Raw genomic sequence first — 72,089 nt, forward strand, 5'->3', positions numbered from 1 at the left:
TCCGTCAAAATCAAATTTTGACGCTACAAACTCCAAAATAAGGATTTGCATCTTGAAACCTTGTTGTGCCTCCAAACATCGATTTTGATGCTCCAAAACTGTGGCTTTTGAGGCACAATTTCTATAACAGGTTTCTAAGAGCACAATGTGCACTAAAATTGAATTTTGGTGCTATTGGCTCTGTATCTTGAAACCTTGTTGTGCCTCAAAACACTGATTTTTATGCTCCGAAATTGGGGCTTTTGAGGCACAAGCTCCGAAATGAGCTTCTAAGAGATTTTTATGCTTTGGAGGCATAACAAGGTTTCAAGATTCAAGTCCCAATTCTATAGTCAATAGCGTAAAAATCTGATTTTGGCGTACATCGTGCTCTTAGAACCTCATTTCAAAGTTTGTGCCTCGAAAGCCCCGGTTTCAGAGCATCAAAATCAATGTTTTGAGGCACAACAAGGTTTTAAGATGAAAGCCTCGATTCTAGAGCCGGAACCATCAAAATTCAATTTTGATGCATATTGTGCTCTTAGAACCCTATTTCAGAATTTGTTCCTCAAAAGCCCCTGTTTTGGAGCATCAAAATTGGTGTTTGGAGGCACAACAAGCTTTCAGGATGCAAGTCCCTAGTACGGAGCCTATAGTGTCAAAACGTGATTTTGATGCACATCATGCTCTTAGAACCTCTCTTTAGAGCATGTGGCTCGAAAGCTCCAATTTCGAAACATCAAAATCAATGTTTAAAGGCACAACAAGGTTTCAAGACACAAGTTCCGATTCTCAAGCTGATAGCGTCAAAACACAATTTTGACAAACATGGTGTTCTTAGAACCTTATTTTGGAGATTGTGTCTCAAAAGCCTCATTTTTGGAGCATAAAAATTAGTGTTTGGACACACAACAAGGTTTAAAGAGACATGTCCCAATTCCAGAGTCGATAGCATCAAAACGCAAATTTGATAAACATCGTGCTCTTAGAACCTCATTTCGGAGCTTGTGCCTTGAAACCCCTGATTTGGGAACATCAAAATTAATGTTTTGAGGCACAACAAGGTTTCAAGAAGCAAGTCTCTATTCTGGAGCCTGTAGACGCACATCATTCTCTTAGAAGCTCTTTTCAGAGCTTGTGCCTCAAAAGACCTAGTTTTGGAGTATCAAAATTAATGTTTGGAGGCACAACATGGTTTCAAGATGCGTGTCCCGATTCTAGAGTGAATAGTGTAAAAATCTGATTTTGGGGTACATCGTGCTCTTAGACCCTCATTTCGAAGGTTGTGCCTCAAAAGCTGGTTTCGGAACATCAAAATCAATGTTTTAAGGCATAACAAGGTTTTGAGGCACAACAAGCTTTCAAGATGCAAGTCCCTATTCCAGAACCTGTAGTGTCAAAACATGATTTTGATGCATAGCGTGCTCTTAGAACCTCATTTCGGAGCGTGTGGCTCGAAAGCTCCAGTTTCGAAACATCAAGATCATTGTTTAAAGGCACAACAAGGTTTCAAGACACAAGTCCTGATTCTTAAACACAAAAATTAGTGTTTGGAGGCACAACAAGGTTTGTAGACACAAGTCCCAATTTCAGAGTCGGTAGCGTCAAAACAAAATTTTGATGTACATCGTGCTCTTAGAACCTCATTTCGAAGCTTGTGCCTTGAAAGCCCTTATTTTGGAACATCAAAATCAATGTTTTAAGGCACAACAAGGTTTCAAGAAGCAAGTCCCTATTCCGAAGCCTGTAGTGTCAAAATTCCATTTTGACGCATATCATTCTCTTAGAAGCTCATTTCGGAGATTGTGCCTCAAAAGAACCAGTTTTGGAGCATCAAAATCAATGTTTGGAGGAACAACAAGGTTTCAAGATGCAACTCTTGATTCTAGAGTCAATATCATCAAAATTTTATTTTGGCACACATCGTGCCCTTTGAACCTCATTTCGAAGCTTGTGCCTCGAAAGCCCCGGGTTTCAGAGCATCAAAATCAATGTTTGAGGCACAACAAGGTTTCAAAATGCAAGCCTGGATTATAGAGCCAGTAGCATCAAAATTCAATTTTGATGCACATTGTGCTCTTAGAACCCTGTTTTAGAAATTGTGCCTCAAAAGCCCCAGTTTTGAAGCATCAAAATTGATGTTTGGAGACACAATAAGGTTTCAAGATGCAAATCTTGATTCTAGAGCTGGTAACATTGAAATTTGATTTTGATGCACATCGTGCTCTCAGAACCTTGTTTTGGAGCTTATCTCTCAAAATCTTCGGTTTCGAATCATCAAAACTGGTGTTTGAAGGCACAACAAGCTTTCAAGATGCAAGTCCCTATTCTGCTCTCAGAACTTGATTTCGGAGCGTGTGGCTCGAAAGCTCCAATTTCCAAACATCGAAAACAATGTTTAAAGGCACAAGAAGGCTTCAAGACACAAGTCTGGATTCTCAAGCTGATAGCATCAAAACATGATTTTTACAAACATCGTGTTCTTAGAACCTCATTTCGGAGGTTGTGGCTCAAAAGCCTCATTTTTGGACCATAAAAATTAGTGTTTGGAGGCACAACAACGTTTTCAAGACACAAGTCCTAATTCCAAAAGTCGGCAGTGTCAAAACGCAATTTTGATGTACACCGTGCTCTTAGAACCTCATTTCAAAGCTTGTGCTTTGAAATCCTTGATTTTGGAACATCAAAATCAATGTTTTGAGGCACAAGAAGGTTTCAAGATGGAAGCCTCGATTCTAGAGCCACTAGCATCGAAATTCAATTTTGATGCACATTGTGCTCTTAGAACCCTATTTTAGAAATTGTGCCTCAAAAGCCCCTGTTTTGGAGCATCAAAATCGATGTTTGGAGGCACAACAAAGTTTCAAAATGAAAGTCCTGATGCTGGAGCTAGTAGCATCAGAATTTGATTCTGACGCACATCGTCCTCTTAGAATTGTGTTTTGGAGCTTCTCTCATAAAATCTTTGGTTTCAGAGCATCAAAATTGGTGTTAGGAAGAACAACAAGCTTTCAAGATGCAAGTTAGCTATTCTGGAGCTTGTAGTGTCAAAACGTGACTTTGATACACATCGTGCTCTTAGAACCTCCTTTCAGAGCATGTGGCTCAAAAGCCCCAGTTTTGGAGCATCAAAATCAAAGTTTGGAGGCACAACAAGGTTTCAAGATGCAAGTCCTGATTCTAGAGCTGGTGGCGTCAGAATTTGATTCTGACGCACATCGTGCTCTTAGAACCTTGTTTTGGAGCACATGCCTCAAAATCTTTGGTTTCGAATCATCAAAATTGGTGTTTGGAGGCACAACAAGCTTTCAAGACGCAAGTCCCTATTCTGGAGCCTGTAGTGTCAAAACGTGATTTTGATGCACGTCGTGCTCTTAGAACCTCATTTCAGAGCGTGATTTTGATGCACAAGTCCCAATTCTCAAGCTGATAGTGTCAAAACACGATTTTTACAAACATGGTGTTCTTAGAACCTCATTTCGGAGGTTGTGGCTCAAAAGCCTTGATTTTGGAGCATAAAAACTAGTGTTTGGAGGCACAACAACGTTTGAAGACACAAGTCCCAATTCCAGAGTCTGTATTGTCAAAACGCAATTTTGATATACATCGTGCTCTTAGAACGTCATTTCGGAGCTTGTGCCTTGAAAGCCCTGATTTTGGAACATGAAAATCAATGTTTTGAGGCACAACAAAGTTTCAAGAAGCAAGTCCCTATTCCGAAGCTTGTAGCATCAAAATGGAAGTTTCAAGAAGCAAGTCCCTATTCCGAAGCTTGTAGCATCAAAATTCCATTTTGACGCACATCATTCTCTTAGAAGCTCATTTCGGAGCTTGTGCCTCGAAAGACCCAATTTTGGAGCATCAAAATCAATGTTTGGAAGCACAACAAGGTTTCAAGATGCAAATCCCGATTCTAAAGTCAATAGCATCAAAATCTAATTTTGGCGCACATCGTGCTCTTAGAACCTCATTTCGAAGCTTGTGCCTGGAAAACCATGGTTTTAGAGCATCAAAATTAGTGTTTTGAGGCACAACAAGGTTTCAAGATGCAAGCCCCGATTCTATTGCTAGTAGCATCAAAATTCAATTTTGATGCACATTGTGCTCTTAGAACACTTTTTCAGAAATTGTACCTCAAAAGCCCTAGTTTTAGAGCATCAAAATCGATGTTTGGAGGAACAACAAGGTTTCAAGAAGCAAGTCCCTATTCCGGAGATTGTAGCATCAAAATTCCATTTTGACGCACATCATGCTCATTTCGGAGCTTGTGCCTCGAAAGACCCAGTTTTGGAGCATCAAAATCAATATTTGGAAGCACAACAAAGTTTCAAGATGCAAATCCCGATTCTAGAGTCAATAGCATCAAAATCTAATTTTGGCACACATCGTGCTCTTAGAAGCTCATTTGGAAGCTTGTGCGTCGAGAACCAAGGTTTCAGAGCATCAAAATTAGTGTTTTGAGGCACAACAAGGTTCCAAGATGCAAGCCCCGATTCTAGAGCCAGTAGCATCCAAATTCAATTTTGATGCACATTGTACTCTTAGAACACTTTTTAAGAAATTGTGCCTCAAAAGCCCCAGTTTTGGAGCATCAAAATCGATGTTTGGAGGAACAACAAGGTTTCAAGATGCAAGTCCTGATTCTAGAGCCGGTAGATTCTGACGCACATCGTGCTCTTAGAACCTTGTTTTGGAGCTTATGCCTCAAAATATTCGGTTTCAAATCATCAAAATTGGTGTTTGCAGGGACAACAAGCTTTCAAGATGCAAGTCCCTATTCTGGAGCCTGTAGTGTCAAAACGTGATTTTGTTGCACATCGTGCTATTAGAACCTCGTTTCGGAGCGTGTGGCTCGAATGCTGGAGTTTCCAAACATCAAAAGCAATGTTTAAAGGCACAACAAGGTTTCAAGACACAAGTCTCGATTCTCAAGCTGATAGCGTCAAAACATTATTTTTACAAACATCGTGCTCTTAGAACCTCATTTCGAAGCTTGTGCCTCGAAAGCCCCAGTTTCGGAGCATCAAAATCAGTTTTTTGAGGCACAACAAGGTTTCAAGATGCAAGCCCCGATTCTAGAGCCAGTAGCATCAGAATTCAATTTTGATGTACATTGTACTCTTAGAGCCCTATTTTAGAAATTGTGCCTAAAAAACCCCAATTTTGGAGCATCAAAATCAATGTTTGGAGGCACAACAAGGTTTCAAGATGCAAGTCTTGATTCTAGAGTCAATAGCGTCAAAATTTTAATACCTAATTTCGAAGCTTAAGCCTTGAAAGCCCCGATTTCAGAGCATGAAAATTAGTGTGCCTCAAAAGCCCCAATTTTGGAGCATCAAAATTGATGTTTGGAGGCACAACAAGGTTTCAAGATGCAAGTCCTGATTCTGGAGTCGGTATTGTCAAAGTTTGATTTTGACGAACATTGTGCTCTTAGAACCTTTTTTTGGAGCTTATGCCTCAAAATCTTCGGTTTTGAAGCATCGAAATTGGTGTTTGGAGGCACAATAAGCTTTCAAGATGCAAGTCCCTATTCCAGAGTTTGTAACTTCAAAACACAATTTTGATGTACATCATGCTCTTAGAACCTCATTTCAGAGATTGTGCCTTGAAAAGACCTAGTTTTGGAGCATCAAAATTAATGTTTGGAGGCACAACAAAATTTCAAGATGCAAGTCCTGATTCTGGAGTTGATAGCGTCAGAATTTCATTTTGAAGCATCCAAATTGGTGTTTGGAGGCACAACAAGCTTCCAGGACGCAAGTCTCTATTCCGGAGCCTGTAGTGTCAAAACATGATTTTGATGCACTTCGTGCTCTTAGAACCTCGCTACGGAGCGTGTGCCTCGAAAGCTCCAATTTCGAACAATCAAATTCAATTTTTAAAGGCACAACAAGGTTTCAAGACACACGTCCTGATTCTCAAGCTGATAGAGTCAAAACACGATTTTGACAAACATGGTGTTCTTGGAACCTCATTCCGGAGGTTGTGCCTCAAAAGCCTCGTTTTTGGAGCATAACAATTAGTGTTTGAAGGCACAACAATGTTTCAAGACACAAATCCCAATTCCAGAGTTGGTAGCATCAAAACGCAATTTTTATGTACATCGTGCTCTTAGAACCTCATTTCGGAGCTTGTGCCTTGAAAGACTTGATTTTGCAACATCAAAATCAATGTTTTGAGGCACAAGAATGTTTCAAGAAGCAAGTCCCTATTCCAGAGCATGTAGCATGAAAATTCCATTTTGATGCACATCATTCTCTTACAAGTTTATTTCGGAGCTTGTGCCTCCAAAGGCCCAATTTTGGAGCATCAAAATCAATCTTTGGAGGCACAATAAGGTTTGAAGATGCAAAGCCCGATTCTAGAGTCAATAGCGCCAAAATATGATATTGGCGCACATAGTGCTCTTAGAACCTCATTTTGAAGCTTGAGACTCAAAAGCCCCAGTTTCGGAGCATCAAAATCAATGTTTTGAGGCACAAAAATGTTTCAAGATGCATCATTGATTCTAGAGCCAGTATCATCAAAATTCAATTTTGATGCACATTGTGCTCTTAGAACCCTGTTTTAGAATTTGTCCCTCAAAAGCCCTAGTTTTGGAGCATCAAAATCGAAGTTTGAAAGCACAACAAGTCCCTAGTCCGGAGCCTCTAGTGTCAAAACGTCATTTTGATGCACATCGTGCTCTTAGAATCTTGTTTTGGAGCGTGTTGCTCAAAAGCTCCAGTTTCAAAACATCAAAATCAATGTTTAAAGGCACAATAAGGTTTCAAGACACAAGTCCAGATTCTCAAGCTGATAGGATCAAAATTAGTGTTTGGAGGCATAACAAGGTTTCAAAAAGCAAGTCCCTATTTTGACGCACATCATTCTCTTAGAAGCTCATTTTGGAGCTTGCACCTTGAAAGACCCAGTTTTGGATTATCAAAATCAATGTTTGGAGGCACAACAAGGTTTCAATATGCAAGTATCGATTCTAGAGTGAATAGCGTCAAAATTTGATTTTGGTGCACATCATGCTCTTATAAACCTATTATAGAAATTGTGCCTCAAAAGCCCCAGTTTTGGAGCATCAAAATTGATGTTTGGAGGCACAACAAGGTTTCAAGATGCAAGTCCTGATTCTGGAGTTGGTAGCATCAAAATTTGATTTTGACAGACATCGTGCTCTTAGAACATTGTTTTGGAGCTTATGACTCAAAATCTTCAGTTTCGAAGCATCAAAATTGGTGTTTGGAGGCACAACAAGCTTTCAAGACACAATAGGACCCAATTTCAGAGGTTGTGCCTCAAAAGCCTCTTTTTTGGAGCATAAAATTTAGTGTTTGGAGGCACAACAAGGTTTCAAGACACAAATCCCAATTCCAGAGTTGCTAGCATCAAAATGCAATTTTGATGTACATCGTGCTTTTAGAACCTCATTTCGGAGCTTGTGCCTTGAAAACCCTTATTTTGGAACATCAAAATAAATGTTTTGAGGCACAACAAGGTTTCAAGAAGCAAGTCCGTATTCCGGAGCCTGTAGCATTAATATTCCATTTTAGTGCACATCATTCTCTTAGAAGCTCATTTATTAGCTTGTGCCTCGAAAGACCCAATTTTGGAGCATCAAAATCAATGTTTGGAGGCACAACAAGGTTTCAAAAAGCAAGTCCCGATTCTAGATTCAATAGCGTCAAAATCTGCTTTTGGTGCACATCGTGCTCTTAGAACCTCATTTCAAAGCTTGTGCCTCGAAAGCCCCGGTTTTCGAGCATCAAAATCAATGTTTTGAGGTACAACAAGGTTTCAAGATGCAAGCCCCGATCCTAGAGCGAGTAGCATCAAAATTGCACAATGTTTTCTTAGAACCCTGTTTTAGAAATTGTGCCTCAACAACCCCAGTCTTGGAGCATCAAAAATGATGTTTGGAGGCACAACAAAGTTTGAAGATGCAAGTCCTGATTTTTAAGCATATCGTGCTCTTAGAACCTCATTTTGAAGCCTATGGCTCGAAAGCTCTAGTTTCAAAACATCAAAATCAATGTTTAAAAGCACAACAAGGTTTGAAGAGATAAGTCCCAATTCTCAAGCTGATTGTGTCAAAACACAATTTTGAGAAACATGGTGTTCTTAGAACCTCATTTGGGACGTTGTGCCCCAAAAGCCTCATTTTTGGAGCATAAAAATTAGTGTTTGGAGACACAACAAGGTTTCAAGAAGCAAGTCCCTATTCCGGAGGCTGTAGCGTCAAAATTACATTTTCATGCACATCTTTCTCTTAGAAGCTCATTTCAGAGCTTGTGCCTCGAATGACCCAATTTTGGAGCATTAAAATCAATGTTTTGAGGCACAACAAGGTTTCAAGATGCAAGTCCCGATTCTAGAGTCAATAGCATCAAAATTTGATTTTGGTGCACATCATGCTCTTAGAACCTCATTTCAAAGCTTAAGCCTTGAAAGCCCCTATTTTGGAGCATCAAAATCAGTGTTTTGAGGCACAACAAGGTTTCAAGATACAGGCCTCGATTCTAGAGCCAATAGCATCAAAATTCAATTTTCTTTCACATTGTGCTCTTAGAACCCTGTTATAGAAATTGGGCCTCAAAAGTCCTAGTTTTGGAGCATCAAAATCAATATTTGGAGGCAAAACAAGGTTTGAAGATGCAAGTCCCTATTTCGGACCCTCTAGTGTCAAAACGTGATTTTGATGCACATCGTGCTCTTACAACCTTGTTTTGGAGCATGTGGCTCGAAAGCTCTAGTTTCCAAACATCAAAATCAATGTTTAAAGGCACAACAAGGTTTCAAGAGACAAGTCCCGATTCTCAAGCTGATATCGTCAAAACACGATTTTGACAAACATGGTATTTTTAGAACCTCATTTCGGAGGTCGTGCTTGAAAAGCCTCATTTTTGGAGCATAAAAATTAGTGTTTGGAGGTACAACAAGGTTTCAAGACACAAGTCCCACTTCCAGAGTCAGTAGCGTCAAAACGCAATTTTGATGTACATCGTGCTCTTAGAACCTCACTTCGGAGCTTGTGCCTTGAAAGTCCTGATTTTGGAACATCAAATTCAATGTTTTGAGGCACAACAAAGTTTCAAGAAGCAAGTCCCTATTCCGAAGCCTGTAGCATAAAAATTCCATTTTGACGCACATCATTCTCTTAGGAGCTTCATTTCAGATCTTGTGGCTCGAAAGACATAGTTTTGGAGCATCAAAATCAATGTTTGGAGGCACAACAAGGTTTCAAGATACAAGTGCCAATTCTAGAGTCAATAGTGTCAAAATCTGATTTTGGCGCACATCGTGCTCTAAGAACCTCATTTCGAAGCTTGTGCCTCGAAAGCCCCGGTTTTGGATCATCAAAAACAATGTTTTGTGGGACAACAATGTTTCAAGATGCAAGCCCCGATTCTAGAGCCAGTAGCATCAAAATTCAATTTTGATGCACATTGTTCTCTTAGAGCCCTGTTTTAGAAATTGTGCCTCAAAAGCCCCAATTTTGGAACATCGAAATTGATGTTTGGAGTCCCAACAAGTTTTCAGGATCCAAGTCCTGATTCGGAGGCACAACAAGCTTTCAAGATGCAAGTCCCTATTTCGGAGGCTGTAGTGTCAAAACGTGATTTTGATGCACATCATGCTCTTAGAACCTTGTTTTTGAAATTGTGCCTCAAGTCGGTAGTATCAAAACACAATTTTGACGTACATCATGCTCTTAGAACCTCGTTTTGGACCGTGTGGCTTGAAAGCTCCAGTATCAAAACATCAAAATCAATGTTTAAAGGTAGAACAAGGTTTCAAGATGGGAGCCTCGATTCTAGAGCCAGTAGCATCAAAATTCATTTTTGATGCACATTCTGCTCTTAGAACCCTGTTTTCGAAATTGTGCCTCAAGTCGGTAGTGTCAAAACACAATTTTGATGTACATCGTGCTCTTAGAACCTCGTTTTGAAGCTTGTGCCTTTAAACCCCTGTTTTTGGAACATCAAAATCAATGTTTTCAGGCACAACAAGGTTTCAAGAAGCAGGTCCCTATTCTAGAGCTTGTAGCATCAAAATTCTATTTTGACGCACATCATTTTCTTAGAAGCTCATTTCAGAGCTTGTGCCTTGAAAGACCCAGTTTTGAAGTGTCAAAATCTGATTTTGGCGTACATCGTGCTCTTAGAACCTAATTTCAAATCTTGTGCCTTGAAAGTCCCAGTTTCGGAGTATCAAAATCAGTGTTTTGAGGCACAACAAGATTTCAAGATGCAAGCCCTGATTTTAGAGCCAGTAGCATGAAAATTCAATTTTGATGCACATTGTGCTCTTAGAACCCTGTTTTAGAAATTGTGCCTCAAAAGCCCCAGGTTTGGAGCATCAAAATCAATGTTTGGAGGCACAAGAAGGTATCAAGATGCCAGTCTTGATTTTGTAGCCGATAGCATCAAAATTTGATTTGGATGGACATCGTGCTCTTAAAACCTTGTTTTGGAGCTTATGCCTCAAAATCTTCAATTTCGATGCATTGAAATTGGTGTTTGGAGGCACAACAAGCTTTCAAGATGCAAGTCCCTATTTTGGAGCTTGTAGTGTCAAAATATTATTTTTATGCATATGTTATTCTTAGAACCTCGTTTTGGAGCGTGTGGCTCGAAAGCTCCAGTGTCAAAACATCAAAATCAATGTTTAAAGGCACAACAAGGTTTCAAGAATCAAGTCCCGATTCTCAAGCTGATAGTGTCAACACATGATTTTGACAAACATGGTGTTCTTAGAGCTTTATTTTAGAGGTTGTGCCTCAAAAGCCTCATTTTTGGAACATAAAAGTTAGTGTTTGGAGGTACAACAATCTTTTAAGACACAAGTCCCAATTCCAGAGTCAGTAGCGTCAAAATGCAATTTTGATGTACATCGTGCTCTTAGAACCTCATTTTGGAGCTTGTGCCTTGAAAGCCCTGATTTTGGAACATAAAAATCAATGTTTTGAGGCACAACAAGGTTTGAAGAATCAAGTCCCTATTCCGGAGCCTATAGCGTCAAAAATTCCATTTTGACGCACATCATTCTCTTAGAACCTTATTTCGGAGCTTGTGCCTCGAAAGACCCAGTTTTGGAGAATCAAAATCAATGGTTGGAGGGACAACAAGGTTTCAAGATGCAATTCCCACATCTAGAGTCAATAGCGTCAAAATTCAATTTTGATGCACATTGTGCACTTCAAACCCTGTTTTGGAAATTGTGCCTCAAAAGCCCAAGTTTTGGAGGATCAAAATCGATGTTTGGAAGCACAACAAATTTTCAAAATCGGTGTTTGGAGGCACAACAAGCTTTGAAGACGCAAGTCCCTATTCCGGAGCCTGTATTGTAAAAACATGATTTTGATGCACATCATGCTCTTAGAACCTTGTTTCGGAGCATGTGGCTCGAAAGCTCCAGTTTCAAAACATCAAAATCAATGTTTAAAGGCTCAACAAGGTTTCAAGACACAAGTCCTGATTTTGGAACATCAAAATCAATTTTTTGAGGCACAACAAGGTTTCAGGAAGCAAGTTCCTATTCCGGAGCCTGTAGTGTGAAAATTCTATTTTGACGCACATCATTCTCAAGGAAGCTCATTTCGGAACTTGTGCCTCGGAAGACCCAGTTTTGGAGCATCAAAGTCACTGTTTGGAGGCACAACAAGGTTCAAGACGCAAGTCCCGATTCTAGAGTCAATAGCGTAAACATCTGATTTTGGCACACATCGTGCTCTTAGAACCTCATTTCGAAGCTTGTGCCTTGAAAGCCTCGGTTTTGGAGCATCAAAATCAGCGTTTTTAGGCACAGCAAGGTTTGAAGAAGCAAGCCCCGATTCTAGAGCAAGTAGCATCAAAATTTAATTTTGATGCACATTGTGCTCTTAGAACTCTTTTTTAGAAATTATGCCTCAAAAGCCCTAGTTTTGGAGCATTCCCGATTCAAGAGCCGCTCACGTGAAAATTTGATTTTGATGCACATCGTCCTCTTAGAACCTTGTTTAGGAGCTTATGCCTCAAAATCTTCGGTTTCAAATCATCAAAATTGGTGTTTGGAGGCACAACAAGCTTTCAAGACGCAAGTCCCTATTCCGGACCCTGTAGTGTCAAAACATGATTTTGATGCACATCGTGCTCTTAGAACCTCGTTTTGGAGCGTGTGGCTCGAAAGCTCCAGTTTGAAAACATCAAAATCAATGTTTCAAGACACAAGTCCCGATTCTCAAGCTGATAGCTTCAAAACATGATTTTGACAAACATGGTATTCTTAGAACCTCATTTCGGAGGTCGTGCTTGAAAAGCCTCATTTTTGGAGCATAAAAATTAGTGTTCGGAGGTACAACAAGGTTTCAAGACACAAGTCCCAACTCCAGAGTTGATAGTGTCAAAACGCAATTTTGATGTACTTCGTGCTCTTAGAACCTCATTTCGGAGCTTGTGCCTAAAAAGCCCTTATTTTGGAACATCAAAATCATTGTTTTGAAGGACAACAAGGTTTCAAGAAGCAAGTCCCTATTTCGGAGGCTGTAGGTCAAAATTATATTTTGACGCACATCATTCTCTTAGAATCATTTCGGAGCTTGTGCCTCTCGAAAGACCCAGTTTTGGAGCATCAAAATCAATGTTTGGAGGCACAACAAGGTTTGATGCAAGTACAAATTCTATAGTCAATAGCGTTAAAATCTGATTTTGGTGCACATCATGCTCCTAGAACCTCATTTCGAAGCTTGATCTTTTGAAAGCCTCAGTTTCGAAGCATCATAATCAGTGTTTTGAGGCACAACATGGTTTCATGTTGCAAGCCTCTATTCTAGAGCCAATAGCATCAAAATTTATTTTGGATGTACACTGTGCTCTTAGAACCCTTTTTTAGAAATTGTGCCTCAAAAGCCCCAGTTTTGGAGCATCAAAATCGTTGTTGGGAGGCACAAAAAGGTTTCAACATGCAAATCCTAATTCGGGAGCTGGTAGCGTCAAATTTGATTTTGACGAACTTCGTGCTCTTAGAACCTTGTTTTGGAACTTATGCCTCAAAATCTTCGATTTAGAATCATCAAAATTGGTGTTTGGAGGCACAACAAGCTTTCAACACGCAAGTCCCTATTTCGGAGCCTGTAGTGTCAAAACGTGATTTTGATGCACATCGTGCTCTTAGAACCTCGTTTAAGAGCGTGTGTCTTGAAAGCTCCAGTTTCAAAACATCAAAATCGATGTTTTGAGGCACAACAAGGTTTCAGGAAGCAAGTCCCTATTCTAGAGCCTGTAGCATCAAAATTTCATTTTGGCGCACATCATTGTCTTAGAAGCTCATTTCGGAGCTTGTCCATCGAAAGACCTATCTTTGGAGTATCAAAATCAATTTTTGGAGGCACAACAAAGTTTCAAGATGCAAGTCTCGATTCTAGAGTCAATAGCATCAAAATCTGATTTTGGCGCATACCGTGCTCTTAGAACCTCATTTCGAAGCTTGTGCCTCGAAAGCCCCAGTTTCGGAGCATCAAAATCAATGTTTTGAGGCACAACAAGATTTCAAGATGCAAGCCCCGATTCTAGAGCCAGTAGCATCAAAATTCAATTTTGATGCACATTTCGCTCTTAGAACCTTGTTTTGGACGCTTGTGCCTTCGAAAGCCCCGGTTTCAGAGCATCAAAATTGGTGGTTGGAGGCATAACAAGGTTTCAAGATGCAAGTCCCTATTCCAGAGCCAGTAGCATCAAAATTCAATTTTGATGTACATTGTGCTCTTAGAACCCTTTTTTATAAATTGTACCTCAAAAGCACGAGTTTTGGATCATCAAAATCGATGTTTGGAGGCACAAAAAGATTTCAAGATGCAAGTCCTGATTTTGGAGCCGGTAGAGTAAAAATTTGATTTTGATGCACATCGCGCTCTTAGAACCTTGTTTTGGACGCTTGTGCCTTCGAAAGCCTCGGTTTCGGAGCATCAAAATTGGTGGTTGGAGGCATAACAAGGTTTCAAGATGCAAGTCCCTATTCCAGAGCCAGTAGCATCAAAATTCAATTTTGATGTACATTGTACTGTTAGAACCCTTTTTTATAAATTGTACCTCAAAAGCACGAGTTTTGGATCATCAAAATCAATGTTTGGAGGCACAAAAAGATTTCAAGACGCAAGCCCTTATTCTGGAGCCGGTAGCGTCAAAATTTGATTTTGACGCACACTGTGCTCTTAGAACCTTGTTTTGTAGCTAAGGCCTCAAAATCTTCAGTTTCGAAGAATCAAAATTGGTGTTTGGAGGCACAACAAGCTTTCAAGACGCGAGTTCCTATTCCGTAGCCTGTAGTGTCAAACGTGATTTTGATGCACATCGTGCTCTTAAAACCTCGTTTCGGAATGTGTGGCTCGAAAGCTCTAGTTTCAAAACATCGAAATCAATATTTAAAGGCGCAACAATGTTTCACGCACAAGTCTCGATTCTCAAGTTGATAGCGTCAAAAATGATTTTGACAAACATGGTGTTCTTAGAACCCCATTTCGGAGATTGTGCCTCAAAAGCCTCCTTTTTGGAGCATTAAATTTAGTGTTTGAAGGCACAACAAGGTTTCAAGACACAAATCCCAATTCCAGAGTTGGTAGCATCAAAACACAATTTTTATGTACATAATGCTCTTAGAACCTCATTTTGGAGCTTGTGCCTTTAAAGCCCTGATTTTGCAACATCAAAATCAATGTTTTGAGGCACAAGAATGTTTCAAGAAGCAAGTACCTATTCCAGAGCATGTAGCGTGAAAATTCCATTTTGACGCACATCATTCTCTTAGAAGTTTATTTTAGAGCTTGTGCCTCCAAAGACCCAGTTTTGGAGCATCAAAATCAATCTTTGGAGGCACAATAAGGTTTCAAGATGTAAGTCTCGATTCTAGAGTCAATAGCACCAAAATATGATTTTGGGGCACATAGTGCTCTTAGAACCTCATTTTGAAGCTTGAAACTTGAAAGCCACGGTTTCGGAGCATCAAAATCAGTGTTTTGAGGCACAACAATGTTTCAAGATGCATCATTGATTTTTAAGCCAGTACCATCAATGCACATTGTGCTCTTAGAAGTTTTAGAATTTGTGCCTCAAAAGCCCTAGTTTTTTAGCATCAAAATCGAAGTTTGAAAGCATAACAAGCTTTCAAGACGCGAGTCCCTATTCTGGAGCCTCGAGTGTCAAAACGTGATTTTGATGCACATTGTGCTCTTAGAACCTCGTTTCAGAACGTGTTCCTCAAAAGCTCCAGTTTTGAAACATCAAAATCAATGTTTAAAGGCACAACAAGGTTTCAAGACACAAGTCCGGATTCTCAAGCTAATAGCGTCAAAATTAGTGTTTGGAGTCAGAACAAGGTTTCAAGAAGCAAGTTCATATTTTGACGCACATCATTCTCTTAGAAGCTCATTTCGGAGCTTGTGCCTCGAAAGACCCAGTTTTGGAGCATCAAAATCAATGTTTGGAGGCACAACAAGGTTTCAATATGCAAGTCCCGATTCTAGAGTGAATAAGGTTTCAAGAAGCAAGTTCATATTTTGATTGATTTAGATGCTCCAAAACTGGCTCTTTTGAGGCACAAGCTTTGAAATGAGCTTCTAAGAGAGTGATGTGTGTCAAAATGGAATTTTGACGCTACAGACTCCAGAATAGGGACTTGCTTCTTGAAACCTTGTTGTGCCTCAAAACATTGATTTTGACGTTCCAAAATAAAGGCTTTAATAAGGACTTGTGTCTTTAAACCTTGTTGTGCCTCCAAACACTAATTTTTATGCTCCAAAAACAAGGCTTTTGAGGCACGACCTCTGAAATGAGCAAGTTTTCACACTACAGGGTTCGGAATAGGGACTTGCGTCTTGAAAGATTGTTGTGCCTCCAAACACCAATTTTGATGCGTCGAAACCGAAGATTTTGAGGGATAAGTTCCAAAACAAGGTCCTAACAGCGCGATGTGCGTCAAAATCAAATTTTAACACTACCGGCTCCAGAATAAGGACATGCATCTTGAAACCTTGTTGTGCCTCCAAACATCGATTTTGATGCTCCAAAACTAGGGCTTTTGAGGCACAATTTCTAAAACAGGGTTCTAAGAGCACAATGTGCATCAAAATTGAATTTTGATGCTACTGGCTCTAGAATCGGGGCTTGCATCTTGAAACCTTGTTGTGCCTCAAAACATAGATTTTGATGCTCTGAAACCGGGGCTTTCAAGGTACAAGATTCGAAATGAGGTTCTAAGGGCATGATGTGTGCCAAAATCAGATTTTGACGCTGTTGACTATAGAATCGGGGCTTGCATCTTGAAATGTTGTTGTGCCTCCAAACATTGATTTTGATGCTCCAAAATTGGGTCTTTCGAGGCACAAGCTCCGAAATGAGCTTCTAAGAGAATGATGTGCGTCAAAATAGAAACGAGGTTCTAATAGCATGGTGTACATCAAAATTGTGTTTTGACGCTACCGACTTGATGCACAATTTTAAAAACAGGGTTATAAGGACACAATATGCATCAAAATTCAAAATATGCATCAAAATTCAATTTTGATGGTACTAGCTCTAGAATCGGGGCTTGCATCTTGAAACCTTGTTGTGCCTTTAAACATTGATTTTGATGTTTTTATACTAGAGCTTTCGAGCCACACACTCCAAAATGAGGTTCTAAGAGCACAATGTGCATCAAAATCATGTTTTGACACTACAACTCCAGAATAGGGACTAAGAGCATAATGTGCGTCAAAATCAAATTTTGACACTACCGCCTCCAGAATCAGGACTTGCATCTTGAAACCTTGTTGTGCCTCCAAACATCGATTTTGATGCTCCAAAACTAGGGCTTTTGAGGCACAATTTCTAAAACAGGGTTCTAAGAGCACAATGTGCATCAAAATTGAATTTTGATGCTACTGGCTCTAGAATCGGGGCTTGCATCTTGAAACCTTGTTGTGCCTCAAAACACAGATTTTGATGCTCCGAAACCGAGGCTTTCAAGGTACAAGATTCGAAATGAGCTTCTAAGAGCATGATGTGCGCCAAAATCAGATTTTGACGCTGTTGACTATAGAATCGGGGTTTGCATCTTGAAATGTTGTTGTGCCTCCAAACATTGATTTTGATGCTCCAAAATTGGGTCTTTCGAGGCACAAGCTCCGAAATGAGCTTCTAAGAGAATGATGTGCGTCAAAATAGAAACGAGGTTCTAATAGCACGGTGTACATCAAAATTGTGTTTTGACGCTACCGACTTGAGGCACAATTTCAAAAACAGGGTTATAAGAACACAATATGCATCAAAATTCAATTTTGATGCTACTAGCTCTAGAATCGGGGCTTGCATCTTGAAACCTTGTTGTGCCTTTAAACATTGATTTTGATGTTTTTATACTGGAGCTTTCGAGCCACACACTCCAAAATGAGGTTCTAAGAGCACAATGTGCATCAAAATCACGTTTTGACACTACAACTCTAGAATAGGGACTAAGAGCATAATGTGCGTCAAAATCAAATTTTGACACTACTGCCTCCAGAATCAGGACTTGCATCTTGAAACCTTGTTGTGCCTCCAAACATCAATTTTGATGCTCCAAAACTGGGGCTTTTGAGGCACAATTTCTAAAACAAGGTTCTAAGAGCACAATGTGCATCAAAATTGAATTTTGATGCTACTGGCTGTAGAATCGGGGCTTGCATCTTGAAACCTTATTGTGCCTTTAAACATTGATTTTGATGTTTTGAAATTGGAGCTTTCAAGCCACACGCTCCAAAATGAGGTTCTAAGAGCACGATGTACATCAAAATCATGTTTTGACACTACAGGCTCCGGAATAGGGAATGGCATCTTGGAAGCTTGTTGTACCTCCACACACCAATTTTAATGCTTCTAAATCAAAGATTTTGAGGCATAAGCTCCAAAAAAAATTCCAAGAGCACAATGTGCATGAAATTTTGACGCTACCGGCTCCACAATCAAGACATGCATCTTGAAACCTTGTTGTGCCTCCAAACGTCTATTTTGATGCTCCAAAACTGGGGCTTTTGAGGCACAATTTCTAAAACAGGGTTTTAAGAGCACAATGTGCATCAAAATTGAATTTTGATGCTACTGGCTCTAGAATCGGGGCTTGCATCTTGAAACCTTGTTGTGCCTCAAAACATTGATTTTGTTGCTCCGAAAATGGGGCTTTCGAGAAACAAGCTTTGAAATGAGGTTCTAAGAGCACAATATGCGCCAAAATCAGATTTTCCACGCTATTGACTCTAGAATCGGGACTTGCATCTTGAAACCTTGTTGTGCCTCCAAACATTGATTTTGATGCACCAAAATTGGGTCTTTCGAGGCACAAGCTCCAAAATGAGCTTTTAAGAGAATGATCTGCATCAAAATCGAATTTTGATGCTATAGGCTCCAAAATAGGGGACTTGTTTCTTGAAACCTTGTTTTTCCTCAAAACATTGAATCAAGGCTTTCAAGGCACAAGCTCTGAAATGAGGCTGTCAAAATTGTGTTTTGACACTACCGACTCTGGACTTGGGACTTGTGTCTTGAAACCTTGTTGTGCCTCCAAACACTAATTTTTATGTTACAAAACTGAGGCTTCTGAGTCACAACCTATGAAATGGGGTTCTAAGAACACAATGTTTGTCAAAATTGTGTTTTGACGCTATTAGCTTGAGAATCGAGACTTGTGTCTTGAAACCTTCTTGTGCCTTTAAACATTGATTTTGATGTTTTGAAACTGGATCTTTCGAGCCACATGCTCCGAAACGAGGTTCTGAGAGCATTATGTGCATCAAAATCACGTTTTGACACTAGAGGCTCCGTAATAGGGACTGTATCTTGAAAGCTTGTTGTGCCTCCAAACACCAATTTTGATGCTTTGAAACCGATGATTTTGAGGCATAAGCTCCAAAACAAGGATCTAAGAGCACGATGTACGTCAAAATTAAATTTTGACGCTACTGGCTCCAGAATCTGGACTTGCATCTTGAAACCTTGTTGTGCCTCCAAACATTGATTTTGATGCTCCAAAACTGGAGCTTTTGAGGCACAATTTCTAAAACAGGGTTCTAAGAGCACAATGTGCATCAAAATTGAAATTTGATGCTATTGGCTCTAGAGTTGGGGCTTGCATCTTGAAACCTTGTTGTGCCTTAAAACACTGATTTTGATGCTTTTAAACCAGGGCTTTTGAGGCACAAGCTTCGAAATAAGGTTCTAATAGCACGATGTGCGCCAAAATCAGATTTTGATGCTATTGACTCTAGAATGGGGACTTGCATCTAGAATGGAATTTTGACGCTACAGGCTCCGGAAAAGGGACTTGCTGCTTGAAACCTTGTTGTGCCTCAAAACATTGATTTTGATGTTCCAAAATCAGGGTTTAAGGCACAACTCATAAATGAGGTTCTAAGAGCACGATGTACATCAAAATTGCGTTTTGACGCTACCGATTCTGGAATTGGGACTTGTATCTAGAAACCTTGTTGTGCATCCAAACACTAATCGAAATGAGGTTCTAAGAACACCATGTTTGTAAAAATCTTTTTTTGACACTATCAGCTTGAGAATCAGGACTCGTGTCTTGAAACCTTGTTGTGTCTTTAAACATTGATTTTGATGTTTTGAAACTGGAGCTTCCAAGCCACACGCTTCGAAACGAGGTTCTAAGAGCACAATGTGCATCAAAATCACGTTTTAACACTAGAGGCTCCGGAATAGGGACTTGCATCTTAAAAGCTTGTTGTGCCTCCAAGAACCAATTTTGATGCTTCAAAACCGAAGATTTTGAGGCATAAGCTCCAAAACAAGGTTCTAAGAACACGATGTGCATCAAAATCAAATTTTGATGCTACCGGCTCCCAAACCAGGACTTGCATCTTGAAACCTTGTTGTGCCTCCAAACGTCGATTTTGATGCTCCAAAACTGGGTCTTTCGAGGCACAATTTCTAAATCAGGGTTCTTAAAGCATATGCATCAAAATTAAATTTTGATGCCAACTCTAGATTCGGGGCTTGAATATTGAAACCTTGTTCTGCCTCAAAAAACTGATTTTGATGTTACGAAACTGGGGATTCCGAGGCACAAGCTTTGAAATGAGGTTCTAAGAGCACGATGTGCGCCAAAATTAGATTTTGACGCTATTGACTCTTGAATCGAGACATGCATCTTGAAACCTTGTTGTGCCTCCAAACATTGATTTTGATGCTCCGAAATAAGCTTCTAAGAGGACGATGTGCGTCAAAATAGAATTTTGATGCTACAGGCTTCGGAATAGGGACTTTCAAGGCACAAGCTTTGAAATGAGGATCTAGGAGCATGATGTACATCAAAATTTCATTTTGACACTACCCACTTTGGAATCCGGACTTGTGTCTTGAAACCTTGTTGTGCCTTTAAACATTTATTTTGATGTTTTGAAAATGGAGCTTTCAAGCAACATGCTCCGAAACGAGGTTCTAAGAGCACGATATGCATCAAAATCACATTTTGACACTACAGGCTCCGAAATAGGGACTTGCGTCTTGAAAACTTGTTGTACCTCGAAACACCAATTTTGATGCTTCTAAACCAAAGATTTTGAGGCATAAGCTCCAAAACAAGGTTCTAAGAGAAGGATGTGTGTCAAAATTTACCGTCTCTAGATCAGGACTTGCATCTTGAAACCTTGTTGTGCCTCCAAACATTGATTTTGATGCTCCAAATCTGGGCCTTTTGAGGCACAATTTCTAAAACAGGGTTCTAAGAGAACCAGGCGATCTCCCCCAATCCACAGTTCTGCACCAGAGAGGAGAGCTGTGTATATAGCCGTAAGTCACGGGAAGAACCATGGTGCCACAGCAAAAGTGGTTATTACATGATCCTCGGTAACACCAGTTCCCTATGCAGCACGTCGTTTTAGAACAACTAAGGGTGTGCATGCAGGGCGACCCCTACTATTCTAAGACCCACCTCCCCGAACTATAGAAAGTTGGGGGGGGACCCGACCGAGCATCAAAATTTAATTTTGATGGTACCGGCTCTACAATTAGGGTTTGCATCTTGAAACCTTGTTGTGCCTGAAAATACTGATTTGGATGTGCATCAAAATTGAGTTTTGAGTTTTGATGTGTCTAAGAGCATGATGTACATCAAAATTGCATTTTGACGCTACAGACAGTGGAAGAGGTACTTAAGTCTTGAAAGCTTGTTGTGTCTCCAAACATCAATTTTGATGCTTTGAAGCCGAAGATTTTGAGGCATAAGCTCCAAAACAAGGTTCTAAGAGCACGATGTGCATCAAAATCAAATTTTAATGTTACCGGCTCCAGAATCAGGACTTGCATCTTGAAACCTTTTTGTGCCTCCAAACATTGATTTCGATGTTTCAAAACTGGAGGTCTTGAGCCACATGCTTTGAAACGAGGTTCTAAGAACATGGAATGCATCAAAATCATGTTTTGACTTTATAGGCTCCGAATAGAGACTTGCGTCTTGGAAGCTTGTTGTGCCTCCAAACACCAATTTGGATACTTTGGAACCGAAAATTTTGAGGCATATGCTCCAAAACAAGGTTCTAAGAGCATGATGTGCGTCAAAATCAAATCCTGACGCTACCGGCTCCAGAATCAGGACTTGCATCTTGATACGTTGTTGTGCCTCCAAACATCGATTTTGATGCTCCAAAACTGGGTTTTTGAGGCACAATATCTAAAATAGGGTTCTAAGAGCACAATGTGCATCAAAATTGAATTTTTATGCTACTAGCTCTAGAATCAGGGCTTGCTTCTTGAAACCTTGTTTTGCCTCAAAACACTAATTTTGATGCTCTGAAATCGGGGCTTTCGAGGCACAAGTTTTGAAATAAGGTTCTAAGATTTTGACGCTATTGACTCTAGAATCGAGACTTGCATCTTGAAACCTTGTTGTGCCTCGAAACATTGATTTTGATGTTCCAAAATAAGGGCTTTCAAGCCACAAGCTCCGAAATGAGGTTCTACGAGCACAATGTAGATCAAAATTGCGTTTTGATGCTACCGACTATGGAATTAGGACTTGTGTCTGGAAACCTTGTTGTGCCTCCAAACACTAATTTTTATGCTCCAAAAATGAGGCTTTTCAGGAACGACCTCCGAAATGAGGTTCTAAGAACACTAATTTTGATGCTCCGAAATTGGGGCTTTTGAGGCACAAGCTTCGAAATGAGCTTCTAAGAGAATGATCTGCGTCAAAATCGAATTTTGACGCTACAGGTTCTGTAATAGGGACTTGCTTCTTGAAACCTTGTTGTGCCTCAAAACATTGATTTTGAGTTCCAAATAGGGGCTTTCAAGGCACAAGCTCTGAAATGAGGTTCTTAGAGCGCAATGTACATCAAATTTGCGTTTTGACGCTACTGACTATGGAATTGGGACTTGTGTCTGGAAACCTTGTTGTGCCTCCAAACACTAATTTTTATGCTCCAAAGACAATGCTTTTGAGGCACAACCTCTGAAACAAGGTTCTAAGAACACGACGTGCATCAAAATCACGTTTTGACACTACAGGCTATGGAATAAGGACTTGAGAACATTGATTTTGATGTTTTGAAACTAGAGTTTCCGAGCCACACGCTCAAAAATGAGGTTCTAAGAGCACGATGTGCATCAAAATCACATTTTGACACTACAGGCTCCGGAATAGGAATTTGCGTCTTGAAAGCTTGTTGTGCCTCCAAACACCAATTTCTATGCCTCAAAACCGAAGATTGTGAGCAATAGCTCCAAAATAAGATTCTAAGAGCACAATGTGCATCAAAATTGAATTTTCATGGTACTCGCCCTATAATTGGGGTTTGCATCTTGAAACCTTGTTGTGCCTTAAAACACTAATTTTGATGCTCCAAAACCGGGGCTTTCGAGGCACAAGCTTCGAAATGAGGTTCTAAGAGCACGATGTGCGCCAAAATCAGATTTTGACACTATTGACTCTAGAATCAGGCCTTGCATCTTGAAAACCTGTTATGCCTACAAACATTGATTTTGATGCTCCAAAATGAGCTTCTAAGAAAATGATGTGCGTGAAAATGGAATTGTGACGCTACAGGCTTCGGAATAGAGACTTACTTCTTGAAACCTTGTTGTGCGTCAAAACGTTGATTTTGATGTTTCAAAATCAGGACTTTCAAGGCACAAGCTCCGAAATGAGGTTCTAAGACCATGATGTACATCAAAATTGTGTTTTGACGCTACCGACTCTAGAATTGGGACTTGTGTCTTGAAACCTTGTTGAGCCTCGAAACACTAATTTTTATGCTCCAAAAATGAGGCTTTTAAGGCACAACCTTTTAAATGAGGTTCTAAGAACACCATGTTTGTCAAAATCGTGTTTCGTCGCATTCAGCTTGAAAATCGGGACTTGTGCCTTTAAGCATTGATTTTGATGTTTCGAAACTGGAGCTTTCGAGCCACACGCTTCGAAACAAGGTTCTAAGAGCACGATGTGCATCAAAATCACATTTTGACACTACAGGCTCCAGAATAGGGACTTGCATCTTGAAAGCTTGTTGTGCCTCCAAACACCAATTTTGATGCTTCAAAACCGAAGATATTGAGGCATAAGCTCCAAAACAAGGTTTTAGGGGCACGATGTCCGTCAAAATCAAATTTTGACGCTACTGACTGCAGAATCAGGACTTCAATCTTGAAACCTTGTTGTGCCTCCAAACATCGATTTTGATGCTCCAAAACTGGGGCTTTTGAGGGACAATTTCTAAAACAGGGTTCTAAGAGCACAATGTGCATCAAAATTGAATTTTGATGCTACTGGCTCTAGAATCGGGGCTTGCATCTTGAAACCTTGTTGTGCCTCAAAACATTGATTTTGATGCTCTGAAACCAGGGCTTTTTATGGACAAGCTTCGAAATGAGGTTCTAAGAGCATGATGTACATCAAAATTGTGTTTTGACGCTATCGACTCTGGAATTGGGACTTGATTCTTGAAACCTTGTTGTGCCTCAAAATGTTGATTTTGATGTTCCAAAATTAGGGCTTTCAAGGCACAAGCTCCGAAATGAGGTTCTAAGAGCACGATGTACATCAAAATTGCGTTTTGATGCTACTGACTTTGGAATTGGGACTTGTGTCTTGAAACCTTGTTGTGCCTCCAAACACTAATTGTTCTGCTCCAAAAATGAGGCTTTTGAGGCGCAACCTCCGAAATGAGGTTCTAAGAACACCATGTTTGTCAAAATCATGTTTTGACGCTATCAGCTTGAGAATCGGGACTAGTGTCTTGAAACCTTGTTATGCCTTTAAACATTGATTTTGATTGTTGGAAACTGGAGCTTTCGAGCCACACGCTCTGAAACGAGGTTCTAAGAGCACGAGGTGCATCAAAATCACATTTTGACACTACAAGCTCCAAAATAGGAACTTTCATCTTGAAAGCTTGTTTTGCCTCAAAACACCAATTTTGATGCTTTGAAACAAAAGATTTTGAGGCATAAGCTCCAAAACAAGGTTCTAAGAGCATGATGTGCGTCAAAATCAAATTTTGACGCAATCGCCTCTAGAATCAGGGCTTGCATTTTGAAACCTTGCTATGCGTCAAAACACTGATTTTGATGCTCTGAAACTGGGGCTTTCGAGTTTCAAGCTTCAAACTGGGCCTTTCAAGGCACAAGCTCCGAAATGAGGTTCTAAGAGCACGATGTACATCAAAATTGCGTTTTGACGCTACTGACTCTGGAATTGGGACTTGTGTCTTAAAACCTTGTTGTGCCTCCAAACACTAATTTTTATGCTCCAAAAATGACGTTTTTGAGGCACAACCTCCGTAATGAGGTTATAAGAACACCATGTTTGTCAAAATCATGTTTTGACGCTATCAAATTGAGAATCGGGACTTGTGTCTTGAAACCTTGTTGTGCCTTTAAACATTGATTTTGATGTTTTGAAACTAGAGCTTTCGAGCCACATGCTCCGAAACGAGGTTCTAAGAGCACGATGTGAATCAAAATGACGTTTTGACACTACAGGCTCCGGAATAGGGACTTGCGTCTTGAAAGCTTGTTGTGCCTCCAAACACCAATTTTGATGCTTTGAAACTAAAGATTTTGAGGCATAAGCTCCAAAACAAGGTTCTAAGAGCACAATGTGCGTCAAAATCAAATTTTGACGTAACCGCCTCCAGAATCAGGACTTGCATCTTGAAACCTTGTTTATCCTCCAAACATTGATTTTGATGCTCCAAAATTGGGGCTGTTGAGGCACAATTTCTAAAACAGGGTTCTAAGAGAACAATGTGCATCAAAATTGAATTTTGATGCTACTGGCTCTAGAATCGGGGCTTGCATCTTGAAACGTTGTTGTGCCTCAAAACACTGATTTTGATGCTCCAAAATTGGGGCTTTTGAGACACAAGCACTAATTTTTATGCTCCAAAAATGCGCGTTTTGATGCACAACCTTTGAAATGAAGTTCTAAGAACACCATGCTTATCAAAATCGTGTTTTCACGCTATCAGCTTGAGAATCGGGACTCATGTCTTGAAACCTTGTTGTGCCTTTACACATAGCTTTTGATGTTTGGAAACTGGGGCTTTCGAGCCAGACGCTCCAAAACGAGGTTCTAAGAGCATGATGTGCATCAAAATCATGTTTTGACACTACATGCTCCGGAATAGGGACTTGCGTCTTGAAAGCTTGTTGTGCCTCCAGACACCAATTTTGATGCTTCGAAACCAAATATTTTGAGGCATAAGCTACAAAACAAGGTTATAAGATCATGATGTGCGTCAAAATCAAATTTTGACTCTACCGGCTCCAGAATCAGGACTTGCATCTTGAAACCTTGTTGTGCCTCCAAACATCGATTTTGATGCTCCAAAACTGGGGCTGTTGAGACACAATTTCTAAAACAGGCTTCTAAGAGCTCTGAAATGAGGTTCTAAGAACACGATGTACATCAAAATTGCGTTTTGACACTACCGACTATGGAATTGGAACTTGTGTCTTGAAACCTTGTTGTGCCTCCAAACATTAATTTGTATGCTCCAAAAACTCGCCTTTTGAGGCACAACCTCCGAAAGAAGTTCTAGGAACACCATGTTTGTGAAAATCGTGTTTTGACGCTATTAGCTTGAGAATCGGGACTCGTGTCTTGAAACCTTATTGTGCCTTTAAACATAGCTTTTGATATTTGGAAATTGGAGCTTTCGAGCCACACACTCTGAAACGAGGTTCTAAGAGCACGATGTGCATCAAAATCATGTTTTGACACTACAGGCTCTGGAATAGGGACTTGCGTCTTGAAAGCTTGTTGTGCCTTGAGACACCAATTTTGATGCTTCAAAACCAAAAATTTTGAGGCATAAGCTCCAAAACAATGTTCTAAGAGCACGATGTGCATCAAAATCAAATTTTGACTCTACCGGCTCCAGAATCAGGACTTGCATCTTGAAACCTTGTTGTGCCTCCAAACATCAATTTTGATGCTCCAAAACTAGGGTTTCTAAGGCACAATTTATAAAACAATGTTCTAAGAGCAAAATGTGCATCAAAATTGAATTTTGGTTCTAATGGCTCTAGAATCGGGGCTTGCATCTTGAAACTGAGGTTCTAAGAGCATGATGTGCGCCAAAATCATATTTTAACGGTATTGACTCTAGAACAAGGACTTGTATCTTGAAACCTTGTTGTGCCTCATAACATTGATTTTGATGCTCCAAAATGCGCTTTTAAGAGAATGATGTGCGAATTTTGACGCTACAGGCTCCAAAATAGGGAATTGCTTCTTGAAACCTTGTTGTGCCTCAAAAAATTGATTTTGATGTTCCAAAATCAGGGCTTTCAAGGGACAAGCTCTGAAATGAGGTTCTAGGAGCACAATGTACATCAAAATTGCGTTTTGACGCTACCAACTCTGGAATTGGGACTTGTGTCTTGAAACTTTGTTGTGCGTCCAAACACTAATTTTTATGCTCTAGAAACGAGGATTTTGAGGCACGACCTCCAAAATTAGGTTTTAAGAACACCATGTTTGTCAAAATCATGTTTTGATGCCATCAGCTTGAGAATCGAGACTTGTGTCTTGAAACCTTGTTGTGCCTTTAAAAATTGATTTTGATGTTTTGAAACTGGAGCTTCCGAGCCACACACTCCGAAACGAGGTTCTAAGAGCATGATGTGCATCAAAATCACGTTTTGACAGTACAGGCTCCAGAATAGGGACCTTCGTTTTGAAAGCTTGTTGTGCCTCCAAACACCAATTTTTATGCTTCGAAACCGAAGATTTTGAGGCATAAGCTCCAGAACAAGGTTCTAAGAGCATGATGTGCGTCAAAATCAAATTTTGATGCTACCGGCTCCAGAATCAGGACTTGCATCTTGAAACATTGTTGTGCCTACAAATATTGGTTTTGATGCTCCAAAACCTAGGGTTTTGAGGCACAATTTCTAAACCAGGGTTCTAAGAGCACAATGTGCATCAAAATTGAATTTTGATGCTACTGGCTCTAGAAACGGAGCTTGCATCTATAAATCTTGTTGTGCCTCAAAACACTGATTTTGATACTTTGAAACCGGGGCTTCCAAGGCACAAGCTTCAAAATGAGGTTCTAAGAGAACTATGTGCGCCAAAATCATATTTTGATGCTATTGAATCTAGAATCATTACTTTTATCTTGAAACCTTGTTGTGCCTCCAAACATTGATTTTGATGTTGCAAAACTGGGTCTTTCCAGGCACAAGCTCCGAAATGAGGTTCTAAGAGCACGATGTATATCAAAATTGGGTTTTGACGCTACCGATTCTGGAATTGGCACTTGTGTCTTGAAACCTTTTTGTCCCTCCAAACACTAATTTTTATGCTCCAAAAACGAGGCTTTTGAGGCATGACCTCCGTAATGAGGTTCTAAGAACACCATGTTTTGATGCTATCAGCTTGAGAATCAAAACTTGTGTCTTGAAACCTTGTTGTGCCTTTAAACATTGATTTTGATGTTTTGAAACCGGAGCTTTCGAGCCACACGCTCTGAAACAAGGTTCTTAGAGCACGATGTGCATAAAAATCACGTTTTCACACGACAGGCTGCAGAATAGGGAGTTGCATCTTGAAAGCTTGTTGTGCCTCCAAACACAAATTTCGATGCTTCGAAATCGAAGATTTTGAGGCTTAAGTTCCAAAACAAGGTTCTAAGAGCACGATGTGCGTCAATATCAAATTTTGACTCTACCGGCTCATGATTCAGGACTTGCATCTTGAAACCTTGTTGTGCCTCCAAACATCAATTTTGATGCTCCAAAAGAGGGGCTTTTGAGGCACAATTTCTAACATGTGGTTCTAAGAGCACAATGAGCATCAAAATTGAATTTTGATGCTATTGGCGTCAAAATCAGATTTTGATGATATTGCCTCTAGAATCGGGACTTGCATCTTGAAACCTTGTTGTGCCTCCAGACATTGATTTTGATGCTCCAAAACTGGGTCTTTCGACTCACAAACTCCAAAATGTGCTTCTAAGAAAATGATGTGCGTCAAAATGGAATTTTGATGCTACAAGCTCTGGAATAGGCACTTGCTTCTCGAAACCTTGTTATGCCTCAAAACTTTAATTTTGATGTTCCAAAATCAGGGCTTTCAAAGCACAACCTCCAAAATGAGATTCTAAGAGCACGATGTACATGAAAATGGCGATTTGATGCTACCGACTCTGGAATTGGGACTTGTGTCGAGAAACCTTGTTGTTCCTCCAAACATCAATTTTGATGCTCCAAAACTGGGGCTCTTGATGCACAACTTCTAAAACATGGTTCTAAGATCACAATGTGCATCAAAATTGAATTTTGATACTACTGGCTCTAAAATCAGGGCTTGTATCGTGAAACCTTGTTGTGCCTCAAAACACTGATTTTGATCCTCCGAAACTGGGGCTTTCGAGGCACAAACTCTGAAATGAGCTTCTAAGAGAATGATGTGCGTCAAAATGAAATTTTGACGCTACAAGCTCCATAATAGGGACTTGCTTCTTGAAACCTTGTTGTGCCTCAAAACATTGATTTTGATGTTCCCAAATCACGGCTTTCAAGGCACAAGCTCCGAAATGAGGTTCTAAGAGCACAATGTACATCAAAGCTGTATTTTGAGGCTACCAACTCTGGAATTTGGACTTGTGTCTCGAAACCTTGTTGTGCCAACAAACACTAATTTTTATGCTCCAAAAATGAGGTTCTAAGAACACCATGTTTGTCAAAATCATGTTTTAACCTTGTTGTGCTTCCGAACACTAATTTTTATGTTCAAAAAATGAGGCTTTTGAGGCACAACCTTCGAAATGAGGTTCTAAGAACACCATGTTTGCCAAAATCATGTTCTAATGCTATCAGCTTGAGAATCGGGACTTGTGTCTTGAAACCTTGTTGTGCCTTTAAACGTTGATTTTGATATTTTGAAACTGGGGCTGTTGAGGCACAGTTTCTAAAATAGGATTCTAAGAGAACAATATGCATCAAAATTGAATTTTGATGCTACTGGCTCTGGAATTGGGGCTTGCATCTTGAAACCTTGTTGTGCCTCAAAACACGCCTTTTGAGGAACAACCTCCAAAACAAAGTTCTAAGAACACCATGTTTGTCAAAATCGTGTTTTCACGCTATGAGCTTGATAATCGGGACTTGTGTCTTGAAACCTTGTTGTGCCTTTAAACATAGCTTTTGATGTTTGGAGCCTGGAGCTTTCAAGCCACACGCTCTGAAAGGAAGTTCTAAGAGCACGATGTGCATCAAAATCATGTTTTGACACTACATGCTCCGAAATAGGGTCTTGCGTTTTGAAAGCTTTGTTGTGCTTCCAGACACCAATTTTGATGCTTCGAAACCAAAGATTTTGAGGCATAAGCTCCAAAATAAGGTTCTAAGAGCACGATGTGCGTCAAAAGCAAATTTTGACAATACGGGCTCCAGAATCAGGACTTGCATCTTGAAACCTTGTTGTGCCTCCAAACATCGATTTTGATGCTCGAAAACTGGGGCTGTTGAGGCACAATTTCTAAAATAGGGTTCTAAGAGAACAATGTGGCTCTAGAATCAGGGCTTGCATCTTGAAACCTTGTTGTGCCTCAAAACACTAATTTTGATGCTCTGAAATCGGGGCTTTTGAGGCACAAGCTTCGAAATGAGGTTATAAGAGCACGATGTACGCCAAAATCAGATTTTGACGCTATTGACTCTAGAATCGGGACTTGCATCTTGAAACCTTGTTGTGCCTCCAAACATTGATTTTGATGCTCCAAAACTGGGTCTTTTGAGGCACAAGCTCCAAAATGAGCTTCTAAGAGAATGATGTGCGTCAAAATGGAATTTTGACGCTACAGGCTCCGGAATACGGACTTGCTTCTTGAAACCTTGTTGTGCCTCAAAAAATTGATTTTGATGTTCCCAAATCAAGGATTTCAAGGCAGAAGCTCCGAAATGAGGTTCGAAGAGCACGATGTACATCAAAATTGGGTTTTGATGCTACCGACTTTTTGTTCCTGCAAACACCAATTTTGATGCTTAGAAACTAAAGATTTTGAGGCATTAGCTCCAAAACAAGGTTCTAAGAGCACGATGTGCGTCAAAATCAAATTTTGACGCTATCTGCTCCAAAATCAGGACTTGCATCTTGAAACCTTGTTGTGCCTCCAAACATCAATTTTGATGCTTCAAAATTGGGGCTTTTGAGGCACAATTTCTAAAGCAGGGTTCTAAGAGCACAATGTTCATGAAAATTTAATTTTGATGCTACTGGCTCTAGAATCGGGGCTTGCATCTTGAAACCTTGTTGTGCCTCAAAACGTTGTTTTTGATGCTCTGAAACTAGGGCTTTCGAAGCACAAGCTTCGAAATGAGGTTCTAAGAGCACGATGTGAGCCAAAATCAAATTTTGACGCTATTGACTCTAGAATCGTGACTTGCATCTTGAAACCTTTTTGTCCCCAAAAATTGATTTTGATGCTCGAAACCTGGGTCTTTCAAGGCACAAGATCTGAAATGAGCTTCTAAGAGAATGATGTGCGTAAAAATCGAATTGTAATGCTACAGACTCCAGAATAGGGACTTACTTCTTCAAACCTTTTTGTGCCTCAAAACATTGATTTTGATGTTCAAAAATCAAGGCTTTCAAGGGACAAGCTCCAAAATCAGGTTCTAAGAGCTCGATGTACATCAAAATTGCGTTTTGACGCTACCGACTCTAAAATTGGGACTTGTGTCTTGAAACCTTGTTGTGCCTCCAAACACTAATTTTAATGCTCCAAAAATGAGGCTTTTAATGCAAAACCTCCGAAATGAGGTTGTAAGAAAACCATGTTTGTCAAAGTCATGTTTTCACGCTTTCAAATTGATAATCAGGACTTGTGTCTTCAAACCTTGTTATGCCTTTGAACATTGATTTTGATGTTTCGAAACTGGAGCTTTCAAGCCACACGCTCGAAAACGAAGTTCTAAGAGCACGATGTGCATCAAAATCACGTTTTGACACTACAGGCTTAGGAATAGGGACTTGCGTCTTGAAAGCTTGTTGTGCCTCCAAACACCAATTTTGATGATTCGAAACCAAAGATTTTGAGGCATAAGCTCCAAAACAAGGTTCTAGGAGCACGATGTCCGTGAAAATCAAATTTTGATGCTACTGGCTCTAGAAATCAGGACTTGCATCTTGAAACTTTGTTGTGCGTCCAAACATCGATTTTGATGCTCCAAAATTGGGGCTTTTGAGGCACAATTCCTAAAATAGGGTTCTAAGAGCACAATGTGCATCAAAATTGAATTTTGATGCTACTGGCTCTAGAATCGGGGCTTGCATATTGAAATTTTGTTGTGCCTCAAAACACTGATTTTGATGCTCCGAAACTAGGTCTTTCGAAGCACAAGCTTCGAAATAAAGTTCTAAGAGCACGATGTGAGCCAAAATCAGATTTTGACGCTATTGACTCTATAATCGGGACTTGTAGCTTGAAACCTTGTTGTGCCTACAAACATTGATTTTGATGCTCCAAAATTGGGTCTTTCGAGGCACAAGCTCCGAAATGAGCTTCTAAGAGAATGATGTGCGTCAAAATGGAATTTTGACTCATTTTGACGCTACAGGCTCTCGAATAGGGACTTGGTTCTTGAAACCTTGTTGTGCCTCAAAACATTGATTTTGATGTTCCAAAATCAGGGCTTTCAAGGCAAAAGCTTTGAAATAAGGTTCAAAGAGCATGATGTACATCAAAATTGTGTTTTGACGCTATCGACTCTGGAATTGGGACTTGTCTCTACTTGTTGTGCCTCCAAACACTAATTTTTATGCTCCAAAAATGAGGCTTTTAAGGCAAAAAAACACCATGTTTTTCAACATCATGTTTTGATGCTTCCAGCTTGAGAATCGGGACTTGTATCTTCAAAGCTTGTTGTGTCTTTGAACATTGATTTTGATATTTCGAAACTGGAGCTTTCAAGCCACACGCTCTGAAACGAGGTTCTAAGAGCACGATGTGCATCAAAATCACGTTCTGACACTATAGGCTCCTGAATAGGGACTTGCATCTTGAAAGCTTGTTGTGCCTCCAAACACCAATTTTGATGCTTCGAAACTAAAGATTTTGAGGCATAAGCTCCAAAATAAGGTTCTAGGAGCACGATGTCCGTGAAAATCAAATTTTGATGCCACCCGCTCCAGAAATCAGGATTTGCATCTTGAAACCTTGTTGTGCCTCCAAACATCGATTTTAATGCTCCAAAACTGGGGCTTTTGAGACACAATTTCTAAAATAGGGTTCTAACAGCACATTATGCATCAAAATTAAACTTTGATGCTACTGGCTTGCATCTTGAAATCTTGTTGTGCCTCAAAACACAAATTTTGATGCTCCGAAACTAGGGCTTTCGAAGCACTGGCTTCGAAATGAAATTCTAAGAGCACGATATGCGCCAAAATCAGATTTTGATGCTATTGACTCTAGAATCGGGACTTGCAGCTTGAAACATTGTTGTGCCTCCAAACATTGATTTTGATGCTCCAAAACTAGGTCTTTCGAGGCACAAGCTCCGAAATGAGCTTCTAAGAGAATGATGTGCGTCAAAATGGAATTTTTACGCTACAGGCTCTCGAATAGGGACTTGCTTCTTAAAACCTTGTTGTGCCTCAAAACATTGATTTTGATGTTCCAAAATCAGGGCTTTCAAGGCACAAGGTTTGAAATGAGGTTCGAAGAGCATGATGTACATCAAAATTGTGTTTTGACGCTATCGACTCTAGAATTGGGACTTATGTCTTGAAACCTTATTGTGCCTCCAAACACTAATTTTTATGCTCAAGAAACAAGGCTTTTAAGGCACAATCTCCGAAATGAGGTTCTAAGAACACCATGTTTGTCAAAATCGTGTTTTAATGCTATCAGCTTGAGAATAGGGACTTGTGTTTTGAAACCTTGTTGTGCCTTTAAACATTGATTTTGATGTTTTGAACCTGGAGCTTTCGAGCCACATGCTCCGAAACGAGGTTCTAAGAGCACGATGTGCATGAAAATCACGTTTTGACACTACAGGCTCCGGAATAGGGACTTGCATCTTGAAAGCTTGTTGTTCCTCCAAACATGAATTTCGATGCTTCAAAACCGAAGATTTTGAGGCATAAGCTCCAAAACAAGGTTCTAAGAGTACAATGTGCATCAAAATCAGATATTGACTCTACCGGCTCAAGAATCAAGACTTGCATGTTGAAACCTTGTTGTGCCTCCAAACATCAATTTTGATGCTCCAAAACTGGGGCTTTTGAGGCACAATTTCTAAAACAAGGTTCTAAGAGCAGAATGTGCATCAAAATTGTATTTTGATGCTACTTGCTCTAGAATCGGGGCTTGCATCCTGAAATCTTGTTTAACCTCAAAACATTGATTTTGAAGCTTCGAAATGAGGTTCTAAGAGCACAATGTGCGCCAAAATCAGATTTTGACGCTATTGACTCTAGAATCGGGACTTGCATCTTGAAACCTTGTTGTGCCTCCAAACATTGATTTTGATGTTAAAAAATCAGGGCTTTGAAGGCACAAGCCGAAACGAGGTTCTAAGAGTACGATGTACATCAAAATTGCATTTTGACGGTACCAACTCTGGAATTGGGACTTGTGTCTTGAAACCTTGTTGTGCCTCTAAACACTAATTTTTATGCTCCAAAAATGAGGCTTTTGAGGCACAACCTCCAAAATGAGGTTCTAAGAACACCATGTTTGTCAAAATCGTGTTTTGACCCAATCAGCTTGAGAATCCGGACTTGCATCTTGAATCCTTGTTGTGCGTCCAAACATCAATTTTGATGCTCCGAAATTGGGGCTTTTGAAGCACAGTTTCTAAAACAGGGTTCTAAGAGCACAATGTGCATCAAAATTGAATTTTGATGCTAGTGGCTCTAGAATCGGGGCTTGCATCTTGAAACCTTGTTGTGCCTCAAAACACTAATTTTGATGCTCCAAAACCGGGGCTTTCGAGGTACAAGCTTCAAAATGAGGTTCTAAGAGCACGATATGCACCAAAATCTGCTGCCACTTGTTCCTGATTTTTAAGAAGATTTTTTCGAGGAGGGTTTCAAGTTTTTTATTGGATTTGGAGTAGCTGTTTTGTTTCTGATAATTTTGGGCTCAAACAAACCTCGCCGTTGGGTTCTGAAATTTTTTCTTTTGTTTTGTCTTTTTTTGGCACGAATTTCAAAAAATTCATAAAAAAAATTATTAAAAAAAATAATTTAGAGCAGTTTGGGCCAAAAAAAGACTTCACCGTTGGCTTCCGAAGGGCGTTTCCAGTCATTTTGATATATAATTCGACCTATTTCAGTGACAAGTGCATCTAAGCCATGAATTTTTCATTTGCACACTTTACGAGGCACAAAAATCCGTATGGCTGTACCTGCAAATGCGTCATAAAATTTTCATCAAAAAAATTTAAAAGAAAAATAAATTAATTTTTGTTAACCCTTTTTATGCCCTGAAAGAGGGGTTTTTTCGTTTGGCCATAACTTGGTCATACGGAGGCGCTTTTTCAAAAACCTTATATCATCGGAAAGCTCTTTTCGAGCTGTATCTAGATCTAGAGGTTTGAACTTTTGATTTTGCATTTTTGATAGTGTTTTTTTCTATCAAAGCCAGAGGTTTATTTTTGCACTTGAGGAGCCATAAAATGAGCATCCAAACAATATTTTTCAAAAAAATTATATCGTTGGAAAGCTTGTCCTGTGTACTTTCCAGCCATATGAGTTTTATTTTTAGATTATGCACCAGGAATATTTTATTCTTTATTTTACCTTTCAGCAATTTAGTGGATATCTTGGTTGTTTCAGGTCTTGGGATCTCTTCTCTAAGTAGGATGTCTCAGTTTTGATTCTTCTTTCTATTTCTAGTTTTCTTATCATCGTAGCATTTCATTTATGCAAACACATTGAGATTTATGTGTCATCATGCATTGTTTACTTGGGATCTTGTACATCTCGTGCCTTATTGTACATGCACTACTTATAAAGTGCCATGAGGGGGTTGATGTTTGCCTTTTGTTTGCCATTTACCTTTGTCCGGTGAGTGTTCCTTCCATGACATTTGTCTCATGATGTGTGTCAAGTGAGTGTTCCTTCCACGACACTATGTACTTTCTCTGCACCTTCAATGTTCTTGGTTCTTCGTCATGAAATTCCTGTTGGTTGTCTTTTTCAGTGTACTTGTCCCTCTCCCTTTCCAGCATTATGTGGAGGTTTGTCCTGTTGGTTCTAATGCTTCAATGGTTTGATTGATCAACTCTTCAGGCTTTGGTTTCTCATATCATCTGTATCTTTGAGTTTAGTTGTTTGCCTTTGTTTGCCATCTGATTCGAGTAGTGTCATTTGAGGGCACTCATGCAGATTACAGTCTTCTCTACGTGGTCATGTTCTATTTCAGTGGAGGTTTTTCATATCAGCAGCTCTTCGACAGTGTTTGCAGCTATTTCCTGCTTCAGTGGTGTTCTTCTTGCTTTTCCATCTCTTTTTGGAGTAGAGTTTTTTTTCCACGTGGTTTCCTTTATTTCTCCGGTTCATAGAGAGTTGGTTGTGATTGGGTACCTCATCAGGCCTTATTGCCGGGACCCAAATTTGCCTTCATCATGTAGTTGCATTTTTTGCTTCATGCATTTAGTTTTTGGCTACTCCCTAAGTTCATCTTAAGGGGGAGTGTTAGAGTTATCTTGTATTAGCTAATAGTTATTTATTTAATTATTACTCTATTAAACTCTACGCTTAAGTTAAAGTTAGGCATTTAATAAATATTGTAGGTATTTAATAATTACACATTATCCCTTTAGGGTTTCTTTAGGGTTGCACACCTTTAGGGTAGCTATTATCCTTTTATAAGGATTGTTTTGTACTTTTTCATAAATTGATTCCCTCTCTGAAAGATAATCTTCTTCTTTAGAGCATTTATGTTTTTTTTGCTTTATGTGCCTTCATTATTCTCTTGTGATGTTCTTCGGATCTTTGAAGTTGTATTTCCTCAACTTCTTCATGGTATCAGAGCCTACATCTGCTGCCGCTTGTTCCTGACTTTTTGGAGGAGGGTTTCAAGTTTTTTATTAGATCTGGAGTATCTAATTTGTTTTTGATAATTTTGGGCTCAAAGAGACCTCATCATTGAGCTTAGAATGCCCCAAAACCCCCATTTACATATAAAATTTGTCAAATTTTGACAAATTTGGGTTCTAAAAATTTTCTTTGGTTTTGCCTTTTTTTGGCACGAATTTTGAGAAATTCGTAAAAAAAAATTAGGGCTTTCAAAGTACAAGCTCCGAGATGAGGTTCTAAGAGCACGATGTACATCAAAATTGTGTTTTGATACTATCGACTCTGGAATTGGGATTTGTGTCTTGAATCCTTGTTGTGCCTTCAAACATTGATTTTGATGGTTTGAAACTAGAGCTTTCAAGCCACATGCTCTGAAATGAGATTCTAAGAGCACGATGTGCATCAAAATCACGTTTTGACACTACAGGTTCTAGAATAGGGACTTGCGTCTTGAAAGCTTGTTGTGCCTCCAAACACCAATTTTGATGCTTTGAAACCAAAGATTTTGAGGCATAAGCTCCAAAACAAGGTTCTAAGAGCACAATCTGCGTCAAAATCAAATTTTGACGCAATTACCTCCAGAATAAAGACTTGCATCTTGAAACCTTGTTGTGCCTCCAAACATCGATTTTGATGCTCCAAAACTGGGGCTTTTGAGGGACAATTTCTAAAACAGGGTTCTAAGAGCACAATGTGCATCAAAATTGAATTTTTAAGCTACTGGCTCTAGAATCAGGGCTTTCATCTTGAAACCTTGTTATGCCTCAAAACATTGATTTTGAGTCTCCGAATTGGGGCTTTTCTTTGGTTTTGCCTTTTTTTGGCATGAATTTTGAGAAATTCGTAAAAAAAATCAAGGCTTTCAAAGCACAAGCTCCGAAATGAGGTTCTAAGAGCACGATGTACATCAAAATTGTGTTTTGACGTTACCGACTTGTGAATTGGGATTTGTGTCTTGAAACCTTGTTGTGCCTCAAAAATGAGGTTTGAAGAGCACGATGTGCATCAAAATCATGTTTTGACACTACAGGCTCCGAAATAGGGACTTGCGTCTTGAAAGCTTGTTGTGCCTCCAGACACCAATTTTGATGCTTTGAAAACAAGGTTCTAAGACCACGATGTGCGTCAAAATCAAAATTTGACTCTACGGGCTCCAGAATCGAGACTTGCATATTTAAACCTTGTTGTGCCTCAAAACAATGATTTTGATGCTCCAAAATCGGGGCTGTCGAGGCACAAGCTTCGAAATGAGGTTCTAAGAGCACGATGTTCACCAAAATCACTATTGACTCTAGAATCAGGACTTGCATCTTCAAACCTAGTTGTGCCTCCAAACATTGCTTTTGATGCTCCAAAATGAGCTTCTAAAAGAATGATGTGCATCAAAATGGAATTTTGACACTACAGGCTCCGGAATATGGACTTGCTTCTTGAAACCTTGCTGTGCCTCAGAAAATTGATTATAATATTCCCAAATCAGGGCTTTCAAGGCACAAGCTCCGAAATGAGGTTCTAAGAGGACCATTTACAACAAAATTGGGTTTTCACGCTACCGACTCTGGAATTGGGACTTGTGTCTTGAAACCTTTTTGTCCCTCCAAACACTAATTTTTAAGCTCCAAAAATGAGGCTTTTGAGGCACGACTGACCTCCGTAATGAGGTTCTAAGAACACCATGTTCGTCAAAATCGTGTTTTGATGATATCAGCTTGAGAATCTAGACTTGTGTCTTGAAACCTTGTTGTGCCTATAAACATTGATTTTGATGTTTTAAAAATTGAGCTTTTGAACCACGCGCTCTGAAACGAGGTTCTAAGAGCATGATGTGCATCAAAATCACGTTTTGACAATACAGGCTCCGAAATAGGGACTTGTGTCTTGAAAACTTTTTGTGCCTCCAAACACTGATTTTGATGCTCTAGAATCGGGGCTTGCATCTTGAAACTTTGTTGTGCCTCAAATCACTAATTTTGATGCTCCGAAACTAGGGCTTTCAAAGCACAAGCTTTGAAATGAGGTTCTAAGAGCATGATGTGCGCCAAAATCAGATTTTGATGCTATTGACTCTAGAATCGTGACTTGCATCTTGAAACCTTGTTGTGCCTCCAAACATTGATTTTAATGCTCCAAAACTGGGTCTTTCGAGACACAAGCTTCGAAATGAGCTTCTAAGAGAATGATGTGCGAAAAAATGGAATTGTGATGCTACAGGCTCCAGAATAGGTGCTTACTTCTTGAAACCTTGTTGTGCCTCAAAACATTGATTTGATGTTCGAAAATCAGGTCTTTAAAGGCATAAGCTCCGAAATGAGGTTCTAAGAGCTTGATGTACATCAAAATTGCATTTTGACGCTACCGACTTTCGAATTGGGACTTGTGTCTTGAAACCTTGTTGTGCCTCCAAACATTAATTTTTATGCTCCAAAAAGGAGGCTTTTAAGGCAAAACCTCCGAAATGAGGTTTTAAGAACAACATATTTGTCAAAATCATGTTTTGATGCTTTCAACTTGAGAATCGAGACTTGTGTCTTCAAACCTTGTTGTGCCTTTGAACATTTATTTTAATGTTTCGAAACTGGACCTTTCAAGCCAGATGCTCCGAAACGAGGTTCTAAGAGCATGATGTGCATCAAAATCACGTTTTGACACTACAGGCTCAAGAATAGGGACTTGCGTCTTGAAACCTTGTTGTGCCTCAAAACACCAATTTTGATGCTTCAAAACCGAAGATTTTGAGGCATAAGCTCCAAAAGAAGGTTCTAGGAGCATGATGTCCGTGAAAATCAAATTTTGACGCTATCAGCCCTAGAAATCAGGACTTGCATCTTGAAACCTTGTCGTGCCTCCAAACATCGATTTTGATGCTCCAAAACTGGGGTTTTGAGGCTAAATTTCTAAAATAGGGTTCTAAGAGCTTTTTAGAGAATGATGTGCGTCAAAATGAAATTTTGACGCTAAGAACACCATGTTTGTCAAAATCGTGTTTTGATGCTATCAACTTGAGAATAGGGACTTGTGTTTTGAAACCTTGTTGTGCCTTTAAACATTGATTTTGATGTTTTGAAACTGGAGCTTTCGAGCCACATGCTCCGAAACGAGGTTCTAAGAGCACGATGTGCATGAAAATCACGTTTTGACACTACAGGCTCATGAATAGGCACTTGCATCTTGAAAGCTTGTTGTGCCTCCAAACACGAATTTCGATGCTTCGAAACCGAAGATTTTGAGGCAGAAGCTCCAAAACAAGGTTCTAAGAGTACAATGTGCATCAAAATAAAATATTGACTCTACCGGCTCAAGAATCAAGACTTGCATCTTGAAACCTTGTTGTGCCTACAAACATCGATTTTGATGCTTGAAAACTGGGGCTTTTGAGGCACAATTTCTAAAACAGGGTTCTAAGAGCACAATGTGCATCAAAATTGAATTTTGATGCTACTGGCTCTAGAATCGGGGCTTGCATCTTGAAATATTGTTTATCTTCAAAACATTGATTTTGAAGCAACAAAACCGGGGCTTTCGAGGTACAATCTTCAAAATGAGGTTCTAAGAGCACAATGTGCGCCAAAATCAAATTTTGACGCTATTGACTCTAGAATCGAGACTTGCATCTTGAAACCTTGTTGTTCCTCCAAACACTGATTTTGATGCTCCAAAATGAGCTTGTAAGAAAATGATGTGCGTCAAAATTGAATTTTGACGCTACAGACTCCGGAATAGGGACTTGCTTCTTGAAACCTTGTTGTGCCTCAAAACATTGATTTTGATGTTCCAAAATCAGGGCTTTCAAGGTACAAGCTCTGGAATGAGGTTCTAAGAGTACGATGTACATCAAAATTGCGTTTTGAAGCTACCGACTCTAGAATTGGGTCTTATGTCTTGAAACCTTGTTGTGCCTCAAAACATTGATTTTGATGTTCCAAAATCCTTTCAAGGTACAAGCTCTGGAATGAGGTTCTAAGAGTACGATGTACATCAAAATTGCGTTTTGACGCTACCGACTCTGGAATTGGGTCTTATGTCTTGAAACCTTGTTGTGCCTCTAAACACTAATTTTTATGCTCCAAAAACGAGAATTTTGAGGCACAACCTCCAAAATGAGGTTCTAAGAACACCATGTTTGTCAAAATTGTGTTTTGACCCAATCAACTTGAGAATCCGGACTTGCATCTTGAAACCTTGTTGTGCCTCCAAACATCAATTTTGATGCTCCAAAATTGGGGCTTTTGAGACACAGTTTCTAAAACAGGGTTCTAAGAGCACAATGTGCATCAAAATTGAATTTTGATGCTAATGGCTCTATAATCGGGGCTTGCATCTTGAAACCTTGTTGTGCCTCAAAACTGGGGCTTTCAAGGCAGAAGCTTCAAAATGAGGTTCTAAGAGCACGATATGCACCAAAATCAGTTTTTAACGCTATTGACTCTAGAATCAAGACTTGCATCTTGAAACCTTGTTGTGCTTCCAATCATTGATTTCTGAATGATAGTTTTCTTCTTCATAGCATTTATGCTTTTTTGCTTTATGTGTCTCCATTCTTCTCTTGTGACAGGTATTTGCATACAAGTGTTCTTGGGATCTCTGAAGTTGTATTTCCTCAACTTCTTCATGGTATCAAAGCCTACATCTGCTATCACTTGTTCCTGATTTTTCAGAAGATTTTTTGGAGGAGGGTTTCAAGTTTTTTTTCAAAGTTTTTTATTGGATCTGGAGTAGTTGTTTTGTTTCTGATAATTTTGGGCTCAAACAGACCTCGTCGTTGAGCTCAGAATGCCCCAAAACCCCCATTTCCATATAAAATTTGTCAAAATTTCGGTTCTAAAATTTTTTCTTTGGTTTTCCCTTTTTTGGCACGAATTTTGAGAAATTCGTAAAAAACATCATTAAGAAAACAAAATTTAGATCAGTTTGGGCAAAAAAAAGACCTCGTTGTTGGCTTCCGAAGGGCATTTCCAATCATTTTGATATATAATTTGACCTATTTCAGTGACAAGTACATATGGGCCATGATTTTTTCATTTGCACGCTTTACGAGACACAAAAAATCCATACAATTGTACCTGCAAATGCGTAAGAAAAATTTCGTCCAATAAAAAATAATAATAATAAATTTTTTTAACCCTTTTTATGCCCTAAAAGAGAGGTTTTTTCTTTTGGCCATAACTTGGTCATACGGAGGCATTTTTTCAAAAATCGTATATCATCGGAAAGGTCTTTTCGAGCTCTATCCAGATCTAGAGGTTTGAACTTTTGATTTTTCTTTTTTGATAGTGGGCTTTGAAGGTGCAAGCTCCAAAATGAGGTTCTAAGAGCACGATGTACATCAAAATTACATTTTGACACTACTGACTCTGGAATCGGGACTTATGTCTTGAAACCTTGTTGTGCCTTTCAACATTGATTTTGATGTTTTGAAACTGGAGCTTTCGAGCCACATGCTCCGAAACGAGGTTCTAAGAGCACGATGTGCATCAAAATCACGTTTTGAAACTACAGGCTCCGGAATAGGGACTTGCGTCTTGAAAGCTTGTTGTGCCTCCAGACACCAATTTTGATGCTTTGAAACCAAAGATTTTGAGGCATAAGCTCCAAAACAAGGTTCTAAGAGCACGATGTGCGTCAAAATCAAATTTTGACTCTATCGGCTCCAGAATCAGGATTTGCATCTTCAAACCTTATTGTGGCTCCAAACATCGATTTTGATGCTCCAAAACTAGGGCTTTTGAGGCACAATTTCTAAAATAGAGTTCTAAGAGCACAATGTGCATCAAAATTGAGTTTTTATGCTAATGGCTCTAGAATCGAGGCTTGCATCTTGAAACTGAGGTTATAAGAGCACGATGTGCGCCAAAATCATATTTTGACTCTATTGACTCTAGAATCAGGACTTTTATCTTGAAACCTTGTTGTGCCTCCAAATATTGATTTTGATGCTCCAAAACTGGGTCTTTCCGGGGACAAGCTCCAAAATGAGCTTTTAAGACAATGATGTGCGTCAAAATGGAATTTTGATGCTACAGGCTCCAGAATAGGGCTTTCAAGGCACAAGCTCTAAAATGAGGTTCTAGGAGCACAATGTACATCAAAATTGCATTTTGACACTACCGACTTTAGAATTTGGACTTGTGTCTTGAAACCTTGTCGTGCCTCCAAACACTAATTTTTATGTTCCAAAATGAGGCTTTTGAGGCACGACCTCCAAAATGATGTTCTAAGAACACCATGTTTGTCAAAATCATCTTTCGACGCTATTAGCTTGAGAAACCTTGTTGTGCCTTTAAACATTGATTTTGATGTTTTGAAACTGGAGCTTTCGAGCTACATGCTTCGAAACGAGGTTCTAAGCACGATGTGCATCAAAATCACATTTTGACAAAAAAAAAATTGAGTTTTTTCTTGGATCTGTAGTAGCTATTTTGTTTCTGATAATTTTGGACTCAAAAGAGACCTCACCGTTGAGCTCAGAATGCCCCAAAACCCCCATTTCCATATAAAATTTATCAAAATTTGACAAATTTCGGTTCTGAAATTTTTTCTTTCGTTTTGCCTTTTTTTGGCATGAATTTTGAGAAATTCGTAAAAAAAAATCATTAAATAAACAAAGTTTAGAGTAGTTTGGGCAAAAAAAGACTTCACCGTTGGCTTTCGAAGAGCGTTTCCAGTCATTTTGATATATAATTCGACCTATTTCAGTGACAAGTGCATCTGGGCAATGATTTTTTCATTTACACGCTTTACGAGGCACAAAAATCCGTACGGCTGTACTTGCAAATACGTCAGAAAATTTTCATTAAAACAAAAAACTTAATTTTTTTAACCCTTTTTATGCCCTAAAGGAGGGGTTTTTTCTTTTCGCCATAACTTGGTCATACGGAGGCGCTTTTTTAAAAACCTTATATCATCAGAAAGCTCTTTCCGAACTCTATCCAAATCTAGAGGTTTGAACTTTTGATTTTTCTTTTTTGATAGTGTTTTTTTCTGTCAAATCATGAGGTTCATTTTTTCACTCGAGGAGCCATAAAATGAGCATCCGAACTCTATTTTTCAAAAAATTTATATCATTGGAAAGCTTGTCCTGTACTTTCCAGCCATATGAGTTTTCTTCCCAGATTCTGCTCCAAGAATATTTTATTCTTTTTTTTTCTTTTCAGTAATCTGGTGGATATCTTGGTTGTTTCAGGTCCTGGGATCTCTTCTCTAAGTAGGATGTCTCGGTTTTGATTTTTCTTTCTATTTCCAATCTTCTTATCATCGTAGCATTTCATTTATACAAACGCATTGAGATAAAGTGCCATCATTTATACAAACACCTTTTGTTTGCCATCTACCTTTGTCCAATGAGTGTTCCTTCCACGACACTATGTACTTTCTCTACACCTTCGATGTTCCTAGTTTTTTGTCATGCAGTTCCTGTTGGTCATCTTTTTAAGTGTATCTATCCCTCTCCCTTTTCAGCATTATGGGGAGGTTTGTCCTGTTGGTTCTAATGCTTCAGTGGTTCGATTGATCAATTTTTCATCATGTAGTTGCATTTAGTTTTTAGCTACTCCCTAAGTTCATCTTAAGGGGGGGGTGTTAGAGTTATCTTGTATTAGCTAATAATTATTAATTTAATTATTAGTCTATTAAACTCTACGCTTAAGCTAAACTTAGGCATTTAATAAATATTGTAGGTATTTAATAATTACACATTATCCCTTTAAGGTTTCTTTAGGGTTGCACACCTTTAGGGTTGCTATTATACTTTTATAAGGATTGTTTTGTACTTTTTCATAAATTGATTCCCTCTCTGAATGATAATCTTCTTTTTCAGAGCATTTATGTTTTTTTTCTTTATGTGCCTTCATTCTTCTCTTGTGATAGGTATTTGCATGCAGGTGTTCTTGGGAATTCTGAAGTTGTATTTCCTCAACTTCTTTTTGGTATCAGAGTCTACATCTGCTGCCGCTTGTTCCTGATTTTTTGGAGGAAGGTTTCAAAAAATAAAAAATTCAGAGTTTTTTTTATTGGATTTGGAGTAGCTATTTTGTTTTTGATAATTTTGGGCTCAAATAGACTTCACTGTTGAGTTCAGAATGCCCCAAAAACCCTATTTCCATATAAAATTTGTCAAATTTTGACAAATTTGGGTTCTGAAATATTTTCTTTGGTTTTGCCTTTTTTGGCACGAATTTCGAGAAATTCGTAAAAAAAATAAGGCTTTCAAGACAAGCTCTCAAATGAAGTTCTAAGATCACGATGTACATCAAAATTGCGTTTTGACGCTACCGACTATGGAATTGGGAATTGTGTCTCAACCTTTTGTTGTACCTCCAAACACTAATTTTTATGCTCCAAAAACGAGGCTTTTGAGGCACAACCTCCAAAATGAGGTTCTAAGAACACCATGTTTGTCAAACTCATGTTTTGACGCTATCAGCTTGATTATCGGGACTTGTGTCTTGACACCTTTTAAACATTGATTTTGATGTTTCGAAACTAGAGTTTTCGAGCCACACGCTTCGGAACGAGGTTCTAAGAGCACGATGTGCATCAAAATCACGTTTTGACACTATGAACTTTGGAATAGGGATTTGTGTCTTGAAAGCTTGTTGTGACTCCAAACACCAATTTTGATGCTTTGAAACAGAAGATTTTGAGGCATAAGCTCCAAAACAAGGTTCTAAGAGCATGATGTGCGTCAAAAACAAATTTTGATGCAACTGCCTCCAGAATCAGGGCTTGCATCTTGAAACCTTGTTGTGCCTCAAAAAACTAATTTTGATGCTCCGAAACTCGGGCTTTCGAGTTTCAAGCTTCAAAATGAGGTTCTAAGAGAACGATGTGCGCCAAAATCATATTTTGACGCTATTGACTGTAGAATCGGGACTTGCATCTTGAAATCTTATTGTGCCTCCAAACATTGATTTTGATGTGCTTTAAAATTCCATTTTGACGCTACAGGCTCCCGAATAGGGACATGCTTCTTGAAACCTTGTTGTACCTCAAAACATTGCTTTTGATGTTAAAAAATCAGGGCTTTCAAGGCAGAAACTCCGAAATGAGGTTCTAAGAGCACGATGTACATCCAAACAAGGATTTTAAGGCACAACATCTGAAATGAGGTTGTAAGAACACCATGTTTGTCAAAATCATGTTTTGACGCTATCAGCTTGAGAATCGGGACTTGTGTCTTGAAACCTTGTTGTGCCTTTAAACATTGATTTTGATGTTTCTAAACTGGAGCTTTCAAGCCACACGCTCCAAAACAAGGTTCTAAGAGCACGATGTGCATCAAAATCACGTTTTGAAAATACAGGCTTCGGAATAGGGACTTGTGTATTGAAAGCTTGTTGTGCCTCCAAGCACGAGTTTCGATGCTTCGAAACCGAAGATTTTGAAATAAGGTTCTAAGAGTACAATGTGCGTCAAAATCAAATAATGACACTACCGACTGAAGAATCAAGACTTGCATCTTGAAACCTTGTTGTGCCTCCAAACATCGATTTTGATGCTCCAAAACAGGGGCTTTTGAGGCACAATTTCTAAAATAGGGTTCTAAGAGCACAATGTGCATCAAAATTGAATATTGATGCTACTGGCTCTAGAATCAAATTTTGACGCAACTGCCTCCAGAATCAGGGCTTGCATCTTGAAACCTTGTTCTGCCTCAAAAAACTAATTTTGATGCTTAGAAACTCGGGCTTTTGAGTTTCAAGCTTCAAAATGAGGTTGTAAGAGAATGATGTGCGCCAAAATCATATTTTGATGCTATTGATTGTAGAATCGGGACTTGCATCTTGAAATGTTATTGTGCCTCCAAACATTGATTTTGATGTGCGTCAAAATTCCATTTTGACGCTACAGGCTCCCAAATAGGGACATGCTTCTTGAAACCTTGTTGTGCCTCAAAAAATTGCTTTTGATGTTCGAAAATCAGGGCTTTCAAGGCACAAGCTCCGAAATGAGGTTCTAAGAGCATGATGTACATCAAAATTGCTTTTTGACGCTATCGACTCTGGAATTGGGACTTGTGTCTTGAAACCATCTTGTGCCTTTAAACATTGATTTTGATGTTTTGAAACTGGAGCTTTCGAGCCACATGCTCCAAAATCAGGTTCTAAGAGCACGATGTGCATCAAAATCACGTTTTGACACTACAGGCTCTAGAATACGGACTTGCGTCTTGCAAGCTTGTTGTGCCTCCAAACACCAATTTTGATGCTTGGAAACTGAATATTTTGAGGCATAAGCTCCAAAACAAGGTTCTAAGAGCACAATGTGTGTCAAAATCAAATTTTGATCCAACCACCTCCAGAATCAGGGCTTGCATCTTGAAACCTTGTTATGCCTCAAAACATTGATTTTGATGGTCCGAATTGGGGCTTTCAAGGTACAAGCACTAATATTTATGCTCCAAAAACACGCCTTTTGAGGCACAACCTCTGAAATGAAGTCCTAAGAACACCATGTTTGTGAAAATTATGTATTGACACTACAGACTCCGAAATAGGGACTTGCGTCTTGGAAGGTTGTTGTGCCTCGAGACACCAATTTTCATGCTTCAAAACCAAAGATTTTGAGGCATAAGCTCCAAAACAAGGTTCTAAGAGCACGATGTTCTAAGGCTTTTGAGGAACGACCTCCATAATGAGGTTCTAAGAACACCATGTTTGTCAAAATCGTGTTTTGACGCTATCAGCTTGAGAATCCAGACTTGTGTCTTGAAACCTTGTTGTGCCTTTAAACATTGATTTTGATGTTTTGAAACTGGGGCTTTCGAGCCACGCGCTCCGAAACGAGGTTCTAAGAGCACGATGTGCATCAAAATCACATTTTGACACTATAGGCTCCGAAATAGGGTCTTGCGTCTTGAAAGCTTGTTGTGCCTCCAAACACCAATTTTGATGCTTATAAACCGAAGATTTTGAGGCATAACTCCAAAACAAGGTTCTAAGAGCAGGATGTGCGTCAAAATCAATTTTTGAAGCTACCTACTCCAGAATCAGGACTTGCATCTTGAAACCTTGTTGTGCCTCCAAACATCAATTTTGAAACTCCAAAACTGGGGCTTTTGAGGCACAATTTCTAAAACAAGGTTCTAAGAGCACAATGTGCATGAAAATTGAATTTCGATGCTACTAGCTCTAGAATCGGGGCTTCCATCTTGAAACCTTGTTGTGCCTCAAAACACTAATTTTGATGCTCTGAAACTAGGGCTTTCGAAGCACAAGCTTCAAAATGAGGTTCTATGAGCACGATGTGCGCCAAAATCAGATTTTGATGTTTTTCACTTTAGAATCATGACTTGCATCTTGAAACCTTGTTGTGCCTCCAAACATTGATTTTGATGCTCCAAAACTTGGTCTTTCAAGGCACAAGCTCTGAAATGAGCTTCTAAGAGAATGATGGGCATAAAAATGGAATTGTGACGCTACAGGCTCCAGAATAGTGACTTCTTGAAACCTTGTTGTTCCTCAAAACATTGATTTTGATGTTCGAAAATCAGGGCTTTCAAGGCAGAAACTTCGAAATGAGGTTCTAAGAGCTCGATGTACATCAAAATTGCATTTTGACGCTACCGACTCTGGAATTGGGACTTGTGTTTGGAAACCTTATTGTGCCTCCAAACCCTAATTTTTATGGTCCAAAAATGAGGCTTTTAAGGCACAACATCCGAAATGAGGTTGTAAGAACACCATGTTTGTCAAAATCATGTTTTGACGCTATCAGCTTGAGAATCGGGACTTGTGTCTTGAAACATTGTTGTGCCTTTAAACATTGATTTTGATGTTTATAAACTGGAGCTTTCAAGCCACACGCTCCAAAATGAGGTTCTAAGAGCACGATGTGCATCAAAATCACGTTTTGACATTACAGGCTTCGGAATAGGGACTTGCGTATTGAAAGCTTGTTGTACCTCCAAACACGAATTTCAATGCTTCAAAACCGAAGATTTTGAGGCATAAGCTCCAAAACAAGGTTCTAAGAGTACAATGTGCGTCAAAATCAAATAATGACACTATCAGCTGAAGAATCAAGACTTGCATCTTGAAACCTTGTTGTGCCTCCAAACATTGATTTTGATGCTCCAAAACTGGGGCTTTTGAGGCACAATTTCTAAAACAGGGTTCTAAGAGCACAATGTGCATCAAAATTGAATTTTGATGCTATTGGCTCTAGAATCGGGGCTTGCATCTTGAAAACTTGTTGTGCCTCAAAACATTGATTTTGAAGCTCTGAAATTGGGGCTTTTGAGGAACAAGCTTCGAAATGAGGTTCTAAGAGCATGATGTGCGCTAAAATCAAATTTTGACACTATTGACTCTAGAATCGAGACTTGCATCTTGAAACTTGTTGTGCCTCAGGACATTGATTTTGATGCTCCAAAACTGGGTCTTTCTTGGCACAAGCTCCGAAATAAGCTTGTAAGAGAATGATGTGCGTCAAAATGAAATTTTGACGCTACAGGCTATTGATTTTGATGTTCCAAAATCAGTGCTTTCAAGGCACAAGCTCTGAAATGAGGTTCTAAGAGTACGTTGTACATCAAAATTGCATTTTGACACTACCGACTCTGGAATTGGGACTTGTGTCTTGAAACCCTGTTGTGCCTCTAAATACTAATTTTTATGCTCCAAAAACGAGGCTTTTGAGGCACAACCTTTGAAATGAGGTTCTAAGAAGACCATGTTTGTCAAAATCGTGTTTTTACCCAATCAGCTTGACAATCCAGACTTGTATCTTGAAACCTTGTTGTGCCTCCAAACATCGATTTTGATGCTTCAAAACTGGGGCTTTTGACACACAATTTCTAAAACAGGGTTCTAAGAGCACAATGTGCATCAAAATTGAATTTTGATGCTACTGGCTCTAAAATTGGGGCTTGGATCTTGAAACCTTGTTGTGCCTTAGAACACTGATTTTGATGCTCTTAAATCGGGGCTTTCGAGGCACAAGCACTAATTTTTATGCTCCAAAAATGCGCCTTTTGAGGCACAACCTCCGAAATAAAGTTCTAAGAACACCATGTTTGTGAAAATCGTGTTTTGACGCTATCAGCTTTAGAATCAGGACTCGTGTCTTGAACCTTGTTGTGCCTTTAAACATAGCTTTTGATGTTTGGAAACTGGAGTTTTTCAGCCACACGCTCCGAAACGAGGTTCTAAGAGCACGATGTGCATCAAAATCATGTTTTGACACTACAAGCTCCGGAATAGGGACTTGCGTCTTGAAAGCTTGTTGTGCCTCCAGACACCAATTTTGATGCTTCGAAACGAAAGATTTTGAGGCACAATTTCTAAAACAAGGTACTAAGAGACCAATGTGCATGAAAATTAAATTTTGATGCTACTGGCTCTAGAATCAGGGCTTGCATCTTGAAACCTTGTTGTGCCTCAAAACACAGATTTTGATGCTTCGAAATGAGGTTCTAAGAGCACGATGTTTGCCAAAATCAGATTTTGATGCTATTGAATCTAGAAATAGGACTTGCATCTTGAAACCTTATTGTGCCTCCAAACATTGATTTTGATACTCCAAAACTGGGTCTTTCGAGGCACAAGCTCTGAAATGAGCTTCTAAGAGAATGATGTGCGTCAAAATAGAATTTTGACACTAATGGCTCTGGAATACGGACTTGCATCTTGAAACCTTGTTGTGCCTCAAAACATTGATTTTGATGTTCCAAAATCCTGGCTTGCAAGGCACAAGCTCCGAAATGAGGTTCTAAGAGCACGATGTACATCAAAATTGAGTTTTGATGCTACCGACTCTAGAATTGGCACTTGTGTATGTAAAACATTTTGTGCCTCCAAACACTAAATTATATGCTCCAAAAATGAGGCTTTTGATTGACAACCTCCGAAATGAGGTTCTAAGAACATCATGTTTGTGAAAATCGTGTTTTGACGCTATCAGCTTGAGAACTGGGACTTGTGTCTTGAAACCTTGTTGTACCTTTAAACATTGATTTTGATGTTTTGAAACTGGAGCTTTCAAGCCATACTCTCTGTAACGAGCTTCTAACAGCACAATGTGCATCAAAATCACGTTTTCACACTACAGGCTCCGAAATAGGGACTTGCGTCTTGAAAGCTTGTTGTGCATCCAAACACCAATTTTGATGCTTTGAAACTGAAGATTTTGAGGCACAAACTCCAAAACAAGGTTCTAAGAGCATGATGTGCGCCAAAATCAGATTTTCAGATTTTGACGCTATTGACTCTAGAATCGGCACTTGCATCTTGAAACCTTATTGTGCCTCCAAACATGCATTTTGATGCTCCAAAACTGGGTCTTTCGAGCCACAAGCTTTGAAATGAGCTTCTAAGAGAATGATGTGCGTCAAAATGGAATTTTGACGCTACAGGCTCCCGAATAGGGACTTGCTTCTTGAAACCTTATTGTGCCCCAAAACATTGAGTTTGATGGTCTAAGAGCACGATGTACATCAAAATTATGTTTTGAGGCTACCGACTCTGGAATTGGGACTTGTGTCTTGAAACTTTGTTATGCGTCCAAACACTAATTTTTATGCTCTAAAAATGAGGATTTTGAGGCACGACCTCCAAAATTAGGTTTTAAGAACACCATGTTTGTCAAAATCATGTTTTGACACTATCAGCTTGAAAATCGGGACTTGTGTCTTGAAATCTTGTTGTGCCTTTAAACATAGCTTTTGATGTTTGGAAACTGGAGCTTTCAAGCCACACGCTCTGAAAGGAAGTTATAGGAGCACGATGTGCATCAAAATAAGGTTTTGACACTACATGCTCCAGAATAGGGACTTGCATCTTGAAAGCTTGTTGTGCTTCCAGGCACCAATTTTGATGCTTCGAAACCAAAGATTTTGAGGCATAAGCTCCAAAACAAGGTTCTAAGAGCACGATGTGCGTCAAAATCAAATTTTGACTCTACCGGCTCCAGAATCAGGACTTGCAAATTTTGACGCAACCGCCTCTAGAATCAGGACTTGCAACTTGAAGCCTTGTTTTCCTCCAAACATCGATTTTGATGCTCCAAAACTGGGGCTGTTGAGGCACAATTTCTAAAACAGGGTTCTAAGAGAACAATGTGCATCAAAATTGAATTTTGATGCTACTGGCTCTAGAATCGGGGCTTGCATTTTGAAACCTTGTTATGCCTCAAAACACTGATTTTGATGGTCTGAATTGGGGCTTTCAAAGCACAAGCACTAATTTTTATGCTACAAAAACACGCCTTTTGAGGCACAACCTCCGAAATGAAGTTCTAAGAACACCATGTTTGTGAAAATCATGTTTTGACACTACAGACTCCGGAATAGGGACTTGCGTCTTGGAAGCTTGTTGTGCCTCGAGACACCAATTTTCATGCTTCGAAACCAAAGATTTTGAGGCATAAGCTCCAAAATAAGGTTCTAAGAGCACGATGTGCGTCAAAATCAAATTTTGATTCTACCAGGTCCAGAATCAAGGCTTGCATCTTGAAACCTCATTGTGCCTCAAAACACTGATTTTGATGCTCTGAAATCGGGGCTTTTGTGGCACAAGCTTTGAAATGAGGTTCTAAGAGCACGATGTTTGCCAAAATCAGATTTTGACTCTACTGACTCTAGAATCGGGACTTGCTCAGAGAAAGGTTGTGTCCTCCCCCTGACAGTATGTGCTCAACGGGAATTAGTCAAGAACCCTACCTTGAATCGGGGAATAATTCTAAGAGCACAAACTCTGAAATGAAGTTCTAAGAGCACGATGTACATCAAAATTGCGTTTTGAGGCTACCGACTCTGGATTTGAGAATTGTGTCTTGAAGCTTTGTTGTGCCTCCAAACACTAATTTTTATTCTCCAAAAATGAGGCTTTTAAGGCACGATCTTTGAAATGAAGTTCTAAGAACACCATGTTTGTCAAAATCATGTTTTGACGTTATTAGTTTGAGAATTGGGACTTGTGTCTTGAAACCTTATTATGCCTTTAAACATTATTTTGATGTTTTGAAACTGGAGCTTTCGAGCCACATGCTCCGAAACGAGGATTTAAGAGCTCGATGTGCATCAAAATCATGTTTTGACACTACAAGCTCCATAATAGGAACTTACATCTTGAAAGTTTGTTGTGCCTCCAAACACCAATTTTGACGCTTCGAAACTGAAGATTTTGAGGCATAAGCTGCAAAAAAAGGTTCTAAGAGCAGGACGTGTGTTACAATCAAATTTTGATGCTACCTGCTCCAAAATCAGGACTTGCATCTTGAAACCTTGTTGTGCCTCCAAACATCGATTTTGATGCTCCAAAACTGGGGCTTTTGAGGCACAATTTCTAAAATAGGGTTCTAAGAGGACAATGTGCATAAAAATTGAATTTTGATCCTACTGGCTCTAGAATCGGGGCTTGCATCTTGAAACTTTGTTGTGCCTCAAAAAACTGATTTTGATGCTCCGAAACTAGGGCTTAGGCACAAGCTTTGAAATGAGGTTTTAAGAGCACGATGTGCGCCAAAATCAAATTTTGACACTATTGACTCTAGAATCGGGACTTGCATCTTAAAATCTTGTTGTGCTTCCAAACATTGATTTTGATGCTCCGAAACTGGGTCTTTCTAGGCACAAGCTCCGAAATGAGCTTCTAAGAGAATGATGTGCGTCAAAATTCTAGGCTGCGAAATACGGACTTGCTTCTTGAAAAGTTGTTGTGCCCCAAAACATTGATTTTGATGTTCCAAAATCAGGGCTCCCTAAACGAGGCTTTTGAGGCACAACTTCCGAAATGAGTTTCTAAGAACACCATGTTTGTAAAAATCATTTTTTGACGCTATCACCTTGAGAATAGGGACTCGTGTTTTGAAACCTTGTTATGCCTTTTAACACCAATTTTGATGATTTGAAACTGAAGATTTTTAGGCATAAGCTCCAAAACAAGGTTCTAAGAGCACGATGTGCGTCAAAATCAAATTTTGACGCTATCAGCTCTAGAATCAGGACTTGCATCTTGAAACCTTGTTGTGCCTCCAAACATTGACTTTCATGCTCCAAAAATTGGTCTTTTCAAGGCACAATCCCTGAAATGAGGTTCTAAGAGCACGATGTACATCAAAATTGTGTTTTGACGTTACAAACTTTGGAATAGGGACTTGCATCTTAAAAGCTCGTTGTGCCTCCAAACACCAATTTCGATGCTTCAAAACCAAAGATTTTGAGGCATAAGCTCCAAAACAAGGTTCTAAGAGCACGATGTCCAGAATCAGGACTTGCATCTTGAAACCTTGTTGTGCCTCCAAACATCGATTTTGATGCTCCAAAATTGGGGCTTTTGAGGCACACTGATTTTGATGCTCTGTAACTGGGGCTTTCAAGGCTTAAGTTTTGAAATTAGGTTATAAGAGCATGATGTGCGCCAAAATCAAATTTTGACGCTATTGACTCTAGAATCGAGACTTGCATCTTGAAACCTTATTCTGCCTCCAAACATTGATTTTGATGCTCCAAAACTAGGTCTTTCGAGGCACAAGCTTCGAAATGAGCTTCTAAGAGAATGATGTGCGTGAAAATGGAATTTTGACGCTACAGGTTCCGGAATAGGGACTTGCTTCTTGAAACCTTGTTGTGCCTGAAAACATTGATTTTGATGTTCCCAAATCAGGGCTTTCAAGGCACAAGCTCCGAAATGAGGTTCTAAGAACACGATGTACATCGAAATTGCGTTTTGATGCTACCGACTCTAGAATTGGGATTTGTGTCTTGAAACCTTGTTGTGCCTCCAAACACTAAATTTTATGCTCCAAAAAAGAGGCTTTTGAGGCACAACCTTTGAAATGGGGTTCTAAGAACACGATGTTTGTCAAAATCGTGTTTTGATGCTATCAGCTTGAGAATCGGTACTTGTGTCTTGAAACCTTGTTGTGCCTTTAAACATTAATTTTGATGTTTCGAAACTGGAGCTTTCGAGCAACACGCTCTGAAGTGAGCTTTTAGGAGCACAATGTGCATCAAAATCACATTTTGACACTACAGGCTCCGGAATAGGGACTTGCATCTTGAAAGCTATTTGTGCTTGCAAACACCAATTTTGATAATTCGAAACCGAAGATTTTGAGGCATAAGCTCCAAAACAAGGTTCTAAGAGCACAATGTGCATAAGAATCAAATTCTGACTCTACCGGCTCTAGAATCAGGGCTTGCATCTTGGAACCTTGTTGTTCCTCCAAACATCAATTTTGATGATCCAAAACTGAGGCTTTTGAGGGACAATTTCTAAATTGAATTTTGCTGCTTCTGGCTCTAGAATCGGGGCTTGCATCTTGAAACCTTGTTGTGCCTAAAAAAATTGATTTTGATGCTCTGAAACCGTGATTTTCCAGGCACAAGCTTCGAAATGAGGTTCTAAGAGCACGATGTGCGCCAAAATTAGATTTTGATTGTATTGACTCTAGAATCGAGACTTGCATCTTGAAAACTTGTTGTGCTTCCAAACATTGATTTTGATGCTCCAAAACTGGGTCTTTCGAGGCACAAGCTCCGAAATGAGCTTCTAAGAGAATGATGTGCGTCAAAATGGAATTTTGATGCTACAAGCTCGGTAATAGGGACTTGCTTCTTGAAACCTTGTTGTGCCTCAAAACATTGATTTTCATGTTCCAAAATCAAGGCTTTCAAGGCACAGGCTCCGAAATGACGTTCTAAGAGCACGATGTACATCAAAATTGCGTTTTGACGCTACCGACTCTGGAATTGGGACTTGTGTCTTGAAACGTTGTTGTGCCTCCAAACATTAATTTTTTTGCTCCAAAATCGAGGCTTTTGAGGCACAACCTCTGAAATGAGGTTCTAAGAACACCATGTTTGTAAAAATCGTGTTTTGATGCTATCAACTTGAGAATTGGGACTTGTATCATGAAACCTTGTTGTGCCTTTAAACATTGTTTTTGATGTTTCGAAACTGGAGCTTTCGAGCCAAACGCTCTGAAATGAGGTTCTAAGAGCACGATGTGCTTCAAAATCACGTTTTGACACTACCGGCTCTAGAATCAGGACTTGCATCTTGTAACTTTGTTGTGCCTCCAAACATCGATTTTGATGCTCCAAACCTGGGGCTTTTGAGCCACATGCTCCGAAATGACGTTCTAAGAGCACAATGTACATCAAAATCACGTTTTGACACTACAAGCTCCAGAATAGCGACTGCGTCTTGAAAGCTTGTTGTTCTTCCTAACACCAATTTTGATGCTTCGAAACCAAAGATTTTATGAGATAAGCTCCAAAACAAGGTTCTAAGAGCACGATGTGCGTCAAAATCAAAATTTGACACTACTGGCTTCAAAATCAGGACTTGCATTTGGAAACCTTGTTGTGCCTCCAAACATCGATTTTGATGCTCCAAAACATGGTTTTAAGAGCACAGTGTGCATCAAAATTGAATTTCGATGCTAGTGGAGAATTGGGACTTGTGTCTTGAAACCTTGTTGTGCCTCCAAACACTATTTTTTATGGTCCAAAAATGAGGCTTTTGAGCCACAACGTCCGAAATGAGGTTCTAAGAACACCATCTTTGTCAAAATCGTGTTTTGACGCTATCAACTTGAGAATCGGGACTTGTGTCTTGAAACCTTGTGGTGGCCTTTAAATAATGATTTTGATGTTTCAAAAATGGAGCTTCTGAGCCACACATTTCGAAACAATGTTCTAAGAGCACGATGTGCATCAAAATCATGTTTTGACACTACAGGCTCCGGAATAGGGACTTGCGTCTTGAAAGCTTGTTGTGCCTTCAAACACCAATTTTGATGATTCGAAACCATAGATTTTGAGAGATAAGCTCCAAAACAAGGTTCTAAGAGCACTATGTGCATCAAAATCAAATTTCAACGCTACCAACTCCAGAATCAAGACTTGCATCTTGAAACCTTATTGTGTCTCCTAACATCAATTTTGATGCTTCAAAATTGGGGCTTTTGAGGCACAATTTCTAAAACAGGGTTCTAAGAGCACAATGTGCATCAAAACTGAATTTTGATGCTACTGGCTCTATAATCGGGGCTTGCATCTTGAAACCTTGTCGTGCCTCAAAACACTGATTTTGATGCTCTGAAACTGGGGCTTTCGAGGCACAAGCTTCGAAATGAGGTTCTAAGGGCATGATGTGCACCAAAATAAAATTTTGGCGATATTGACTCTAGAATCAAGAGTTGCATCTTGAAACCTTGTTGTTCCTCCAAACATTGATTTTGATGTTCCAAAATCAGGGCTTCCAAGGCAAAAGCTCCAAAATGAGGTTCTAAGAGCACGATATACATCAAAATTTTGTTTTAGCGCTACCGACTCTGAAATTGGAACTTGTGTCTACAAACCTTGTTGTGCCTCCAAACACTGATTTTTATGCTTAAGAGTCGGGACTTGTGTCTTGAAACCTTGTTGTGCCTTTAAAAATTGATCTTAATGTTTCGAAACTGTAGCTTTCGAGCCACACGCTCCGAAACAAGGTTCTAAGAGTACGCTCTGCATCAAAATCACATTTTGACACTACAGGCTCCGGAATAGGGACTTGCGTCTTGAAAGCTTGTTGTGCCTCGAAATGTGCACCAAAATCAGATTTTGACGCTATTGACTCTAGAATCGGGACATGCATCTTGAAACCATGTTGTGCCTCCAAACATTAATTTTGATACTCCAAAACTAGGTCTTTTGCGGCACAAGCTCTGAAATGAGCTTCTAAGAGAATGATGTGCGTCAAAATGAAATTTTGACGCTACAGGCTCTAGAATAGGGACTTGCTTCTTGAAACCTTGTGCCTCAAAACATTGATTTTGATGTTCCCAAATCAGGGCTTTCAAGGCACAAGCTCCGAAATGAGGTTCTAAGAGTACGATATTTATCAAAATTGCGTTTCGACGCTATCGACTCTAGAATTGGGACATGTCTCTTTAAACCTTGTTGTGCCTCCAAACACAACAAGGTTTAAAGAGACACAACCTCCAAAATAAGGTTCTAAGAACACCATGTTTGTCAAAATTGAGTTTTGACGCTATCAGCTTGAGAATCGGGACTTGTGTCTTGAAACCTTGTTGTGCCTTTAAACATTGATTTTTTATGTTTCGAAACTGGAGCTTTCGAGCCACATGCTCCGAAACGAGGTTCTAAGAGCACAATGTGCATCAAAATCACGTTTTGACACTATAGGCTCCGTAATAGGGACTTGCATCTTGAAAGCTTATTGTGCCTCCAAACACCAATTTTGAGGCATAAGCTCCAAAACAAGGTTCTAAGAGCACAATGGGCGTCAAAATCAAATTTTGACGCTACCGGCTCCAAAATCAGGACTTGCATCTTGAAACCTTGTTGTGCCTCCAAACATCGATTTTGATGCTCCAAAACTGGGGCTTTTGAGGCACAATTTCTAAAACAAGATTCTAAGAGCACAATGTGCATCAAAATTGAATTTTGATGCTACTGGCTCTAGAATCGGGGCTTGCATCTTGGAACCTTGTTGTGCCTCAAAACACTGATTTTGTTGCTCCAAAACCGGGGTTTCCGAGGCACAAGCATCAAAATGAGGTTCTAAGACCACGATGTGCGCCAAAATCATATTTTGACGCTATTGACTTGAGAATCGGGACTTGTATCTTGAAACCTTGTTGTGCCTCCAAACATTGATTTTGATATTCCAAAACTGGGTCTTGCAAGGCATAAGCTCCGAAATGAGCTTCTAAGAGAATGATGTGCGTCAAAATGGAATTTTGATGCTAGAGGCTCTGGAATAGGGACTTGCTACATGAAACCTTGTTCTGCCTCAAAACATTGATTTTGATGTTCTAAAATCGAGGCTTTGAAGGCACAAGCTCCGAAATGAGCTTCTAATAGCACGATCTACATCAAAATTGCATTTTGACGCTATCAATTCTGAAATTGGGACTTGTGTCTAGAAACCTTGTTGTGCCTCCAAACACTAATTTTTATGCTCCAAATACGAGGCTTTTGAGGCACAACCTCCAAAATGAGGTTCTAAGAACACCATGTTTGTAAAAATCATTTTTTCACGCTGTCAGCTTGAAAATCGGGACTCGTGTCTTGAAACCTTGTTGTGCCTTTAAACATTGATTTTGATGTTTTGAAACTAGAGCTGTTGAGCCACACGCTTTGAAACAAGGTTCTGAATGCATGATGTGCATCAAAATCACATTTTGACACTACAGGCTCCAGAATAGGGACTTGCTTCTTGAAAGCTTGTTGTGCCTCCACACACCAATTTTGATGCTTCGAAACCGAAGATTTTGAGGCATAAGCTCCAAAAAAAAATTTGATGCTACCGGCTCTAGAATTAGGACTTGCATCTTGAAACCTTGTTGTGTATCCTAACGTCGATTTTGATACTCCAAAACTGGGGCTTTTGAGGCAGAATATCTAAAACAGGGTTCTAAGAGCACAATGTGCATCAAATTTGAATTTTGATGCTACTAGCTCTTGAATTGGGGCTTAAAACTAAAATCCTTGTTGTGCCTCAAAAAACTAATTTTGATTGACTCTAGAATCGAGACTTGCGTCTTGAAACCTTGTTGTGCCTCCAAATATTGATTTTGATGCTCCAAAATGAGCTTCTAAGAGAATGATGTGCGTCAAAAGGCTCTGCATTAGGGACTTGCTTCTTGAAATGTTGTTGTGCCCCAAAACATTAATTTTGATGTTCCAAAATCTGGGCTTTCAAGGCACAAGCTCTGAAACGAGGTTCTAGGAGCACAATGTACATTAAATGAGGTTCTAAGAACACCATGTTTGTCAAAATCATCTTTCAACGCTATCAGCTTAAGAATCGGGACTTGTGTCTTGAAACCTTGTTGTGCCTTTAAACATTGATTTTGATATTTTGAAACTGGACCTTTTGAGCTACACGCTCCTAAACGAGGTTCTAAGAGCACGATGTGCATCAAAATAATGTTTTGACACTACAAGCTCCGGAATAGGGACCTTTGTCTTGAAAGCTTGTTATGCCTCCAAACACCAATTTTGATGCTTCGAAACCAAAGATTCTAAGGCATAAGCTCCAGAACAAGGTTCTAAGAGCACGATGTGTGGTAAAATCAAATTTTGACGCTAGGACTTTTATCTTGAAACATTGTTGTGCCTCCAAATATCGATTTTGATGCTCCAAAACTGGGGCTTTTGAGGCACAATTTCTAAAACAGGGTTCTAAGAGCACAATGTGCATCAAAATTCAATTTTGATGCTACTGGCTCTAGAAATGGGGCTTGCATCTTGAAATCTTGTTGTGCCTCAAAACACTAATTTTGATGCTTTGAAACCGGGGCTTTCAAGGCACAAGCTTCAAAATTAGGTTCTTAGAGCACGATGTGCGCCAAAATCATATTTTGACGCTATTGACTCTAGAATCAGGACTTGTATCTTGAAACCTTGTTGTGCCTCCAAACATTGATTTTGATGCTCCAAAACTGGGTCTTTCAAGGCACAAGCTTTAAAATGAGGTTCTAAGAGCACGATGTACATGAAAATTGGGTTTTGACGCTACCGACTCTGGAATTGGGACTTGTGTCTTGAAACCTTTTTGACCCTCCAAACACTAATTTTTATGCTCCAAAAATGAGGCTTTTGACGCACGACCTCCGTATTGAGGTTCTAAGAACACCATGTTTGTCAAAATCATGTTTTGACGCTATCAGCTTGAGAATCCGGACTTCTTTCTTGAAACCTTGTTGTGCCTTTAAACATTGATTTTGATGTTTTGAAACTGGAGCTTTCGAGCCACGACCTTTGAAAGGAGGTTCTAAGAGCACGATGTGATTCAAAATCAAATTTTGATGCTACCGGCTCCAGAATCAGGACTTGCATCTTGAAACCTTGTTGTGCCTCCAAACATTTATTTAGATCCTCCAAAATTGGGGCTTTTGAGGCACAATTTCTAAAACAGTGTTCTAAGAGCAGAATGTGCATCAAAATTGAATTTTGATGCTACTGGCTCTTGAAGTGGGGCTTGCATCTTGAAACCTTGTTATGCCTCAAAACATTGATTTTGATGCTCCCAAATCAGGGCTTTCGAAGCACAAGCTTCGAAATGATGTTCTAAGAGCACGATGTGCGCCAAAATCAGATTTTGACGCTATTGACTCTAGAATCGTGACTTGCATCTTGAAACCTTGTTGTGCCTCCAAACATTGATTTTGATGCTCCAAAACTAGGTCTTTCGAGGCACAAGCTCCGAAATGAGCTTCTAAGAGAATGATGTGCATCAAAATGGAATTGTGACGCTACAGGCTCTGCAATAGGGACTTACTTGTTGAAACCTTGTTGCGCCTCAAAACATTGATTTTGATGTTCGAAAATCAAGGCTTTCAAGGCAGAAGCTCCGAAATGAGGTTGTAAGAGCACGATGTATAGAAAAATCATGATTTGACACTACAGGCTCCGAAATAGGGACTTGCGTCTTGAAAGCTTGTTGTGCCTCCAAAAACCAATTTTGATGCTTGGAAACCGAAGATTTTGAGGCATAAGCTCCAAAACGAGGCTTTTGAGACACAACCTCCAAAATAAGGTTCTAAGAACACCATGTTTGTCAAAATTGTGTTTTGACGCTATCAGCTTGAGAATCGGGACTTGTGTCTTGAAACCTTGTTGTGCCTTTAAACATTGATTTTTTATGTTTCGAAACTGGAGCTTTCAAGCCACATGCTCCAAAATGAGGTTCTAAGAGCACGTTTTGACACTATAGGCTCCGTAATAGGGACTTGCATCTTGAAAGCTTGTTGTGCCTCAAACACCAATTTTGACGCTTCGAAACTGAAGATTTTGAGGCATAAGCTCCAAAACAAGGTTCTAAGAGCACGATGGGCGTCAAAATGAAATTTTGATGCTACCCACTCCAGAATCAGGACTTGAATCTTGAAACCTTGTTGTGCCTCCAAACATCGATTTTGATGCTCCAAAACTGGGGATTTTGAGGTACAATTTCTAAAACAGGGTTCTAAGAGCACAATATGCATCAAAATTGATTTGATGTGACTTTGTCTAAAATCATGGATTGCATCTTGAAACCTTGTTGTGCCTCAAAACACTGATTTTGATGCTCTGAAAACTCGAGGCACAAGCTTCAAAATAAGCTTTTAAGAGCACGATGTGCGCGAAAAATCAGATTTTGATGCTATTGACTCTAGAATCGGGACTTGCATCTTGAAACCTTGTTGTGCCTCCAAACATTTATTTTGATTCTCAAAAACTGGGTCTTTCGAGGCACAAGCTCCGAAATGAGCTTCTAAGAGAATGATGTGCATCAAAATGGAATTTTGATGCTACTGGCTCTGAAATAGGGACTTGCTTCTTGAAACCTTTTTGTGTCTCAAAACATTGATTTTGATGTTCCCAAATCAGGGCTTTCGAGGCACAAGCTCCGAAATGAGGTTCTAAGAGCACGATGTACAGCAAAATTGTGTTTTGACGCGACCGACTCTAGAATTGGGACTTGTGTCTTGAAACCTTGTTGTGCCTGCAAACACAACCTAATATTTATGCTCTAAAAATGAGGCTTTTGAGGCACAACCTCCAAAATGAGGTTCTAAGAACACCATGTTTGTCAAAATCATGTTTCGTCACCATCAGCTTGAGAATCAGGACTTTTGTCTTGAAACCTTGTTTGTGCCTTTAAACATTGATTTTGATGTTTTGAAACTGGAGCTTTTGAGCCACACGCTCTGAAACGAGGTTCTAAGAGCACGATGTGCATCAAAATCACGTTTTGACACGACGGGCTCTAGAATAGGGACTTGCGTCTTGAAAGCTTGTTGTGCCTCCAAACACCAATTTTGATGCTTCGAAACCGAAGATTTTGAGGCATAAGCTCTAAAACAAGGTTCTAAGAGAACGATGTGCATCAAAATCAAAATTTGACGCTACCGGCTCAAGAATCAGGACTTGCATCTTGAAACCTTGTGTTGCCTCAAAAAATGTATTTTGATGCTCCGAAACCGGTGCCTGCAAATCGAGATGCAGAACCCGACCTTAGAGATACCTGTTTTTGGATCGATATTGAGATAGAGATCCAGATCTCGTTGGAGATTCCATAGTTGCCTATAGATATAGGGCCCACCTGTTGAAGTACCAGAAGCATCTGTGCCCCCTACTCTTCTAAGGGCGCTAGGGGGTGGATCCAATTCCAGAAGCAGATCGAGGAGCAGAACCAAGTCAATTGTGGGGCTTTCAAGGCAAAAGCTTCGGAATGACGTTCTAAGAGCACGATGTGCGCCAAAATCCGATTATGACACTATTGACTATAGAATCGGGACTTGCACAAGCTCCAAAATGAGCTTCTAAGAGAATGATATGCATCAAAATGGAATTTTGACGCTATAGGCTCTGGAATAGGGACTTGCTTCTTGAAACCTTGTTGTGCCTCAAAACATTGATTTTGATGTTCCAAAATCAGGGTTTTCAAGACACAAGCTCCGAAATGAGGTTGAAAGAGCACGATGTACATCAAAATTGTATTTTGACATTACCGACTCTGGAATTGGGACTTCTATCTTGAAACCTTGTTGTGCCTCCAAACACAAATTTTTATGCTCCAAAAAATGAGGCTTTTGAGGCACAACCTCCAAAATGGGGTTCTGAGAACATCATGTTTGTCAAAATCGTGTTTTGACGCTATCAACTTGATAATCGAGATTTGAATCTTAAAACCTTATTGTGCCTTTAAACATTCATTTTGATATTTTAAAACTAGAGCTTTCGAGCCACACGGTCTGAAACAAGGTTCTAAGAGCACGATGTGCATCAAAATCATGTCTTGAAAGCTTGTTGTGCCTCCAAACACCAATTTTGATGATTCAAAACCGAAGATTTTGAGGCATAGAGGCTTTTGAGGCACAACCTCAGAAATGAGGTTCTAAGAACACCATGTTTGTCAAAATTGTGTTTTGACGCAATCAGCTTGAGAATCGGGACTTGTCTCTTGAAACCTTGTTGTGCCTTTAAACATTGATTTTGATGTTTTGAAACTAGAGCTTTTGAGCCACACGCTCCAAAACGAGGTTCTAAGAGCACGATGTGCATCAAAATCATGTTTTGACACTACAGGCTCTGGAATAGGGCAAGTCTTGAAAGGTTGTTGTGCCTCCAAACACCAATTTCAATGCTTCGAAACTGAATATTTTGAGGCATAAGCTCCAAAACAAGGTTCTAAGAGCACGATGTGCGTCAAAATTGAATTTTGACGCTACCGGCTTCAAAATCAGGACTTGCATCTTGAAACCTTCTTGTGCCTCAAAACACTGATTTTGATGCTCTGAAAATGGGGCTTTCGAGCCACAAGCTTCGAAATGAGGTTCTAAGAGCATGATGTGCGCCAAAATCAGATTTTGAGGGTATTGACTCTAGAATTGGGACTTGCATCTTGAAACCTTGTTGTGTATCCAAACATTGATTTTGATGCTCCAAAACTGGGTCTTTCGAGGCGCAAGCTCCGAAATGAGCTTCTAAGAGAATGATGTGCGTCAAAATAGAATTTTGATGCTACAGCCTCCAGAATAGGGACTTGCTTCTTTAAACTTGTTGTCCCTCAAAACAATGATTTTGATGTTCCAAAATAAGGGCTTTCAAGGCACAAGCTCCGAAATGAGGTTCTAAGAGCACGATGTACATAAAAATTGTGTTTTGACGCAACCGACTCTGGAATTCGGACTTGTGTCTTCAAACCTTGTTGTACATCCAAACATTAATTTTTATGCTTCAAAAATGAGGCTTTTCAAGCACGACCTCCGAAATGAGGTTCTAAGAATACCATGTTTGTCAAAATCATGTTTTGACGCTATCAGCTTGAGTATTGAGACTTGTGTCTTGAAAACTTGTTGTGCCTTTAAACATTGATTTTGATGTTTTGAAACTAGAGCTTTCAAGCCACACGCTCCAAAACGAGGTTCTAAGAGCACGATGCATCAAAATCACGTTTTGACAATACTTGCTCCGGAATAGGGACTTTTATCTTCAAAGCTTGTTGTGCCTCCAAACACTGATTTTGAAAATTTGTTGTGCTTCCAAACATTGATTTTGATCCTCCAAAACTTGGGCTTTTGAGGCACAATATCTAAAGCAGGATTCGAAAGAGCACAATGTGCATCAAAATTGAATTTTGATGCTATTGACTCTAGAATTGGGAATTGCATCTTGAAACCTTGTTGTGCCTCCAACCATTGATTTTGATTCTCCAAAATTGGGTCTTTCGAGGCACAAGCTCCAAAATAAGGTTCTAAGAGAATAATGTGCGCCAAAATGGAATTTTGACGCTACAGGCTCCGGAATAGGGACTTGATTCTGCAAACCTTGTGTTGCCTCAAAACATTGATTTTGATGTTCCAAAATCAGGGCTTTCAAGGCACAATCTCCAAAATGACTTTCTAAGAGCACGATGTACATCAAAATTGCGTTTTGACGCTATTGACTCTGGAACTGGGACTTGTGTCTTGAAAGATTGTTGTGCCTCCAAACACTAATTTTTATGTTCCAAAAATGAGGCTTTTGAGGCACAACCTCTAAAATAAAGTTCTAAGAACACCATGTTTGTCAAAATCGTGTGTTGACACTATCAGCTTGAGAATCGGGACTTGTGTCTTGAAACCTTGTTGTGCCTTTAAACATTGATTTTGATGTTTTGACACTAGAGCTTTCGAGCCACACGCTCCGAAATGAGGTTCTAAGAACAAGATATGCATCAAAATAACGTTTTGACACTACAAGCTCCGGAATAGGGACTTGCATCTTGAAAGCTTGTTGTGCCTCCAAACACCAATTTCAACGCTTCGAAACTGAAGATTTTGAGGCATAAGCTAAAACTTGGTTTTAAGAGCACGATGTCCATCCAGATCAAATTTTGATGCTATCAGCTTCAGAATAAAGACTTGCATCTTGAAACCTTGTTGTGCCTCCAAACATCGATTTTGATGCTGCAAACTTGGGGCTTTTGAGGCCCAATTTCTAAAACAGGGTTCTAAGAGCACAATGTGCATCAAAATTGAATTTTGATGCTATTGCCTCTAGAATCAGGACTTGCATCTTGAAATCTTGTTGTGCCTCAAAACACTAATTTTGATGCTCCGAAACCAGGGCTTTCAAGGCACAAAATTTGAAATGAGGTTCTAAGAGCACGATGTGCGCCAAAATCAGATTTTGACGCTCCAAAACTGGGTCTTTCGAGGCACAAGCTCCGAAATAAGCTTCGAATAGAATGATGTTTGTCAAAATAGAATTTTGATGCTACAAGCTCTGCAATAGGTACCTGCTTCTTGAAACCTTGTTGTGCCTCAAAACATTGATTTTGGTGTTCCAAAAATAGAGCTTTGAAGGCACAAGCTTCGAAATGAGGTTCTAAGAGCATGATGTACATCAAAATTGTGTTTTGACGCTACCGACTTGAGGCACAATTTTGAAATCAGGGTTCTAAGAGCACAATGTGCATCAAAATTGAATTTTGATGCTACTGGCTCTAGAATCGGGGCTCCCATCTTGAAACCTTGTTGTACCTTTAAACATTGATTTTGATGTTTTGATACTGGAGCTTTCAAGCCACACGGTCCAAAACGAGGTTCTAAGAGCACAATGTACATCAAAATTGTGTTTTGATACTGCCGACTTGAGGCATAATTTTAAAAACAGGGTTCTAAGAGCACGATGTGCATCAAAATCATGTTTTGACACTACAGGCTAGGGAATAGGGACTTGCGTCTTGAAAGCTTGTTGTGCCTCCAAACACCATTTTCCATGCTTCGAAACCAAAGATTTTGAGGCATAAGCTCCAAAACAAGGTTCTAAGAGTACGATGTGCATCATAATCAAATTCTAATACTATCGGCTCCAGAATCAGGACTTGCATCTCGAAACCTTGTTGTGCCTCCAAACATCGATTTTGATGCTCCAAAACTGGGGCTTTTTAGGCACAATTTCTAAAATAGGGTTCTAAGAGCACAATGTGCATCAAAATTAATTTTTGATGCTACTGGCTCCGAAATTGGGGCTTTCGAGGCACAAGCTTCGAAATGAGCTTCTAAGAGAATTATGTGCGTCAAAATGGAATTTTGACGCTATAGGCTCCGGAATAGGGAGTTGCTTCTTGAAACCTTGTTGTGCCTCAAAACATTGATTTTGATGTTCCAAAATAAGGGCTTTGAAGACACAAGCTCTAAATGAAGTTCTAAGAGGGACTTGCTTTATGGTCCAAAAATGAGGCTTTGGAAGCACAACCTCCAAAATGAGGTTCTAAGAACACCATGTTTGTGAAAATCGTGTTTTGACACTATCAGCTTGAGAATCAAGACTCGTGTCTTGAAACGTTGTTATGCCTTTAAACATTGATTTTGATGTTTCGAAACTAGAGCTTTCAAGCCACACGTTCCGAAACGAGGTTCTAAGAACATGAAGTGCATCAAAATTACATTTTGACACTACAAGCTCTGAAATAGAGACTTGCGTCTTGGAAGCTTGTTGTGTCTCCAAACACAAAAATCAGGGCTTTGAAGGCACAAGCTCCGAAATGAGGTTCTAAGAGCACGATGTACATAAAAATTGTGTTTTGATGCAACCGACTCTAGAATTGGGATTTGTGTCTTGAAACATTGGTGTGCCTCCAAACACTAATTTTTATACTCCATAACGAGACTTTTGAGGCATAACCTCTTAAATGAGCTTCTAAGAACACCATGTTTGTCAAAATCATGTTTTGACGCTATCAACTTGAGAATCAGGACTTGTGACTTGAAACCTTGTTGTGCCTTTAAACATTTATTTTGATGTTTCACAACTGGATCTTTCGAGCCACACGCTCCGAAATGAGGTTCTAAGAGCACGAAGTGCGTCAAAATCACATTCTGACACTACAGGCTCTAGAATAGAGACTTACGTCTTGGAAGCTTGTTGTGCCTCCAAACACCAATTTGGATGCTTCGAAACTGAAGATTTTTAGGCATAAGCTCCAAAACAAGGTTCTAAGAGAACGATGTGCGTCAACATCAAATTCTGACACTACCGGCTCAAGAATGAGGACTCGCATCTTGAAACCTTGTTGTTCCTCCAAACATCGATTTTGATTCTCCAAAACTGGGGATTTTGAGGCATAAGCTCCAAAACAAGTTTCTAAGAGCAAGATGTGCGTCAAAATCAAATTCTAATGCTACCGGCTCCAGAATCAGAGCTTGCATCTTGAAACCTTGTAGTGCCTCCAAACACTAATTTTTATGCTCCAGAAACGAGGCTTTTGAGGCACAACCTCCGAAATGAGGTTCTAAGAACACCATGTTTGTCAAAATTGTGTTTTGAGGCTATCAACTTGAGAATCGGGACTTGTGTCTTGAAACCTTGTTGTCCCTTTAAACATTGATTTTGATGTTTTGAAACTAAAGCTTTCAAGCTCCAAAATGAGATTTTAAGAGTACGATGTGCATCAAAATCACGTTTTGACACTATAGGCTCTTGAACAGGGACTTGCATCTTGAAAGTTTTTTGTGCCTCCAAACACCAATTTTGACGATTCGAAACCAAAGATTTTGAGGCATAAGCTCTAAAACAAGGTTCTAAAAGCATGATTTGTGTGAAAATCAAATTTTAACTCTACCGGCTCCAAAATCAGGACTTGCATCTTCAAACCTTTTTGTGCCTCCAAACATTGATTTTGATGCTCCAAAACTAGGACTTTTGAGGCACAATTTCTATAACAGGGTTCTAAGAGCACAATGTGAAAGAAAATTGAATTTTGATGCTACTGGCTCTAGAATCGGGGCCTGCATCTTGAAACCTTGTTGTGCCTCAAAACACTGATTTTGATGCTCCAAAATCAGGGCTTTCGAGGCTTAAGCTTTGAAATGAGGTTCTAAGAGCATGATGTGTGCCAAAATCAAATTTTGATGCTATTGACTCTAGAATCGGGACTTGCATCTTGAAACCTTGTTGTGCCTCAAAACATTGATTTTGATGTTCCAAAATTGGGTCTTTCGAGGCACAATCTCTGAAATGAGTTTCTAAGTGATTGATGTGCGTGAAAATGTAATTTTGACGCTACAGGCTCCAGAATAGGGACTTGCTTCTTGAAACCTTGTTGTGCCTCAAAACATTGATTTTGATGTTCTATAATCAGGGCTTTCAAGCCACAATCTCCTAAACGAGGTTCTAAGAGCACAATGTACATCAAAAATGCGTTTTGATGCTACCGACTCTGGAATTGGGACTATCTTGAAACCTTGTTGTGTCTCCAAACACTAATTTTTATGCTCCAAAAACGTGGCTTTTGAGGCACAACCTCCCAAATGAGGTTCTAAGAACACCATGTTTCTCAAAATTGTGTTTTGACGCAATCAGCTTGAGAATCGGGACTTGTCTCTTGAAACCTTGTTGTGCCTTTAAACATTGATTTTGATGTTTTGAAACTAGAGCTTTCGAGCCACACTCTTCGAAACAAAGTTCTAAGAGCACGATGTGCATCAAAATCATGTATTGACACTACAGGCTCCGGAATACGGACTTGCGTCTTGAAAGCTTGTTGTGCCTCCAAACACCGATTTTGATGCTTCGAAACCAAATATTTTGAGGCATAAGCTCCAAAACAAGGTTCTAAGAGCACGATGTGCGTCAAAATTAAATTTTGACTCTACCGGCTCCAGAATCAGAACTTGCATGTTCAAACCTTGTTGTGCCTCCAAACATCATTTTTGATGCTCCAAAACTGGGGTCATTGAGGCACAATTTCTAAAACAGCGTTCTAAGAGAACATTGTGCATCAAAATTGAATTTTGATGCTACTGGCTCTAGGATCGGGGCTTGCATCTTGAAACCTTGTTGTGCCTCAAAAACTAATTTTGGTGCTCGAAAACTGGGGCTTTTGAGGAACAAACTTTGAAATGAGGTTCTAAGATCACGATGTGCACCAAAAGCAGATTTTGACGCTATTGACTTTAGAATCGGGACTTGCTTTTTGAAACCTTGTTGTGCCTCCAAACATTGATTTTGATGCTCCATCTTTCGAGGCACAAGCTCCTAAATGAGCTTCTAAGAGAATGATGTGCGTTAAAATAGAATATTAACGCTATAGGCTCCGGAATACGGACTTGCTTCTTGAAGCCTCCTTGTGCCTCAAAACATTTATTTTGATGTTCCAAAATAAGGGCTTTCAAGGCACAAGCTCCGAAATGAGGTTCTAAAAGCACGATGTACATCAAAATTGCGTTTTGATGCTAGCGACTCTGGAATTGGGATTTGTGTCTTCAAACCTTGTTGTGCCTCCAAACACTAAATTTTATGCTCCAAAAATGAGGCTTTTGAGGTACAACCTCCGAAATTGGGTTCTAAGAACACCATGTTTTTCAAAAATCATGTTTTAATGCTATCAGCTTGAGAATAGGGACTTGTGTCTTGAAACCTTGTTGTGCCTTGAAACATTGATTTTGATGTTTTGAAATTGGAGCTTTCGATCCACATGCTCCGAAACGAGGTTCTAAGAGCACGATGTGCATCAAAATAATGTTTTGACACTATAGGCTCTAGAATAGGGACTTGCGTATTGAAAGCTTGTTGTGCCTCCAAACACCAATTTTGATGCTTCAAAACCGAAGATTTTGAGGCATAAGCTCCAAAATAAGGTTCTAGGAGCACAGTGTTTGTCAAAATCAAATTTTGACGCTACCGACTCCAGAATCAAGACTTGCATCTTGAAACCTTGTTGTGTCTCCAAACATCGATTTTGATGCTCCAAAACTGGGGCTTTTGAGGTACAATTTCTAAAACAGTGTTCTAAGAGCATAATGTGCATTAAAATTGAATTTTGATGCTACTAGGTCTAGAATCGGGGCTTGCATCTTGAAACCTTGTTGTGCCTCCAAACATTTATTTTGATGCTCCAAAACTGGGTCTTTTGAGGCACAAGCTCCGAAATGAGCTTCTAAGAGAGTGATGTGCGCTACAGGCTCTGGAATAGGGACTTGCTTCTTGAAACCTTGTTGTGCATCAAAACATTGATTTTGACATTCCAAAATCAGGGCTTTGAAAGCACAAGCTCCGAAATGAGGTTCTAAGAGCATGATGTACATCAAAATTGCCTTTTGACGTTACCGACTCTGGAATAAGGACTTGTGTCTTGAAACCTTGTTGTGCCTCCAAACACTAATTTTTATGCTCCAAAAACGAGGCTTTTGAGGCACGACCTCTGAAATGAGCACGTTTTGACACTACAGGCTTTGGAATAGGGACTTGCGTCTTGAAACCTTGTTCTGCCTCCAAACACCAATTTTGATGTGTCAAAACCGAAGATTTTGAGCCAAAACAAGGTGCTAACAGCGTGATGTGCGTCAAAATCAAATTTTAACACTACCGGCTCCAGAATTAGGACATGCATCTTGAAATCTTGTTGTGCCTCCAAACATCGATTTTGATGCTCCAAAACTAGGGCTTTTGAGGCACAATTTCTAAAACAGCATTCTAAGAGCACAATATGCATCAAAATTGAATTTTGATGCTACTGGCTCTAGAATCGGGGCTTGCATCTTGAAACCTTGTTATGCCTCAAAACACTGATTTTGATGCTCCGATACTGGGGCTTTCAAGGCACAAGATTCGAAATGAGGATCTAAGAGCACGATGTGCGCCAAAATTAGATTTTGACGCTATTGACTATACAGTCGGGACTTGCATCTTGGAATGTTGTTGTGCCTCCAAACATTGATTTTGATGCTCCAAAACTGGGTCTTTTGAGGCACAAGCTCCGAAATGAGCTTCTTAGAGAATGATGTGCGTCAAAATGGAATTTTGACGCTACAGGCTCCGGAAAAGGGACTTGATGCTTGAAACCTTGTTGTGCCTCAAAACATTGATTTTGATGTTCCAAAATTAGGGCTTTCAAGGCACAATCTCATAAATGAGGTTGTAAGAGCACGATGTACATCAAAATTGCGTTTTGATGCTACCGATTTTGGAATTGGGACTTGTGTCTAGAAACCTTGCTGTGCCTCCAAACACTAATTTTTATGCTTCAAAAACGAGGCTTTTGAGGCACAACCTTCAAAATTTCGGTTCTAAGTACACCATGTTTGTAAAAATCATTTTTTGACGCTATCAACTTGAGAATCATGACTCGTATCTTGAAACCTTGTTGTGTCTTTAAACATTGATTTTGATGTTTTGAAATTGGAGCTTTCGAGCCACACACTTCGAAATGAGGTTCTAAGAGCACGATGTGCATCAAAATCATGTTTTGACACTAGAGGCTCCGGAATAGGGACTTGCATCTTAAAAGCTTGTTGTGCCTCCAGGAACCAATTTTGATGCTTCGAAACCAAAGATTTTGAGGCATAAGCTCCAAACACAAGGTTCTAAGAACATGATGTGCGTCAAAACCAAATTTTGATGCTACCGGCTCGCGAACCAGGACTTGCATCTTGAAACCTTATTGTGCCTCCAAACGTCGATTTTGATGGTCCAAAACTGGGTCTTTCGAGGCACAATTTCTAAAACAGGGTTCTTAAGGCATGTGCATCAAAATTAAATTTTGATGATACTAGCTCTAGATTCGGGGCTTGAATCTTAAAACCTTGTTCTGCCTCAAAAAACTGATTTTGATGCTACGAAACTGGGGTTTTCGAGGCACAAGCTT

Source organism: Cryptomeria japonica, chromosome 2 (assembly GCF_030272615.1).
Source record: "Cryptomeria japonica chromosome 2, Sugi_1.0, whole genome shotgun sequence".
NCBI lineage: Eukaryota > Viridiplantae > Streptophyta > Pinopsida > Cupressales > Cupressaceae > Cryptomeria > Cryptomeria japonica.